We start from the raw sequence: 72089 nt of genomic DNA on the forward strand, positions 1-72089 counted from the left end.
GTCCTCGTACTCTTGGGGGACTTGTCTAGTGTACAGTGAAACAACTTGTCCATATCAAAGTACCATTCCATCAAACTATCACATATCAAGGTTAATCTATTAAATATCTATATGGTTAATACATGACAATCAAATTAAAGACTTCTTGCTATTTTTCAGGACATACTCCACCCTTCTCTACTATTGGATGGGTATTATGAGGGTCAAAATCATCCCCGGTTTCGGAGCAATTCTACATATTACATTATGCTATTGAACACTACTATAAAATCGCTCCTCAAGATTAATGGAATCACATCAAACATATGCACCAAATTCACCATTAATAACACACTCCTCATCATCATAATATCATATAAAGGAGCACCATACATGTTTACCTTCATACTTACATTCGTATTTAAAATTTATAAAGCATCAACATTTTCATTTAAATATACATTAAATCAATATCATTAAAATTGCAAAACAACAAAAAATAAAGAGAACCCACAAACATAAGTACACAACTCCCAACAGGGAGCACCCAACAGTACAAGATCACCGCTTAGCGTCATGCATATAGAGGCCAAAACCAAGTGACACTCTATGCCCAGCGCTCAATTACCTATCAGTGGCCCTCAACACTACATCAGAAAACAAAAGTTCATTTAATTGTTCTTGGATAATAAGGACTTATTTAAATGATCAATTTGATATTTCTAACTTAGTGAAGGATTCTAAAACATGTTTAGATGTCAAATTGAATATCAATTCGAACAAATGATCATTTCCTTGATTTTTTCCCTTTAACATCAATTTCAATAAAAAACAAATGTATTTCGTACAGCAAACAGAACAACAATTCAACATACTATAATGATCAATTCTCATCAATACAAGTAGCTACTCAAATCCTAAAAAGGGTTTTGTTGCTCAAATGCGTGATAATTCTTCACAGTCTTAGCATCTGCAGCTACTGGTAGTGTGGTTCCTGGTGGAGCTTGGAGCGAAAGAATTATGTCAAGTGTTTTCTTTCGATTCAAGAACTTCAAGAACGGTAAATACGACTTTTGTTAATTATTGTTTTCTTATTCGGTAATTAAGGATTGTATTTTAAAAAATCATAATTATTATTGTATGTTTTGAATTCATTTGATAATTGCAAATTTTATTTCCTTAATAATTTCAAAAATTGTTAATCATCTTATTCTTTCTTGACAATCATAAGAATATTAGAAATTATGACTTGCTTCATAGACATAATAATATTCGAATAATTAATTGTCATGTTGAGTTTCATAAGTTCAAGAATTTTCGATAAATATTATGGTGAGTTTTGGTGTTGCATTGAAACTTTCAAATATATAAATTTTCTTCTAAACAATTCAAGTTTTACGAGATTTAAAAGAAAAACAACTTTAATTTTTCATTGTGAATTTTTTATTTTAAATAAAAATACTTTTGAGCAAAATCAATCTTTACGGAGTCCAAATAAATAATTTCATAAATATATTTTTCTAGAAAAGGGTAGATCTATTTAATTTTTACGTAAAAATAAATACTATACAAAGTTATTTTATTTTGCACAGCCAATACCTAATTAAACAACAGAACCGTCTTAGATTGTCAGTGTTACAGATTCTGAAGGGTTTTCTTTTATAATTTTCTTAAATAAATTATTATTATGAATTTTTATATATTTTTAAAAATTTTTGTCACCGATTTTATTATTTTTATTCTTTTTATACTTTTAATGTTTTTAATCTTTTACATGACAATGTTAAATTTAATACAAAAAATTAAGTTTAAATTTTAATATAATAAATTTAATTTTTATTTACATAAATCATCCATTTATTACTTAATATAAAAAAATATATTTATATTTACTATAATATAATGATTAAAATCATTATATGACCTATATGAATTGAAATTTAAAATATGAAATATTTATGTCAAATTTAAATTATTAATAATTTAATATATTTTTTTGCGATTTAGTTTACTTGATTTGTTTATGTATAATTATATAATATTAGTATTTCTTTATTTTTTATTTAATTATTATTTGATATTGATATTTTAATTTAAAAAATTGATATAATTATAATTTCATTCTAAATATTTAGTATTTTATGCATTAATATTATATTTTATTGAGATTTTTATTTTAAAAAATAATTATTTGACATGAAAATAATAAAAAAATTAATACAAACATTAGAAAAAAAAAGTATGTCATAATAAAAAATCTATACTTATTAAATTTATATATATATATATATATATATATATATATATAGTATATATATGCTAAATTTTTACTGTAAGGATAATTAAAATATAATGAAATTATCTCCCAGCAATCTGGTTCCCGTTCCTAGTCCTAAAACTTGCCAAACACGTTAGAAAGTTTGTATCTAAGACTGAAAATACTGTGACAAATACTGTAACCGTCATTAGAGGTGTCATTTTAATTTCAGCGCATGGTGGTACGGGGCTGCGGTGATAGCGACGATCGAGTGGTACAGGCGGCGGTGATAATGACGACCGAGTGGTAGAAGGGGAGAACCGTGCACCAGGTTAGCGTTTCTTTCAACTACTTTGTTTCACCGTTAGGGTTTTGTTATATATATATATATATATATATATATATATATATATATATATATATATATATATATATATATATATATATATAGTTGAATTTCTTCTTTTTTTTAAAGCAATCCAGTCACTTGTGCATAACCCTTTGGTATTTTTAAAAGGGATGAAGTTTAGTTACATTCTTTTAGGTAATATTAATATTTTTATAAGGAATGTAGTTTGGCTAAAATGAGAGGAAAAGGACATTGGGTTGGTGTACAAGTCGGTGCTTTTGTTCAATGTATTCTATTTTCTACCATGGCAAGCAAAAATTGGGATCAGCATTTATATATGTTGCAAGAACTTATTTTTCTTAATAGACTGTTCTTTTATACTTGATTAAATTAGAAATTATATAACCGTTTTTAGATTGACTGAATATCAGATAAAGGGAGAGTTTATATTCTGTTGTTGATATAGGAGAGGATTAGGATGACCCCATTCCACACAAATTTCGATTTCATTTCAAATTCATATTTTTCTCTCGAATCCAATTGCATGTGGCTACTATAAGTTTGGACTCATTCTCTCTATTTGGTAGAAACTTTACTTTTACCTCTTTATGGATTTGAGGGTGTTAAAACTCTGTCATCTTTTATAAAACAAGTCAAATAACAGCAGTCTTCGTTTGTTTTGATCATTTGATACGTGCTATTATAAATTTATTTTTTAGGAGAATATAAATGTTGCCACATTCTGTGGCAATTTTAATCCATTAATAACATTGGATACCACTCTTGAATCTTAGACCAAAAAAGTAGGTCAAGATAGAAAATTTATATCTAAAAAACTGAAAGGACTGTGACTAATAATACTATAGCCGTCATGATCCAAATATGATAAACCACATGCGAAGTTCTCTGCTAAAATATAAAGTATCTTTGATCTTTTCGGAAACAGAAATGGGATTTAATGCTTTATATTCCTGTATTCATATCACATTCATTAGCATTAAAACTAATTTGAATTCGAACATTGACTTTTTGCATCTCCATCGGCTGCGATTCTTTCAATATTAAATCATAACCGTCAAATATTTAAGACCTATGATTATCAGTTCACCTTTTGCATTTGCATTTCATCTACTTCTCTTTCAACAGATCCCTTATACTAACTTTATATTTCCCAAGTGGAAACATAAAGAAATGTCAAGTGGTAGGATTGAAAAGAAAGCTGTTCAAGTAGATGTAAAGAATGTCGGTTACTTATCTTTAAGAAACAACCCCAAGTTGAAACATAAAGAGATGTCAAGTGGTAGGGTTGAAAAGAAAGTTGTTCAAGTGGATGTAAAGAATGTCGGTTACTTATCTTTGAGAAACCCCAATTTGAAACATAAAGAGATGTCAAGTGGAAGGGTTGAAAAGAAAGCTCTTCAAATGGATGTAAAGAATGTCGGTAACTTATCTTTGAGAAACCCCAAATTAAAACATAAAGAGGTGTCAAGTGGTAGGGTTGAAAACAAAGTTGTTCAAGTGGATGTAATGAATGTCGGTTATTTATCTTTGAGAAACCCCAAGTTGAAACATAAAGGGATGTCAAGTGGTAGGGTTGAAAAGAAAGTTGTTCAAGTGGATGTAAAGAATGTCGATTACTTATCTTTGAGAAACCCTAAGTTGATACATAAAGAGATGTCAAGTGGTAGGGTTGAAAAGAAAGCTCTTCAAGTGGATGTAAAGAATGTCGGTGACTTATCTTTGAGAAACCCCAAGTTGAAACCTAAAGAGGTGTCAAGTGGTAGGGTTGAAAAGAAAGTTGCTCAAGTGGATTTAAAGAATGTCGGTTACTTAACTTTGAGAAATCCCAAGTTGAAACATATGGAGATGTCAAGTGGTAGGGTTGAAAAGAAAGTTGTTCAAGTGGATGTAAAGAATGTCGGTAACTTATCTTTGAGAAACCCCAAGTTGAAACATAAAGAGGTGTCAAGTGGTAGGGTTGAAAAGAAAGTTGTTCAAATGGATGTAAAAAATGTCGGTTACTTATCTTTGAAAAATCCCAAGTTGAAACATAAAGAGATGTCAAGTGGTACGGTTGAAAAGAAAGGTTTTCAAGTGGATGTAAAGAATGTTGGTTACTTATCTTTGAGAAACCCCAAGTTGGAACATAAAGAGGTGTCAAGTGGTAGGGTTGAAAAGAAAACTGTTCAAGTGGATGTAAATGATGACCGTGACTTATCTTTTAGAAACCTGAAGGGGAAACATAAAGAGATCGGTGAAACTTCCCTTGCACACTGTGGTATTTGCATGGATGCCAAGCCTGGGAAAGAAATGTTCAAGAACCAAAACTGTTCTCACCTTTATTGTGATTATTGCATTGGACGGCATGTTGCTGCAAAAATTCAGGAAAATATATTGATGGTGAAATGTCCTGAGCCAAATTGCAAAGCGGTTATACAGCCTAACAACTGTCGTTCAATTATCCCTAAAGAAGTTTTTGATAGATGGGGAAATGCTCTTTGTGAGAATGCGGTGCTTGGATCACAAAAGTTCTACTGTCCCTTTAAGGATTGTTCAGCTATGATGATATGTGAAGCAGGGGAAGTTGTGACTTCATCGGAGTGTCCACATTGCCATAGACTGTTTTGTGCACAGTGCAAGGTTTCCTGGCATGCAGGAATAGACTGTGAGAAGTTTCAGAGGTCGAAAAGGGTGAAAGGAGAGAACGGAGACTCATTGGTGATTGAACTTGCAAAGACTAAACGTTGGAGAAGATGTTCAAAATGCAAAATTTACGTAGAAAGAATTGATGGATGTACACATATTTCGTGCAGGTTTGTGTTTTACATATTTCAAACCACTCTTTTATCTTATGAAAGTAGAACATGTTTCTAGGAATTTCGATTATCGATTATTTCGTGTTATACCTATGTTGATATTGAACTTGAGAATCTTTACTATGTTTGTAGAGCGTTGAATAGATGTTTTTTGATCGGATCCATTGAGAGTATATGTTAGAAAAATGGTGGTTAGGACCATTTTAATCTTGTAAAAGATTGTTAAATGATAGTTACTAGTGTCAAATAATTTTTTTCTTTCATGAGAGTTTTCTTTTGCATTTTGAATGTATGTTTATTATTATTTCCTTTTTTAAATGTAATTCAATTAGAACAATATATGACCTTTTTACATGATGGTTCGTTTGTTTTGCAGATGTGGCCATAAATTTTGCTATGCTTGTGGATTGTCTTGGACTTCTAAACATTATTCGTGTGTAGTTCGTTAGGTTGAAAGAATCCCCCAAGATTTGGAATCTATTGTAGAGTGAGTACATTTGAGATTTTGGATTTTCATAATTGCTCTTTGTAGTATGTTCAAATTTGGATTATTAAGCTTATCAGAACTATTAGTAGTTTATTCAGTGATTATTATCAGATTTGTCTTTTCAATCTAGAATTTCTTTAAGATTAATACTTTTATTTCCCAAAATGCAAAATTTACGTAGAAAGAATTGATGGATGTACACATATATCATGGAGGTTTAAATGTAATTCAATTACAACAATATATGACCTTTTTACATGATAATTCCTTTGTTTTGCAGATGTGGCCATGAATTTTGCTATGTGGATTGTCTTGGAGTGGTACACATTATTGATGAGTAAGTTTTGGTGAGACCAAGTTGAAAGAATACTCCAAACATTGGAATTTATGGTTCATTGAGTACATTTGAGATTTTGGATGGCCATGTTGTTTTGGGCATCTTTAACTTTTGGATCATTAACCTTATCAGAACCATTAGTAGTTTATCCCGTAATTATTAATAGATTTATCTTTTCAATCTAGAATTTCTTTAAGATTAACACTTTTATTTTCCAAAACATCTTTTCATTTTTTAATCAAAATAGGTATTTTTGTGGAATACATTCTTTTGTTAGGCTTTTTTGAAGTTAATTTATTTTATCAATATTTTTTTCAGCTTGGTTACATGAGCGAAAGTAATAAGTATATTAAAATGAGAAAGACCACTATAAAAATTAAAGAATTTTTTTTTTTAAGAACAAATTGAACCATATATTTTATTATGTTTGTGTTGTTAGTTTTGGAAAAATACAAATTCAAGACAAATTGGTTACTTTAAACAAACAAATAATGAAAGCATTAATAGAAATAATTGATATATGCCTATGTTGAATGAGTCAGTTTAGTGTAGGAGAGAATAATGTTTTGGGTTATTAGTATAAATGATAAGAAAACAAGTTTAAATAAGATTTATGTCAATTATTTCTTTTTGTTAATTTGGTGATGGCTTATCTTGTTTTATTATTAGTTTTTTTATTGTTAACGTTGAAAGAGATATGAAATTTTATAGTTGTGTTACAAATAATAACAAAATCTCACATTCTTACATCCGGTTTAATAGTATATCTCGATTAAAAGAGACATCACATATCAAGAAATGAGAGAATAAATTTTTCATGGAGAATAAATACAAAAGTTTATGGTAGTTATCACTTAACTTATACTTTTATACTTCACAGAGTACTATCATACGAAATTAAAACTCTAATCATCTAACTCTAAGTTTTAGTATCACTACCTTCACACCATTAAGATAATTTTCAAAACAAGAAGAAACACAAATAGTAAAGAAAGGGTACATATATTAAAAACAATCATATACTATGTTTATAGAATTACGCATATAAGACACGTAGAAGCAATCAATTCTAAGTAATATTCCTTTAGGCTTTGTTCACTTGAATGGATTTGGAGGAGAGTGATTGAGTGAATTTGAAGATAAATTTTTTTGTTGTTTGTTTGAATGAATTTTGAGGTAAGTGAGAATTTTGAGGTTAGTGAGAGTGGATTTGAAAGTAAATTTTTTTAATCTGTCATATCAATCAAATCCTAAACTAATTCTCACAAACTTTGTTTTCAAATTCATTCTCACTTACGTCCAAATTCACTCAAATAAACAACAAAATTTATCTTCAAATTCTCTCAAATCCACTCAATAACTCTTCCATAAATCCATTCAAGTGAACAAAGGGTTAGACTTCCATCTGGATACATATATTAATGTTCTCGTACTCTTGGGGGACTTGTCCTCTGTGGTGAAATAACTCGTCCACATCAAACTATCATTTCATCAAACTATCACATATTAAGGTTAATTTGTTAAACATCTATGGTTAATATATGATAATCAAACTAAGGATCTCTTGCTATTTTCCAGGACATACTTCACCCTTCTCTACAAAGAGACTAGATGGGTATTAAGAGGGTCAAAATCATCTCCCGTTTTGGAGCAATTCTACATCAATACATTATACTATTAAACACCACTATAAAATCTCTCATCGAATCCATGGAATCACATCGAACACATGCACCAGATTCACCATTAATAACACACTCCTCAAATCATAATATCATATAAAGGAGCACCATACATGTTTTCCATCATACTTTAGCCATACTTACATTCGCATTTAAAATACATAAAACATCAACATTTTCATTTAAATATACATTAAATCAATATCATTAAAATTCCAAAATAATAAAAAATAAAGAGAACACATAAACATAAGTACACAACTCACAACAGGGAACACCCAACAATACAAGACCACCACTTAACGCCATGAATATTGAGGTCAAAACCAAATGACACTCCATGACCAAAGTGACATATTAGTGACCCTCAACGCTACATAAGAAAACAAAAGTTCATCTAATTGTTCTTAGATAACCAATGACAAATTTGATATTCCTAATTCGGTGAAGGATTCTAAAACATATTTAGATGTCAAGTTGAATATCAATTTGATCAAATGATCATTTTCTTGATTTTTCCAATTCAACATCAATTTTAATAAAAAAACAAGTGTATTTCGTACACCAAACACAACAACAATTCAGCATACCATAATGACCCATTCTCAGCAATACAAAAGTAGTTACTCAAATCCTAAATTTATATGCATTTGGGCTCCTATAGCAGGTCATTTCCTTCCCTGCATCATTTGCTTATCTCATGATCGTAGTTCCATTTTTTCTCTCACAGATCTCAAAAATAGTTTATCCGTAGTTAAACTGGTACGGATGTAAAGAAGGTTTTGTTGCTCAAATGCGTGATAATTCTTCACAGTTTTAGCATCTGCAGCTACTGGTAGGGAGGTTCTGGTAGAGCTTGGAGCGAAAGAATTATGTCTGTTTTCTTTCGATTCACGAATTGGAAATATTTCGTCATCACCTATATGATCTTATCCATGAATTTCTATTTTTCAGTCTTTTCGGTGATGACGAAATATTTCCAATTTTGGATGATAAATATTCTGAAGAGCTGCAATTACAAACGTAAAGTTTTACGGATGAAAAAGAAGTTGTTACAGTGGACATAGATAAGGACGGTGACCACCATTTGAGAACCCTTCAGGGGAAACAGAAAGAGATCGGAGAATCTTCTCATGACTACTGGTATTTGCATGGATGCCAAACCTAGAGAAGAAATGTTCAGGAAACCAAAACAGAAAAAATAATATCAAGTAAATATAAAAAATTTATGTATGTCAAAATATCAATTTTTTTTATATAAAAATTTAGAGAAAAAATATGTATTAATATTATTATTGACTTAAATTTTTTTCAATTATAATGCTCATGAGAATTTTCTTTTGGATTTTGAATGTATATTGTTTTACTATGAGATAATTCAATTACAACAATATATACCTTTTTTTTTTGCAGATGTGGCGAAGAATTTTGCTATGCTTGTGGATAGTCATTCATGTATGATCTTTTAAATTTTGGATTTTCATAACTGTTCTTTTCAGGATATTCAAATTTGGACTATTAAGCTTATGAGAACCATTCAGTAATTATCATTCGATTTGTCTTTTCAATTCATAATTTCTTTAGGGTTAACACTTTTATTTTCCAAAACATCTTTATCTTTTTTAATCATAATATGTATTTTTGTGAAATATATTCTTTTATGTTAGACATTTTGGAAGTTCATAATAAAAATGAACGTTGTGTATCTCTCAAAAGCGCGACGTTAGAATGTCTATGTATGTTCTGTCTTTTTCTGGTCAAATCAAGAGCCACACAGAAACGTTTTGGATGTCCATTCAAAAACAAAAACATTACTTAAAAAAAGGTAATGATTATATCAACGTTCAGAAAATTATTGTTTTCTTATTCGGTAATTAAGGATTGTATTTAAAAAATTATAATTATTATTGTAAGTCTTGAATTCATTTGATAATTGCAAATTTTATTTTCTTAATAATTTCAAAAGTTGTTAATTATCTTATTCTTTCTTGACAATCAGAAGAATATTAGAAATTATGACTTGCTTCATAGACATAATAGTATTCGAATAATTAATTGTCATGTTGAGTTTCATAAGTCGAAGCATTTTCGATAAATATTATGGTGAGTTTTGGTGTTGCATTGAAACTTTCAAATATTTAAATTTTCTTCTAAACATTCAAGTTTCACGAGATTTAAAAGAAAAAAACCTTTAATTTTTCATTGTGAATTTTTTATTTTAAATAAAAATACTTCTGAGCAAAATCAATCTTTATCGAATCCAAATAAATAATTCATACATTTTTTTTTTCAAAAAAAGTAGATCTATTTATTTCTTAGGAAAAAATAATTAATTGATATTAAAATAATAAAAATAGTAATGCAAACATTAGCCAAAAAAGTATATCATAATAAAAAATTTATATATATATATATATATATAAAATATCCTAGATTTTTACTGGAAGGATAATTTCATATTATCTCCCACATATCCGGTTCCCGTTCCTAGTCCTAAAACTTGCCAAACACGTTAGAAAGTTTCTATCTAACACTGAAAATACTGACTAATACTGTAACCGTCATTTTAATTTTTAGCGCACGGTGATACGGGGCGGCGGTGATAGCGACGATCAAGTGGTGCAGGCAGCGGTGATAACGACGACCGAGTGATAGAAGGGGAGAATCGTGCACCAGGTTAGCGTTTCTTTCAACTTTGTTTCACCGTTAGGGTTTTGGTATATATACTTGAATTTCTTGATTTTTAAAGCAATCCAGTCACTTCTGCATAAACCTTTGGTTTTTTTTAAAAGGGATGAAGTTTAGTTACATTCTTTTGGTTACATTGTTTTAGGTGATATTAATATTTTTAAAAGGGATGTAGTTTGACTAAATTGAGAGGAAAAGAACATTGGATTGGTGTACAAGTCGGTGCTTTTGTTCAATGTATTCTATTTTCTACCATGGCAAGTTGGATAGATTCGGAACAGAACTTATATATGTTGCAAAGAACTGATTTTTCTTAATAGACTGTTCTTTTATACTTGATTAAATAAGAAATTATATAACCGTTTTTAGACTGACTGAATACAAACGGAGAGTGGGGCTTTTTATACTCTCTTGTTCATATAGGAGAGGATTAGGATGACCCCATTCCGCACAAATTTCGATTTCATTTCAAATCTATATTTTTCTCTCGAATCCAATTGCATGTGGCTAATTTTTGTGAATAAGATTTTGGAAAACTTATGAGTCTCGTGGTGGACTGAAAATTTGTTGTTTGAGGCACCTCTGGTTTAATACCTATGATTATCAGTTCACCTTTTGCATTTGCATTTCATCTACTTCTCTTTCAACAGATCCCTTATACTAACTTTTCCTTTTAGAAAAAATTTTCATGTGAGGGAATGGAGGGAGCTTCATCCTCATCTTCATTTGTGAATTTTCCTTCCACTGCTGAAGATCATCACTTGGTCGACGATTTCTACTTTTCAGCACTTTACGATGATGAAGAAATATTTCCAATTTCTGATGAGAAATATGCTGAAGAGCTGCAACTACAAGAAGCACTCTACTCCTCCACGATGTCAAGTGGTATGGTTGAAAAGAAAGCTGTTCAAGTGGATGTAAATGATGTCGGTGACTTATCTTCGAGAAACCTCAAGAGGAAACATAAAGAGATCGGTGAAGCTTCCCTTGCACACTGTGGTATTTGCATGGATGCCAAGCCCGGGAAAGAAATGTTCAGGAACCGAAACTGTTCTCACCTTTATTGTGATTATTGCATTGGAGGACATGTTGCTGCGAAAATTCAGGAAAATATATCAATGGTGAAATGTCCTGAGCCAAAATGTAAAGCGGTTATAGAGCCAGACAACTGTCGTTCAATTATCCCTAAAGAAGTGTTTGATAGATGGGAAAATTCTCTTTGTGAGAATGTGGTGCTTGGATCACAAAAGTTTTACTGTCCCTTTAAGGATTGTTCAGCTATGATGATATGTGAAGCAGGGGAAGTTGTGACTTCATCGGAGTGTCCACATTGCAATAGACTGTTTTGTGCACAGTGCAAGGTTTCGTGGCATGCAGGAATAAACTGTGTGGAGTTTCAGATGTCGAAAAGAGAGAAAGGAGAGAACGGAGACTCATTGGTGATTGAACTTGCAAAGACTAAACGTTGGAGAAGATGTCCAAAATGCAAAATTTACGTAGAAAGAATTGATGGATGTACACGTATTTCATGCAGGTTTGTGTTTTACATATTTCAAACCACTCTTTTATCTTATGAAAGTAGAACATTTTCTAGGAATTTGGATTATTGATTTTTTCGTGTTATCCCTATGTTGATACTGAACTTGAGAATCTTGACTATGTTTGTAGAGTGTTGAAGGATGTTTGTTGAGTGTTGAAGGATGTTTGTTGATCGATGATATGTTAGAAAAATGGTAGTTACGACCATTTTAATCTTGTAAAAGATTGTCCAATTATAGTTAGTAGTGTTAAATAATTATTTTCTTTCATGAGAGTTTTCTTTTGCATTTTGAATGTATGTTTATTATTATTTCCTCTTTTAAATGTAATTCAATTACAACAATATATGACCCTTTTACATGATGGTTCCTTTGTTTTGCAGATGTGGCCATGAATTTTGCTATGCTTGTGGATTGTCTTGGAGTGGTACACATTATTCATGTGTAGATCGTTAGGTTGAAAGAATCCCCCCAGATTGGAATCTATTGTTCAGTAAGTACATTTGAGATTTTGGATTTTCATAATTGTTCTTTACAGTATGTTCAAATTTGGATTATTAAGCTTATCCGAACCATTAGTAGTTTATTCAGTGATTATTTTCAGATTTGTCTTTTCAATCTAGAATTTCTTTAGGATTAATACTTTTTATTCTTCAAAATGCAAAATTTACGTAGAAAGAATTGATGGATGTACACATATATCATGCAGATTTAAATGAAATTCAATTACAACAATATATGACCTTTTTACATGATAATTCCTTTGTTTTGCAGATGTGGCCATGAATTTTGCTATGTTTGTGGATTGTCTTGGAGTGGTACACATTATTCATGAGTAAGTTTTGGTGGAGACCAAGTTGAAAGAATACCCCCAAACATTGGAATTTATGGTTCACCGAGTACATTTGAGATTTTGGATGGCCATGTTGTTTTGTTTTGGGCATGATTAACTTTTGGATTATTAGATTTATCTTTTCAATCTAGAATTTCTTTAGAATTAATACTTTTATTTTCCAAAACATCTTTATTATTTTTAATCAAAATAGGTATTTTTGTGAAATACATTCTTTTATGTTAGGCTTTTTGGATGTTGAAATTATTTTATCAATATTTTTTTTCAGCTTGGTTACATTAGCGAAATTAATAAGTATATTAAAATGAGAAGGACCACTATAAAAATTAAAGAAAAAAAATGTTTAAGAACAACTTTAAGCATATATTTTATTATGTTTGTGTTAGTTTTGGAAAAATACAAATTCAAGACAAATTGGTTACTTTAAAAAACAAATAATGTAAGCATTAATAGAAATAATTGATATATGCTTATGCTGAATGAGTCATTTTAGTGTACGTACGAGAGCATAATGTTTAGTTTTATTTGTATAAATGCTAAGAAAAAAGGTTTAAATAAGATTTATGATATTTGTTTATTTTTTTTAATTTGGTGATTTGTTTTATTATTATTTTTATTATTTTGTTAAAAATAATAACCAAATTTCACATTCTTACATCCGGTTTAATAGTATACTACAAGAGAGATCATATATTAAGAAATGAGAGGATAAACTTTTCATTGAGAATAAATACATAAGTATATAATATTGCAGTTATATTTTACCTTTGTAAGAGTAATTTGAAAATATTCATACAGTTATTTTTATACTTTAAAGATATATTACACCAAATTAAAACTCTAACTATCTAATTCTGAATTTCAACATCACTTCCTTGCACTTCATTAGTGTACCAAGATATACCATGTTTATAGAATTGGACATACAACAGATAGAAACAATTAAATTATTCCTAGGTCATACAACTATTTTTCCTAAATTTCTATCTGGATATATGAATTGATGTCTTTAGGGATATAAACAGTTAATCCTAAGTCATACAATTATTTTTCCTAAACTTCCATTTGGATATATGTATTCTTGACCTTGTATTCTTGGAGGACTTGTCCTGTGTGTGGTGAAACAATTCGTCCACATCAATCTACCACTCCATCAAACTATCACACATCAAGGTTAATCCGTTAAATATCTATGGTCAATACATGACCATCGACGTACTAAAGACTAGATGGGTATTAAGAGGGTTTAAATCATTTCCCATTTTGGAGCAATTCTACATCAATAAATTGTACTATTGAACACCACTACAAAATCTTTTAACGAAATCCATGAAATCACATCAAACACATACCAGATTCACTCTTAATAACTCACTCATCATCATCATAATGTCATACAAAGGAGCATCATACATGTTTATCATCATACTTTAACCATACTTATATTCATATTTAAAATCCATAAAGCATCAACATTTCTATTTAAATATACATTAAATCAATATCACTAAAATTCTAAAACAATAAAAAATAAAGAGAACGCGGGAGCACCCAACGGTACAAAACCATCACTCAACATTGTGCACATAGAGGCCAAAACCAAGTGACACTCTATGGCCAGCACTCAACGACCTATTAGTGGCCCTCAGCACTGTTGGGAATCCAATTGTGAGTCTAGTTCCCACATTGTATATAGAGATGAGAAAGTAGAACACTATATAAAGATGAAAGACCCATTAACTCATTACCTTAAGGTTTTTAATAGAAAGTGGTGTTATTCCCTTATACAGTTGGGTTCAAATGAGTATAATCCCAATTCTATAGTATTGAGATTTTTCAATCAGAAAAATAGAGGGATTCCGTAATATAAAAATATAAATGTTTTGAATATTTAATAGAAAAAATAATAAAAATTATTTGAAAATTTATGATGGATTTAAAACTTAAAATAAGTTTAAGAAATTAATATTATTTTTGCATTTCAAATAAAGCTGTTGTTTGTGATCTAATTTTTTAACGATGTTACTTAACACCTAAATGTCTTAATTGTCTATTTAGTATTTTGTTTTTTAAAATTATGTTCAGTTTCATTTTATTATATTGTAAAAAATACAATTGTATATTTTATAATTAAGTTATATAAAGTAAATATATTATTGATAAAAAAATATTTTAAGTTAGTTCGAACAAATAAGGAGAGTAATTATAATATTTATTAGGGTTAAATATGTTTTTAGTCCCTAAACTATTGACCGTTTTTGGTTTTCGTCCCTCTTCCAAAGTAAGGTACAATTTAGTCCTCAATCTTTAAAAAACGTTCGTTTTAATCGAAAAAACGAATGTTTTGAGACTAAAACGAGGACTAAAAACAAAATTTTGAGGACTAAAACGAACGTTTTTCTAAAGAATGAGGACCAAATTGTACCTTACTTTGGAAGAGGGACGAAAACCATTTAGGGACTAAAAACATATTTAACCCTATTTATTATGTTAAAGTAACCAAATTAGTATATATGTTAGTAAAATGAGTTACATCAAATAGTTTTATAATATGACGAGGCCTGTAAAATTAAATTTTTGGTAGAGGTACATCAAAACCTATCACTTATTTTTTAAAAATTGCAATAAACATTTAAAATAAAATAAAATATTTAAGAACATAAACCACACAATTATATTATAAATATATGTTTTACTTCTTTTTTTTAAGTAATTGATATATATATATATATATATATATATATATATATATATATATATATATATATAAAGGAAATTTCATTTAGTGACCAAATTGTTTGAAACTTTCACCATCAATTAATACATAATAGTTTAAATAAAGGATATATAAACCTTTCATGAAAAAAGATGTATAAACCTTTATTGTAAAAAATGTATAAACCTTTCTTGAAAACAAAAATGTATAATTTTTTCTTAAAAAAAGATTTAAAGAAACGAATCTTCGTTAATAGATTCAATGAACATGTCCAGTTAAAATAATATCAAATCTTAAATGTTTGTTGCATTTCTTTTGAATTTAACTTTAAATTTTAAAATCCAAATCATATTTTTTATTTTCAACAAGAAAAATTTTCCTACCTCTACCAATCAATGTAAAACTCATTTTTAAAAATAATTTCTATTATCAATAAAAAGTTATAATTGGACTGTGAATTAGTCTTTAAATAAACTAAGGTTAGTTTTGACTATCAAAAATGAATTATTGCTTAAATTAACCACTAATTAATTAGAAATTAATTTAGATACTAATTTTTTTATAGTAAAAAATAATTAATTAAGAGATTAATTGAAAATCTAATTATACATTGTTATTTATAATAAAAACTATTTTAAATATAATTTGAGATAGGAATGATATAAACAAATTCGTATTCATTGTTATTATATATAACCATCACAGTGTCCTTATTTACAAATAAGGAGAGTAATATAATATTTATTATGCTAAGTAACCAAATTAGTATATATTTTAGTAAGAGTACTTCAAATAGTTTAATAATACATTAAGGCATGTAAAATTAAGTTTTTAGCTAGTTGTGCTCCAAAACCTATCAGTTAAAATAACAAAATATTTAAGATCATAAATCACACAATTATATTTATAAAATATATGTTTTACTTACTTTTTATGTAACTGACATATATAAAAAGGAAATTTAATTTGGTGAGCAAATTATGTGAAACTCTTACCATTAATTAATACTTAATACATTAAATAAAAGATGTATAAAGTTTTCTTGAAAAAAATATTTCTTGAAAAAATATTTTAAAAACGAATCTTCGTTAACATGATTCAATGAACATGTCAAGTTAAAATCATATAAAATCTTAAGTATAAGTTCCATTTCTTTTGAATTTAACTTAAACTTTAAATCCAAATCATATTTTCCAATTTCATGAATAAAATTTATTTAAAACTTACGAAATAAAAAGATATATCAATGACTCTCTATTATAAATCTAACTACATATTATCTCATCAATTTATTTCAATTGTACATCTTTTCATTTTTCTTATTTTTATTAATATTTAATCCATTTGTCGTTTTAGAAAAAGACAAGTTTGTTAATTGGTCCAAAACCAATTTTCTGAGATAATAAAAGTAAAATTTATAAATTATTCAAATAAAAAATTACATTTATATGTAATAATTGCTTTTACATTATACTAAATATTATTTATTATATATATGATTAGATATTATTACATATATTATTTCACTTCTAAAAATATTAGTTTAATACAATAGAAAAATATAAGAGTGTAAGCCTAGAGCTTTCAAATCTGTAGGTCAATTTGGCACATCATGGATTCAAATCGAATTAGGTTTGATAAAAATGAAGTTTTTTTATATGGCTCAATTTTCGACCTGGCTCACTTAGAGTCACGTGAGTTGAACTCGTGGTGAGCTAAGCTGACTCACCAATTCACCTACTTTAATTTAATTGTGTATTATTTTGTATTTTAATATTATTAGTTAACATTTTTATTATTATATTAAATGGGGATAAGAAAAAGATGTTTCAAAAGACAAAAATAATATAAGTTCATTCATTCAAGTCTCTAATCTTATAAATGGCTAAATGACACAAAAATTATTAATATTATAAACTTATTTATTCGCTTGTTGGGTTTGTTTTTGGACTATATTTGAGTTGTATGTTAATATTTTATTTTGAATTATTTTTGGAGTTTAATATTATTTTGTAGTGAAATTATTTAAATTTGAATTACAAAAAAATTGTAATTTTTTTTGGATTTGAAACAAAAATTGTAATCAAGTGAGTCACTGAGTCAACCCGTTTAACCCACCAACCCGTGCTCGGTCGGGTTGGGTTCAAATTTTTTCAACTTGTTAATAAATGAATCGGGTTGAGTTGACTCACTAAGTGACCAACCCATGGTGGCCAGACTGGGTTGGGCCCGGTGACCCGTTTTGATAGCACTTAAGAACATTATAAAAGGGCACCAAAACATTTTGTAATTCATGTTTTATTTGTGATTTGTTTGTTATTTGTGTTATGTGCAATGGCTCCTTGTTCTACAGCAAACCATGGAAGAACATCAAATCAAATAAAGAGAAAGATTGAGATCAAAGAAGCTGAACAAAGAAACAGGTGATGCGTCACCTTTTCAAAACGCAAATTAGGACTTTTTAACAAGCTCACTTAACTTTCTCTTCTATGCAAAGCATAAACTGCTTATAAACTGCTTTGATCATCACTTCTGAAAATGACAACGTGTATTTCTATGGTTACCCTAATACCGGCGTTGTTCTCTATCGCTACGTCACCGGAGAGTTTTCCGAACTCTGTAGAGTTACACAGAACCAGCAAGAATATATCGAAAAGCAAAGGATTGAATATGAGAATGTATAGAGGAACTTGAAAGAAAAGCAGAAGCAATTGGAAAAATTGAAGCAAGCACAAAAGATTCATTCTTGTTTTGATTCTTCGTGGAATCTCTCTCATGAGAACATGTTTTTGGAAGATCTTGAAGAGTTCAAGACTTCCTTGGAAACTTTCAAGTTTAATCTCATCACACTACTGTAAGAGAAAGAAACAAGTTAAGCATAAAGGAACTCACAAAGCATTATATGAGGATTGTGGATTATAATTTTTAACATGTGTTTCTATTAGATATGTTCATTCTTTTCTTCTCTCTGTTCTTTTTCTTTTATAGTTAATTTATATGTTGTAAGTTTGATATTTTCTTTTTCCTTGACTGTTTTCCTCGAAAATTCTTTATAATCTTTTTTTCGTTCAATAAACATTTGTTGTAATATTCTTATATTTTTCTCTTTCTTGTTTGATATTTTGTAATATGATATCTGAAGCTTTGTTTTGAAACATTGGAACATAACCAAACGCAAATATTGTTTCCTTAATATGGGATCATCATCAATAGTCATTATTTATTCTTTAAATCAAGAAAGAATTTACAAATAATAAGGTAGATTTAAGTGAAGATTATATATTAATTGTATATTTTATTAATAAGCCTCTTACCTTTTTTTATTTTATTGTAGTTACGAGGGAGATTTTTCAATAAATGATAAAAAATAAAAGCAAGTTTGTTTTTGAAGTTTAATGGAATCGAAAAACGGGACCATTATTTGAAGGAATTTTTGTTCCCTTAATTAATCATTAACAAAGAAAGAGATTCATCTAATTGTGTTGATTGAATTAATTTTCATAATATTTTTCATTTTATATTGTAAGTTGGTTAAAGCAATATTTCATCTACATAACAAATCTAAACATATTATCACAACATTTAATTGTTTTAAATTTGAAATACTTGTACAATGCTAGATTAGACATGTATTAAAAAAATTAAACATAAATAAATTAGTGGTAAATTGTTTAAATTAGTATATGTTAGCCAATTGAATTACTTTAAATAGTTTTATAATAGGACGAGGCCAGTAATGGTATTGTTACATCAAAACGAGTTACTTTAAAAATAATTAATAAGCACTTAAAATAAAATAAAAAAACTAAACAAATAAATCATACAATTATATTTATAAAATATATTTTTTTGCTTCCTTTTCAAGTAACTAATATAGTATAAAAAGAAATTGTATTTGGCCTGTAAATTTTGTGACTCTTTTATGTCAATTAATACATTAAATAAAACATGTATTAACCTTTCTTAAAAAAATATTTAAAGAAATGACTCAGATTCATTGAATTGTTTCTAGCTAAAATCATATCAAATCTTAAAATATCCATTTCTTTCGCATTTAACTTAAATTTTAAAATCTAAAACTTTCAAATATAAAACTTTTCCTAGTTCTACCAATAGATTTAACTTTTAAAGAAAAGATATATTATTTTGAATTCTTTTCATTTTAAACTATTGACTTACTAAAAGAACAAGTTATCTGAATCTGGATAACGAATCTAAAAAAATATCACTTAAAAGAAAAAAAATATGCATATAAAATTAATATTTATCATTATAATTATTTTACTAAAAAGTTATTAAATAATAATTAAATTTAAACACAAAAAAGAATTAATTAATATATCCAAAATACGTATACTGTTTTGTAACATTCCATTTTAACAGTAGAAAATTATCAAAATGAAAAGTATAATTAGGTAAAACAAATATCCTTCAAAGAAGAAATCTATTTTTTTGTAGATCAATCTAACAACTCATATGCTTCTCCCTTATCTCTAACTTGGATAACTGAAAAGGTAAATCTCTAAACTCACAACATTAGATGATCATTACAAAAAAGAAACGGCATACAAAGACATATAATAGAAAAGCAAAAATAAGCTAGTTTACCATTGAAAAACGATTTATATATATATATATATATATATATATATATATATATATATATATATATATATATGGGGTTTGTTAACGGGCGTACGCCTGTTTATCAGTTGGTACATTTTAGCAATGTGTATCGGGTTTTAGTAGACAAAAATACCCTTATATATCATAGATTTTAAGTTTTAAGGTTAAGGGTATTTTAATAATTAAGAAACCCCCAAACCCTTATTCACCTCTCTCATTCCTCTCAACTCTTTCTCCTTCATCCCTCTCACTCCAACCTTTTATCTGTCATCCCTATTGTAGCCCCAATTGAAAAAATCAGAAACTGTAGCCCAATTGAAAAAATCAGAAACACTTGCCGTTAAACAGTTTGCCTTTGTAAAGAGTTGAGTCATTGACATATTCACCTCCAGGCAAAGGTTCATTCAAGATCTCTTCAATTTCACTTTTCTTCACTAACCTCTCTAATTTCATCATCTACATATGTTGAATCATCATCTTAAAAAAACCCTCCAGGCCAATTACCAATTCCTTCGGATGTCATTATGCTTGTAAAAATTAGATAAAATTATATACGACAAAAATTATAAAATGAAAACTCATTATAAAATCATTTTTTGTAAGAAATTGTTTAACAACGAGTGTTTTTTATTTTTTTCAGGCCAATTACCAATTCCTTTGATGTCATTATGCTTGTAAAAATTAGATAAAATTAGATAAGACAAATGCAAACTCATTATAAAATCATTTTTTTGTAAGATTGTTTAACGACAAATGTTTCTGAATTTTTGAATTGGGACTATAGTAGGGATGACAGATAAAAGGTTGGAGTGAGAGAGATGAAAGAGAAAGGGTTGGGAGGAATGAGAGACGTGAGTAAGGGTTTAGGGAGTTTCTCTTTTTTTTAGTTTTGAGAATGAAAATTATTAAAATACCCTTAACCTTAAAACTTACAATCCATGATATATAAGGGTATTTTTGTCTACTAAAACCCGGTACACATTGCTAAAATGTATCAACTGAAAAACAGGCGTACGCGCATTAGCAAACCCATATATATATATATATATATATATAAGTTCATTTAAAACATGTTATAAACATAAAAAAACTTATCAGTTATTTTAAAAAATACTTATACTAAACATTTAAAATAACAAAATATTTAACATCATAAATCATACAATTATATTTATAAAAATATATGTTTTACTTACTTTAAGTAACTGAAATATATAAAAAGGAAATTTAATTTGATGAACAAATTGTGCGAAACTCTTACCATTAATTAATACTTAATACATTAAATAAAAGATGTATAAACCCTTCTTGAAAAAAAAATATAAAATTTTCTTGAAAAAATATTTAAAAGAAACGAATCTTCAAGTTAAAATCATATAAATCTTAAATATACGTTCCATTTCTTTTGAATTTAACTTAAACTTTAAATCCAACTCATATTTTCCAATTTCATGAATAAAATTTTATTTAAAATTTACGAAATAAAAAGATATATCAATGACTTTCTAATGACTCTCTATTATAAATGTAACTAGATATTATATCGTATCAATATTCACAAAATTAAATTTATTTCAATTGTACATCTTTTTATTTTTCTCATTTTTATTAATATTTAATCCATTTGTCGTTTTAGAAAAAAAACAAGTTTGTTAATTGGTCCAAACCAATTTTGTAAGAGAATAAAAGTAAAATTTATAAATTCAAATAAAAAACTACATTTATACGTAATAATTGCTTTTACATTTTACTAAATATTATAATAAATTAGATATTATTACATAGATCATTTCACTTCTAAAATATTAGTTTAATACAATGAAAAAGGTAAGATTGCAAGGACTAGAGCTGTCAAAATCAGTTAGAATCGGGTTCGGACCAAGTTAGATTTAATAAAAATATTTTTTTTTTATATAAAACAATCTTCAACCTGACTCACTTAGAAACTAACTCACCCAGATTGAACCCATGGTAAGTTGGGTTAACTCACCAACTCACTATTTTTACAATTTGCATCAAAACCTATCCGTTATTTTAAAAAATGAATATAATAAACATTTAAAATAACAAAATATTTAAGATCATAAATCATACAATTATATTTATAAAATATATGTTTTACTTACTTTAAATAATTGACATATATAAAAAGAAAATTTAATTTGGTGAACAAACTCTTACCATTAATTAACATATATAAAAAGAACATTAAAATAAAAAGAACATTAAATAAAAGATGTATAAATCTTTCAAAAAAAGATATAAAATTTTCTTGAAAAAATATTTAAAAGAAACGAATCTTAGTTAATATGATTCAATAAACAATTTAAAATCATATAAGTCTTAAATATACGTTCCATTTCTTTTGAATTTAAATTAAACTTTAAATCCAAATCATATTTTCCAATTTCATGAATAAAATTTTATTTAAAATTTACGAAATAAAAAGATATATCAATGACTCTCTAATGATTCTGTATTATAAATGTAACTAGATATTATCTCATATCAATATTAAAAAAATTAAATTTATTTCAATTGTACATCTTTTTATTTTTCTTGTTTTTATCAATATTTAATCCATTTGCCGTTTCAGAGTAAAAGACAAGTTTGTTAATTGGTCCAAACCAATTTTCCGAGAGAATAAAAAAATTTATAAATTCAAATGAAAAACCACATTTATATGTAATAATTGCTTTTACATGTTACTAAATATTATTTATTATATATATATATATATATATATATATATATATATTAGATATTATTACATATATCATTTTACTTCTAAGATATTAGTTTAATATAATGCAAATGAAAAACATAAGATTGCAAGATTAGTTCTAGAATTGTCAAAATGAGTTAGCATCTACTGCTAACTCGAATCACCACGGGTCGGATCGAGTTGGGTTTGATAAAAATGAAATTTTTTTATACGAACCAATTTTCAACCTGATTCACTTAGAATCTGACCCATACGGGTTGAATCCGTTGTGAGCCGTATTGACTCACCAACTCACATACTTTAATTTAATTACTTATTATTTTGTATTTTAATATTATTAATTAACATTTTTATTATTATATTAAATGGAAACAAGGAAAAAATGTTTCAAAAGACAAAAATATTATAAGTTTATCCATTCAACTCTCTAATCTTATAAATTGATAAATGACACAAAAATTATCAATATTATAAACTTTTTTATTCGCTTTTTGGGTTTGCTTTTGGACTATATTTGAGTTTATTTAAATTTGAATTACAAAAAAATTGTAATTTTTTTTGGATTTGAATAAAAATTGGTAATTAGGTGAGCTAGTGATTCAATCCGTTTAACCCACCAACCCGTGTTGGGTCGGGCCAGATTCAAATTTTTTCTGCTCGTTAATAAATGAATCGATTTGAGTTGATTCACTAAGTGACCAACCCGTGGTGGGCCGGACCGGGTGGCCGGTTTTGACAACACTTTAGGACATTATAAAAAGGCACCAAAACATTTTGTAATTCATGTTTTGTTTGTGATTCGTTTGTTATCTTTTTTATGTGCAATGGCTTCTTGTTCTACAACAAACCATGGAAGAACATCAAATCAAAGAAAGAGAAAGATTGAGATCAAAGAAGTTGAACAGAGAAACAGGCGATGCGTCACCTTCTCAAAACGCAAATTAGGACTTTTTAACAAGCTCACTGAAATTTCTCTTCTATGCAAAGCACAAACTGCTTTGATCATCACCTCTGAAAATGGCAACGTTTATTCCTGTGGTTACCCTAATACTGACGTCGTTCTCTATCGCTATGTCACCGGAGGGTTTTCCGAACTCTGTAGAGTTACACAAGATCAGCAAGAATATATTGAAAAGCAAAGGATTGAATATGAGAATGTACACACGAACTTGAAAGAAAAGCAAAAGCAATTGGAAGAATTAAAGAAAGCAAAGAAGAGTTGTTCTTGTTTTGGTTCTTGGTGGAATCTCTCCCATCAGAACGTGTCTTTGGAAGATCTTGAAGAGTTCAAGAATTCTTTGGAAACTTTCAAGTTTAATCTCATCACACTATTGCAAGAGAAAGAAATAAATTTTCCATTGAGTATAGCATCAAGGAACTCCTAAAGCATTCTATGAGGATTGTGGGTTATAGTTTTTAACATGTGTTTCTATTAAATATGTTTATTCTTTTCTTCTCTGTTCTTTTTCTTTTATAGTTAATTTTTATGTTATAGGTTTGATATTTTCTTTTTCCTTGACTGTTTTCCTCGAGTATTTTGTAATCATCTTTTTTTTTTCGTTCAATAAACATATACTGTTCTATTCTTATATTTTTCTCTTTCTTGTTTGATATCTTGTAATATGATGTCCTGAATTTTTGTTTTGAAACATTGGAACATCACCAAATGCAAATATTGTTTCGTTAATATGGGATCATCATGTCATTATTTATTCTTTAAATCAAGAAAGAATCTACAAATAATAAGGTAGATTTAAGTAAAGATTATATATTAATTGTATATTTTATTAATAAGCCTCTTACCTTTTTTTATTTTATATAAAGAAAAATTTAACATAAAAATTTATTGTAATTACTTTTCATATTATCCACATAAAGTCATTATACAAATATTTATTATTTGTGAACTAGACAAGTTACTTTTTAATATTTACTATTTAAAGTTTATTACTTAAACTGTACATTTCGTATTCACAATTTAAATGCTTTTCTGAAAAAATAAGAATCATAAATATCATATTGATGAATTGAATTATTTCCATAATTTTAATCAAATTATGATAGAGAGGTATGACTTCTCTTCACACAAAAGTTTTCTTGGCACAGCATCTGTTAATTTACCATGAATTATATATATATATATATATATATATATATATATATATATATGTATATATATATATGTATATATATATATATATTATTTTTGAATATTGATCAACCTAAAAGTTATAGAATGCAAATTTATTAAATTAAATATATTATTATTAATATTCATAAATTGATTTCTTTTAATATTGTTAAAAATGTAACATTATTAAATATATCTTCATGATTCTCACATAAGCACAAATCATCTTTAACAAAATAAATTAGGATCTTCGACTAATAAATAATAAGAATGTATATAAAAAAGCAAACAAGTTTTGACATTTCTTGACTTTCTGGATAGCACTGTATATATAAATAATTTTCTTTAATTTAAACTACTCATACGAGATCTAAAGTCAAATAATATATCAATATTTGTAAACAATACTAAAAAACTCGTAATATTTCTTCTTTTAAGTATATATTTAGCATTTTGTTTTTCTGAATAAACTGATTTTATCTTGCTTTGACTTCTGATTAATTAACCTGTTTCATATGTGATCTTCATTTATTTATTTGGGCCAAAATCCTCGTAGATTTCTTATCATGCTTGCACCTGGTTTGAAAGTTTGTCTGTCAAATTAACGATATTATAAAACATATTAATATTTACCTATTAAATTATTTTATTATAATTTATTTTAATTATAATATTATTGTATATTTACATTTTAAAAATATGATACATTTTTTTAATATTTTACATTATTTTTATTTTTAACTTAAAAAAATGTCAACAGGTCGAGATTGACTGACATATATAATTTAGTGACTCAGGTGAACCAGGAGAAAAATAGACTAATGAATTTAAAATTTCAATCTAATTTATCTGTTTACACAAATTGCTACGATCCATTTTTGTCATTTCTAACTCTAAACTTCTAATATTCAGGATAAAATAAGTACTTAACATTATTATACCCAAGCAATTTATAGATACAATTTAATGTTTAACAAATTAATTTATATTCATAAACACTTTACACTACTCTATTTCCAATCAAACAAAACTAAAATCAAATAATCAGATAATCTTAATTGAAACTAATACATAGGTGAAAAACATATATAAATAAGTATGAAACGGATATTTAATATGATTTTACAAAATACATTATAAAATACTTTACAATATAATTGGAAAACAAAACATTTTTATAGGAGGAAAATAAATATTTAACCTTTAATATTTCAAGCACCTAATTAAAGTAAACTTTTCATCACCGTTACTTTGCCATGTCGTCCATGTTGTAATAAATCAAATGGCTTTTAATTTCATAAAAAAATTGAAGAAAGGAGAAATCAAACAAAATAAAAAGTAATTTATTTGAAAAACACTTATTAAACAAATATTAAGCAATTAATAAGGATGTTTTTACATAGCAAATAATCTTAATAGGTTAAAAAAAGAATTAATATTTTGAAGAGTTATTATGCCCTGTGTTTAGTGGGGTATTAATTGTTTTGTAGAGACTGTCATAAAAGTGATTGAATATGCAGGCATGGCTCTCAGACCTAACTAATATATTACTGTAATATACACTTTGAATGATGCAAAAGGTTGGTTTAGATATCGATATTTGTCATCATGACTCTCAAAACGTGTGGCTGATTGGCACAAGTTAGTAAAAGATTAGAACCCAATAATTGACTCTGCCATTAAACAACATAAAGAATACAAGATTGACAACCTTCTTCAATTACACACGCTGTCACCTATCAAATAAAAAGAAAAATATAATATATAACAAATATTACTATATATGTACAAATTTTCTGTAATTATCAACCCATATAAATCCCTCAATAATATTAGTTATTAGTAAAATTTATTTCAATAATTACTAAAGAATTATAATAATCATTATAATACATTAGAGACGAAAATTTTTATCATAATTTACCAAAACAATTTATTGAGAGATATTATCGTCAATAATTCAAATTTCAAAATTCATCGATTAATTTGGTTTTATCAACAGACTTATTTTATTATGTTAATAATAATGAAAATTTTAGTTTTTATATATATATTAATAAATAATTACAAATTTTAAAAGTAATATAATACTAATTTTAGAAAAATAATGAATGTTGTTTTAATGGCAAGACTAATTCCTAATCCAACATTTGATGGTTTTAGCCTTATTTATCCTTATTTAATTTAAAACTCAATCTTAGCAGTCCAAATTAAACTTTACCCTTGTACTTATAATAATTACAAGATTCCTAATGATTGCATACAATATTTGCAACCCCATATCCGATTTAATAGCCAAGATTGTATTTTTACCATCTTTCTCTTTTTGATTTCTCTATTTTGGTGATTACTTTTTACTCTTTTCCTACTTTCCTCTTAAATTTAAAAACTTTTTCTTTCTCTCTTGCACTTTTTCCTGCATGGTGATATATTTTGGCTTTTATTTGTACCAACCAATTATAATATTCCGTTCCCCAAAGAGTGATATAAAATAAAAATTGTCCTTTCACTGTAGAGGCAGTTTCCGTTGTGCATGCATGATAACACGTTTTGGCTTTTTCCCCTTGATTAACCATTTTTACTGCAAATAGGGTAATATAAAATCGAAATTCTCCTTTCACTGTTTAGACAAAGAGAGTTGAATTTGGATGTTCTTTTGTCCAAGTGTTTGAAATTGAAAGGGAGATGCAAAAGAAAAAGAAAAAGAAGGTTGTTCGATTTTAGGTCCCCACCACATGATCGCTTTAGTTTCGATCAACAAAGATTAGACACCAAAGAAAAACCAACACTTTGCCAAGAACATGTCACCGTCAACCCCGATTCAATGAAGAAGATCATTATGTTAAGTCCTTTCTTTCTAGAAAAAGTTTGTTGCGCACTTGTTTTAGAAACACAACACCAGATATCATGCTCATCAAAATTCAAGACTTATTATAATCAAATATATATACATAGATATTAATCAATTATTTCACAATTAAATCTAGACGTGACACACATCTAACAGAATAAAAACTAAATACAACACCAACAGCTTGGACCACTCTAAAATAAAAATAAAAATTGTAACACCAGACAAACACATAGGACGAAAGACACGTTTCAATCATCCATATCGAATAGTCATGACAGATAAGTCTCCGGATGTGATTAAGGTAAAACACTGATTAAAAAATTGAGCTATGGATTGGACCGTAATTAAGGTCTTGCTAATTCTAGACCCATGATCAAAACTATAAATATAGGTCAAAGGTAAGAGATAGTCAGATTCATTAATTACGCATTTATTGTAACACTTAAACAATTGATGGGACCATTACCGACTTATGTATCGGAACACCTTTCACAAGTATCCTCCCATACGGACAGAACGAACGGACTTTGGACAACAGAGAAAAGAATCTCACGAAGTGAAGACTTAGGTGACTCGACCCATATAAGAACAAAAACTAAAAAAAATTATATTTAAATTTAAATTTATCCAACATTAATTAATAACAATTTATAATTCTGATATAAATTTTGTTACGATAGATTTTAATTCGTAACTCTTAATTCGGATAGCTAAAGCTTTTCCACGGCATACTCTACATAATAGATTTACATTCTATTTTTTCGATAAAGAAGAGATGGACAAGTTTTTTTTGATAATGATTGAAAACATTTGATGGCAAGTGTTAAACCATCTGATAAACTTTTTTAATTGTCTGTTTTTATTATACTTTCGTTTAATTATTGGACGCTAATTTAAATATAAATGGAGAATTATATGTATTTTTTAATCAAATTTAATGTGTAAAGTCTTATAATTAATATGTGTAAAAAATTACTAACAATTCTTGATGAAATTTTTATACTTAATCAAAATTTTAAAAACTGATTTACCAACCTACCATAACCGGTCCAACAACACCTGCAGTCACGATCTTTCAAGATCGTACTGTCCGTTAATCCCTCGTCAACGTTTTGTCCGTTAAGAGGAATCTAAATTTTCTATTAATTTTTCTTGTGTTTTTTCTGAACTTTTAAAATATATTTATTTTGATATATTAAAAGATAATATAATTTGAAATACTAAAACTAATGTATCATGAAAATATTAATTTTTTCTCTCATCTGAGTTCATTTGAAAATGAAAAAAACATTTTTTTTCCCACGTTTTCATTTTGCATTCAGATATTGCGCATGGATGGGCCTGCAACAAAAGGTCACAAGATTTCAACATGTATTCCTTTCCAAACTGTCGTATCTGTCAGTTATCGTCACCTTGTAAACTGATTAATATACTATCCTCATATCACTAACTAATTAACCAAAGTGTCTCTCCAAAAAAGCAACAGTGTCTATAGATAACATAAGATTCTTAAAAAAAAAAACCTTTTATATATCAATCTTTATCTTCTATTCTATAAGTTTTAACAACGATGAACAACATGAGTTGGTCAATGAATTAGTCACTAAACTGATAGGTTGAATTATAAATAAAATTAACAATAAAAATAATTGTTTTACTTACAAAATATATCATTATTGTTTGAATCCTAATTAAACCAGCACAATAAAAAGATTATTTAAAATTTATAAATAAAAATTTAACATTCATTTGGTTATATTAACTATGTATTCATTGTTAACACTATTAGATAAACATTAACTTTAATATTAGAGTATTTTTTCAAATAATATCCTAATTCGATTGAAAAATTGTAGAGAAGTAAACTTAACCTCGACTTTATAAACCCAAATAATATCCATTAAATTAAAGTTACTGATCACTTTTTGATGAAAAAATAAATAATGAACCCACACTGTTTGTTTATATGAGAAAAGAAAGTGATTATGGAAGAAAACTATATAAAGGGCATGCATGCAAAGATGGACCTTGTGTTTTAGGTGAGAGGTGATTTTGAACATAAATTTTACCTTGGTGTAATGGTGTAGAGGGTACCTGATGGACCCCTGGGGAGGGTGGGTCTTAGTTTAGTCCTCTGCTAGGGTAGCTTAACGTACTCGATGGACCCAATTTCTGGGCCACACTTGTTTATGGGAGCATTAATTGCCAAAGCTGGTTGGACCAAAACATTAAGTAGAAGAAGCAATTGTGACACAACTATCAACACTTTTCTACGTGTAATCACTGATAAATAGTTTATCTAAACAAAAACGAGATTTAAAATTTGAATCTTACAGATAAAGAACATTGTTAAAGTGTGCAAAAACCACTGTTGTTTTCCGGTTACTGACAGGAGTTGTTTTATTAAAAAAAAATCCTAAGACGTATGGGTGAACGTAATCTGAACAGCTGTTTTCTACTTTCTGTGTGAAACAAGGGCAAACATTGAAACTGTAACAACAGTAGATGAAGATACCTACAAAAGTTTCAATTTCAATTTGAATTTGAAGTCCACATGGCAGAAAACTCCTACCACTGCACACATCCCACCATTGTTCTACTACACTCAGCAAGAGTACCATGCTACTGCTACCCTACACTACACTACAATACAAATAATTATAATACTAATTCATTAACCCTTTCCTTCTTCTTCCACCACACACAACACATGCACTCTCTCATCTACATACTTTTTTCCCTTTAAATTTTCCATCTTCCCTTCACTTCACCTCGCATACCACTTCCATGGCTGCCTTTTCCACCTTCTTAGTTTTTCTATTTCTCGTAGGAACTCTAACACAGGTTGCTTTTTCTTCCGACCAAGAAAAGAAAAAAACTTTCATTGTCCAAGTTCATCACCAAACAAAGCCTTCGATTTTCCCAACACACAGACACTGGTATGAGTCATCACTGTCTTCCATTTCCAGCACCGCTTCCGTTATCCACACCTATGACACCGTTTTTCACGGCTTCTCTGCCAAGCTCTCACCTTCCGAGGCACAGAAGCTGCAGGCGCTCAGCCACGTCATCACTCTCATACCCGAACAGGTTCGACAGCTTCACACCACGCGCTCCCCTCAGTTCCTCGGTCTCACCACCGCCGATCGCGCTGGGTTGCTGCACGAGACTGATTTCGGCTCGGATCTCGTTATAGGTGTATTCGATACCGGAATCTGGCCGGAGCGCCAGAGTTTCAGCGGTCGCGACCTGGGGCCCGTTCCTGCCAAGTGGAAGGGCGAGTGCGTCGCCGGGAAGAGCTTCCCGGCTACCTCATGCAACCGGAAAATCATCGGAGCCAGGTACTTCTCCGAAGGGTACGAGGCCACCAACGGGAAGTTGAACGAGACCGTGGAGTTCCGCTCGGCAAGAGACTCCGACGGCCACGGCACGCATACGGCGTCCATCGCTGCTGGAAGGTACGTGTCGCCGGCGTCAACGTTGGGTTACGCGAAAGGAGTCGCCGCCGGCATGGCGCCGAAAGCGCGGTTGGCGGTGTATAAAGTCTGCTGGATGGGCGGGTGCTACGGCTCCGACATCCTCGCCGCGTTCGACGCTGCCGTGGCCGACGGCGTCGACGTTGTGTCGCTTAGCGTCGGAGGAGTGGTGGTGCCGTACCACCTCGACGAGATTGCGATTGGCGCCTTCGGCGCCACCTCGGCTGGCGTTTTTGTCTCCTCCTCAGCTGGCAATGGCGGTCCCGGTGGCCTCACAGTGACGAATGTGGCGCCGTGGGTTACCACCGTAGGCGCTGGAACTATAGACAGAGATTTTCCGGCCAGTGTTAAGCTTGGAAATGGAAAAATAGTGCCCGGGATTAGTATTTATGGTGGACCTGGTTTAACTCCGGGTCGGATGTACCCGATTGTGTATGGGGGTAGTGGACAGTTTGGTGGTGGCGGCGGCGGTGGAGGTAATGGTTATTCTTCTTCACTTTGTTTGGAAGGTTCCTTGGATCCCGAGACTGTGAAAGGAAAAATTGTTGTGTGTGATAGAGGGATTAATGCAAGGGCAGCTAAAGGTGAAGAAGTGAGAAAAAATGGAGGGGTTGGCATGATTTTAGCCAACGGTGTGTTTGACGGGGAAGGGTTGGTGGCGGATTGCCACGTGTTGCCTGCCACGGCGGTTGGTGCCACAGCGGGCGAGAAAATCCGTGGGTACATTGGTAATTCGCGGTCACCGGCAACTGCCACAATTGTGTTCAAGGGAACAAGGCTCGGTGTTAAGCCAGCACCTGTGGTGGCATCATTTTCTGCCAGAGGGCCTAACCCTGTGTCCCCTGAGATTCTGAAGCCTGATGTTATAGCCCCAGGGTTGAACATTCTTGCAGCTTGGCCTGATCATGTAGGACCTTCTGGGGTTCCCTCTGATGGGCGTAGGACTGAGTTTAACATACTTTCTGGGACTTCCATGGCTTGTCCTCATGTTTCTGGTTTGGCTGCTCTGTTGAAGGCAGCACATCCTGATTGGAGTCCTGCTGCTATTAGATCAGCCCTGATGACCACTGCTTATACTGTGGACAACAGAGGTGATCCCATGTTGGATGAATCCACCGGAAATGTTTCCTCAGCCTTTGATTATGGTTCTGGCCATGTTCATCCTGTTAAAGCCATGAACCCTGGCTTGGTTTATGACATCTCCCCTTCTGATTATGTGAATTTCTTGTGCAATTCAAATTACACCACCAACAGCATCCATGTGATCACAAGAAAGAGTGCAGATTGTAAAGGAGCTAAAAGGGCAGGGCATGCTGGGAATCTGAATTACCCTTCATTCTCTGCAGTGTTTCAGCAATATGGAAAGAAGAGAATGTCTACACATTTTATCAGGACTGTAACAAATGTCGGCGACGCTAATTCAGTGTACAAGGTCACCATCAAGCCACCAGGTGGGATGGTGGTCACAGTGAAACCAGACACCCTGACTTTCAGGAAGATTGGTCAGAAATTGAACTTTCTTGTTAGGGTACAAACTAGGGCTGTTAAGCTTACACCTGGAAGTTCTAGTGTCAAGAGTGGTTCCATAGTTTGGTCCGATGGAAAACATACTGTGACAAGCCCCTTGGTTGTCGCAATGCAGCAACCTCTGGATTAGTCTTTGAGGCTTCTGGGTGTAGAAAGAACATGGGATTTTATCCATCTCGGATATCTTGTTAAAAAAATAGCTCTATATGCTTATTAGAGTATGTGTTTGTGAAGGTGTTCCATTGTTAGAAAGAGCGTGAAGGCACCAAAAAGGAGGATGTTCTGAAATTAAGAAAAGGCATGGTGGGAGTATAAATCTCTTGTTGTATAATTAAGAGTGTTTGTAGAAAATGCTGTGTTCAGAAGAGGATGAGTATATTGGAAAGATCTTTTCCTTTTTTAGTGACGTTGTTGAATCCTTTGAAATTTTTTAATGTCTTGTTCAGTCAGATATCTCATAAACCCATGTGGTTAGAGACTGCAGTGTTTTACAATGCCGGAGAGTTAGCTGGTTGAAGCTGATAGATGTCAACCCAAATGATTTTTTTGTTTAAAAGTGGAAAAGAGATCATTTTGATACAATTAATTTTACGCTAAACAGGACAAATAAATATTTTTGTTTTTTTTCTGCAGTATCTGTCACGGGACTGCAAATCCATGGCATGGCAGGATTTACCAGGATAGATCTGCATTATCTACCATGAGAATCTTGAGAATATATTTACATACATTCTGCCAAACTTCAAGATTTACATAATATTTAAACCAAAAATATCAAAACACTAAACTTTTGTACCAAATGACCTCGTACGGTCTTTGGATGGCCGGGCATGAAAACAACAAATACCGTTCATGACTTTAAGTAAATGGTCTAATCAAGTTTGGAGATAAATTTTACTTATTAAAAGTTAGAAGTTGGATTATGATTATGATTATGTTAATTATAAATTTATTTTGAAATTTATAAATACAAATCAAAGGTAAAAAGAAAAAATATTGTATTTATTACAAATTTAAAGTTTTATTGTAATTTTTAATTGATTAAATTATTAACTTGTGTTGGAGTGTTTTTAACCAATATCTATAACACAGTTTGGAGTTTGAACATAGAAAACATGGAAGAAATTTAACTAAATGTGTTCAAGACAATCTAAGTTGACCCAAAGAAAAATATAAATGAATGTTTTGTAAAAATTCTCAACCCTATACCAAAACATATTGTATATCAGTAATATTTCATCACAATTATATTGCATGTTTCGGTTGATATTCTTGAGGGACCGAGACACGTGACTTTGCCGCTTTTGCATGACTTTGCCGCTCTCTCTTATGTAATATAAACCGCATGCCCGTTCTTCTTTCTTCCGTCTGGGCCATTCAGTCACGCCGGTCTTGGCCGATCGGTTTCCTTCGTGCTCCAGGGGGGAGATACCTGCAAAAAGATACTCTGACGTTCAAGTTAGGCGTGTAATTTGAAGTGTGAGTTGAGTGTGAATGGAACGTACCTGGCTTGTGGCCCTGACTCTCTATTTATAAGTTGTTTCATTAGCCCAATAAAATATAAACAGAATAAGATATAAACATAATAAGATATAAACAGAATAAGATATAAACATAATAAGATATAAACATAATAAGATATAAACATAATAAGATATAAACATATTACCTAAAAATCTGGTTGGTTGTTTATAACCTGCTTATCAATATCTTTAATTAGATATTTTTAAGTATTTTATCATCTGCTGGACTATTGGCCCAATAACTTAAACGCTGGCCTAATTGTGACCCAATCTTTGACTTGGTTGACTGTAGCGGATGGGCCGAACGGTCCTAAGTGGATGGATCGAACGGTGCTGAATGTTAATCGTCCGATCTCCACTAAGTATGATACATTATGCCCCCAAGTCTGAGTTAAGCGTTCGGCTTTAGCCGTGATTAACTATAGGACTTATGAGTTTGAGGGAGGCTGTATTTAGTTGTTCCTCCCTCTTGGCGAAATAGTGGACCACAAAGAATATTCCCCACCGCTCGGTTTAGTATGAGAGTGAGGCCGTATAGAACCTCACCGCTCGGTTTAGGACGAGAGTGAGGTCGTGTCAAACCTCACTGCTCGGTTTAGGACGAGAGTGAGGCCGTATAGAACCTCACCGCTCGGTTTAGGACGAGAGTTAGTGTTCACGTAGAACATTCCCCATCTCTCGGTTTTGGACTCCACTTGGCCGAGTGGTAGGCAGGATCCTGTTTAGTATTTACCAATTCCGCCGATGTTATCTCCTATTTCCGATTGGAGGCGTATTGCCTTCTAAAGAGGGTTTCTACAGTGGCGAAGTAATCCATTGTGTTTGGGGGAAGAGTGTTATACCACTCCAATGTCTCGTCCTTGAGTGATAAGGAGAAGGCTCTGCATATGACTAGATCATTATCAGTGTAGAACACCATTGCATTGGTGAAGATCCTAAGATGATTGTCGGGATCCGTTGAGCCATCATACCTCTCTAATACCGAAGGATTATTCTTTGGCATCAGAGTTTGCATGATGGTCGCCGTAAAAGGAGTAAGCTGGTAGGCTGAACGGTTTGGAGGGCCGATGGTCCTCTCCTTCCTCGACCGTTCAAGTTGGTGTGCTAGGATGGTTGTCGATTACGACTTCTCTCGTTTCCATTCTCTTGATTTGAGACAGACCGCTTGGTATGGACTCGTTCCGCCCTTAGCGCCGCAATCTCCTCTGCGTGTTTTCGTTGCATCTCTTGTTGTGCTTGCGTCTGCACATGTATGGTTCTTGTCTGTGGTATCTGTGCTTGCATATGCGCTATCAAATCTCTGGTATTTTGTTGTCCGTCCATGCTCCTCGTGGTCACCATCTGGGCGTCTTCTGCTTGCTCTCAGCCTCACGGTGGACGCCAAAATGTTTCGGTTGATATTCTTGTGGGACTGAGACACGTGACTTTGCCGCTTCTGGATGACTCTGCCGCTCGTTCTTTGATGGGCCGCCTGAGTCGTTCGCCTTTCTTCCGTCTGGGTTGTTCGGTCACGCCGATCTTGACCGGTCGGTTTCCTTCGTGCTCCAGGGGGAGATACTTGCAAAAGATACTCTGACGCTCAAGTTAGACGTGTAATTTGAAGTGTGAGTTGAGTGTGAATGGGACGTACCTGGCTTGTGGCCCCGACTCTCTATTTATAAGTTGTCTCATGGACCTTAAGCTGACATTAGCCCAATAAAATATAAACAGAATAAGATATAAACAGATTACCTAAAGATCTGGTTGATTGTTTATAACCTGCTTATCAATATCTTTAAGGGTGTTGCTCCCTCCACTACCACCACTTCTCCCTCCACCTCCCCAACCTTCTGCAAAAAAATTATAATTACAAAAATAATCTTTTTTACTTTTAACCCTATTTATTTACTTTAAACTCAAACTCTATCTTTTTACCCATTTTTACTTTTCACTCAGCTCCACCTCCCAACTCTCCTTCTTTCTCTTTTCAAAATCTCAACCCCCCCCAAACTCCACCACATCCGTTTGTTTTAATTACAAAAATATTAATATAATAAAATTATATATTTCATATAATTAAACTAATAAATAATTTTTTATATAATTATAAAATTGTTAAAGAATACAAAAATCATATATAAAAAATATATATTATACAAAAACATTAAAACAAAAAACTAATTATATATAACTGCAAAATACAAAGAAAAATATAAATATAAACTAATAACAATAAAGATCTTCAAACATACATTATCAAAATACATCAAAAATATATTCAAAAATAATACGTCAAAACCTATAAATTACAATATTAAAATATCTCCAAAATTAATATAAAAAAATAAACTAATAAAAATAAACATGTAACTTTAAACGGATGTGAGCATCCGTCAACGGATGTCAACATCCGTTTAAGGCAAAGCGGATATCGACATTCGTTTTCCCTTAAACGGATGTTGACATCCGCTGAGGGATGCTTACATTCGTTTAAAGATTATGTTTATTTCTTTAGGGTTTATTACGCACCTTCACGACGAATCCTTCAAGCACCACCACACACCGATGTTGGCACGACTGATCAATTGCTTCCACCACCACTTGCAATCTCTCACTAAGCACACCAGCTAATGAAAGTCCACCACACTCTGAGACCACAATTCTATCACAATTAAAGAATGAGAGGAAGACGTGGAACGTGAAAAAGAGCACAATGAAACAATGAGAGGACGAACGATAAAGAGGAAGAAGAGTTGTCGTTGCATACATGTAGAGGATTGGAGTAGGTAGAGGTTAAAAAATATTAACCCTAAAATTTTACTAAGGATAAAATAGAAATGGGAAAATAAAGAGAGGGGTAAAACATGAATGGGGTGGTGAAGGGAGCAAGGGGTGGTGGTGAAGGGAGCAACACCCTATCTTTAATTAGATATTCTTGATTATTTTATCATGTGCTGAACTATTGGCCCAATAACTTAAACGCTAGCCTAATTGCGGCCCAATCTTTAACTTGATTGACTGTAGCGGATGAGAATGGTCCTAAGTAGATGGACCGAACGGTGCTGAATGTTAACCATTCGGTCTCCACTAGGTAGATACATGTATGATTAATATTTCATCTGTAGCTAAAATTTGGAACTCTCATAGAAGACATGAAAAGAAATCACCGTTGAACTTAGGTTTTTAATTTAAAGATTTAGGTTGCGTTGTGCTTCTAAGATTCCCAATAAATGTAAAGGTTTGGTCGGAGTGAAATTCAAATTGGCAGATACATGGAAACTAAAATTGGTGATGTAATGTCGGAAGACAACCTCTGCATTGAAATGATGAAGGTTGAATTGAAAATTGAAAAGCTAATTTAGACGTTCCAACAAAGTTTCTTAGCTGGAAAAAAAAAAGTTTGGAAGTGAAAAGAAAATGGTTTGGCAACCGTGGCCCAACATCATGAAAATTCTTTTTAAGGTGTTTGTCGTGTGTATGATTAGGTTGGTTCTCTCTTGTCTTTTGCTTTTTCCTTCTTAAAATCTCTAAACACAAAAGCAAAACCAAAAGTGCTCTTACGTAGATAAATAACTCCTCCTTTGCCTTTTTTTTTTCAATTCAAATAGAAAGTTTGAAAAACCTCTTTTTTATTAAAAGTATTCAAAGATAGTAACCAAAAGAATTGGACAGGAAATAGGGATTTGGTTCCTATTTACTCTCCGTATATTCCAAAATTAATCATTAGTCTTTAATCTTATTTTTTATTAGGAGTTCAAATTAACCAATCATAAATTGTTGATTAATAATATCTTATATGGAAAACAACATATTTTCCTCTTTCTGTATTCAAATTCAAATTCAGTATGTTCTTATTATTGTACACATATTTCTTTTTTTTTTTCATTATCAAATATATGACAGTTGTTAAAATAATAGAATTAATAACAATAATAATAAAAATAATTGTTTTAAGTATGAGATTGAGGTTAATGACGTAATAAATGCATATCATCGTCAAAATATTTATTTATATGTTTTGAGGTAGACTTTTAATTAATTCTGGTTTAATCACGACCTAATGGTGAATAATCATATTTTACTTCTAAATTGATCGATATTAAGATTAGTATGATCTGGTCTTCAATATTAGGCTAGTGAAACAATCATACGACACAATTATTATTACTATAAGATCTTTTGAGTTTCTTATATATTTTCTTCGTGAAAATTATTTATGTTCTTCTTCTAAAAATGTAATGAAACAAAAATTATTGGAATGTTTGCAAATATATTTTGACATTCAACAAGATACATATATTAATAATAAATATAATTATTAATAAACGAATCACTATATTTTATGAACAAACATAATTTTATATTATTTTCATCGATCCTTATTTGAATGAAATATGTTCTCTAAATTTAATCTAGATAAAATTAGAATGTGTCTTAACCTTTACTTTTAGTATTTGATTCCTTTTTCCTACTAAATTTGTACATTTCAACATGACGCTGATATTATCTAAGTTTCTTTCTATACAATAATAATATATCAATATTAATAAAGAAATTATACACTTCTTTATTAAAAAAAATTATACTGAGACTAAAACCCTTTTTTTCACATAAAAAATTATTACATGATCATTTATATGGAATAAATCTCACTGTCACAGTTTTAAATATTCAAACAAATAATTTTTTTATTTTTTTCAAAAGAAAAGTTAAATAAAGGATATTCTTCTTTTTGAAGATATTTTGTTTCGATAACTTTTAAAAAATATAATTTTTTTTCAATTGTTCTTTTAATTAACTATTTTTTAAATTAAAATAGCTATCTGCAAAAAAAAAACAATTATCTACAAACATATGTGTTTTCATTAATATTACTAATAAGAATTTAAAGTCAATTATAAAAATGTATTTATTATTATTTTAAATAAAATTTAATTATATTTTAAATTTATCGTAAACGTACAAAATAAATAAATAAAAATATAATAAATAAATAATTGAAATATAATAAATAAATAGACATGATATGAATGACTAATCAAATGGCATTCATCAAATTCCATCCAAGACCTCAAATGCTTATCATCATTCAAAGACCATCCACATCCATAGCAAAATTCATATTAGCATATGCAAAATTCATATATATATATATATATATATATATATATATATATATATATATATATATATATATATGTGTGTGTGGTTTGCTAACGCGCGTACGCCTGTTTTTCAGTTGGTACATTTTAGCAATGTATACCGGGTTTTAATAGACAAAAATATCCTTATATATTATGGATTCCAAGTTTTAAGGTTAAGGGTATTTTAATGATTTTCATTCTCAAAACTTAAAAAAAAAAAAAGAAACCCCCCAAACCCTTACTCACGTCTCTCATTCCTCTCAATCCTTTCTCTTTCATCTCTCTCACTCCAACCTTTTCTTTGTCATCCCTATTGTAGCCCCAATTGAAAAAAATCAGAAACACTTGCCTTTAAAAAATTTGCCTTTGTAAAGAGTTGAGTCATTGACATATTCACCCTCAAGGCAAAAGGTTCATTACCAATTCTTTCGGATGTGTTGTTTAACAACTGAGTGTTTCTGGTTTTTTTCCAGGCCAATTACAAATTCCTTTGATGTCATTATGCTTGTGAAAATTAGATAAAATTAGATAAGACAAAAATTATAAAATAAAAACTCATTATAAAATCGTTTTTTTGTAAGAAATTGTTTAACCGTGAGTATTTCTGATTTTTTCCAAGTCAATTACCAATTCCTTTATTCTTGTGAAAATTGGATAAAATTAGATAAGACAAAAATTATAAGATGAAAACTCATTATAAAATCATTTTTTTTTGTAAGATTGTTTAACGACAAGTGTTTCTGATTTTTTCAATTGGGGCTACAGTAGGAGATGACAGAGAAAAGATTGGAGTGAGAAAGAGGAAAGAGAAAGGGTTGAGAGGAATGAGAGAGGTGAGTAAGGGTTTGGGGGGTTTCTTTTTTTTTTTTTTAGTTTTGAGAATGAAAATTATTAAAATACCCTTAACCTTAAAACTTAGAATCCATGATATATAAGGATATTTTTGTCTACTAAAATCCGGTACACATTGCTAAAATGTACCAACTGAAAAACAGGCGTAAACCATATATATATATATATATATATATATATATATATATATATATATATATATATATATATATATATATATATATATATATATACTAACTTATGTAACATCTTAAAGTATATTAAATTTTAATTAATAAAAAATTATTATTTATAAAAAATATTATTTAAACACAAGAATATTTTAATAATTTTTAATTTTAATTTAAAATAAAAAAATAAAAAATCTAACATTATTCAAATATTTTTAACCTTAAAACTTAATATATATATATATATATATATATATATATATATATATAAATTAACTACATATATTCTAATCCATTATAACATAAAAGTGTATCACAACTAAATATAGCAAAATTTTCGATCATACCCATTCCATACAAAAAAAGGTTTGCCACATTTATAAAACTATTGTAAATTATTTTATGCATTCAAATATTCATTAATCCTGCGTATTTTTGTTTTAAATAATTTTTTTAAAAATAAAATTTTCAAATATAGAGTATAATAAATTAGATAAAAAAATATAAAAATAAAATTCAAATAAAATTGTATAATAAAATATTAACACAATTATAAATTGAAATAAAATAAAAAATAAATATATAAAATTCAATTAAATTATAATATAGTTGAATATTCGTATAATCAAATTTTATATATAAAGAATTAATTAAAAATAAATTAAATATGTGTTTAGTATGTAAAACTTAAAGTTAAATAAGAATTTCAATTTTATATTTAAATTTAAAAACTAAAATATATTTAATCCTTAAAATCATATATTTTAAAATAAAACTCAATATTCTTATTAAGTCAATAGTCGAACATAAATCTCTTCCTTCCATCCTTTAAAAAAGAGTTTTTATAAACTTAATAATTTAACATAAGTTTAAAAATATTATTTTATTGGTTAGTTTGAGTTTACTTTTAAAAATAAGTATTTAAACAAAACAATAAATGGAAATAGAGACACGAAAGTCATCATTCCAATCCACTATGCAACTATGCCACTATGCCGTGCTTCTCTCCAACACACCCACTCATTAATAGTTATCCCAACTTTCCACACTTTTTTTCATTTGGTTTCACCACATATTCCCAATACAAATAAAAAAAAATAATCGATTCTATGAGAATTGATCCTGTTATATCATTGAATCTCATTTCCATGTAATTCATTTCTGCCTCAGTTACCTCTCCACGACACAAACAATACTCACATAGATACAAACAAATAGGAATGGAAATCGAATCTAAATTGGAATTTATCAACAAATAATCAAATGATTCAAATAACAAATTTATAGTGCATGTAATTACAAATTAAATGGAAAGAAAATACAGTCTTTATATTTGATAAATACCTATAAAATAACACCATAACAATGTTTTTGCAATTCTTATTTAGATCGGCATGAATAGTGCTCATTATTGTTCCAAGACGATCCACAATCATAGCAAAATTTATGATTACATCTGCAAAACAAGTGAACCAACACATAAAATGCTCACATAATTCAAATAGTTTGTTCTATTCAAATTAAATAAGATATTAATCTAATCAACCCATTCGAAATTATATTAATGAATAAAAAAAATACTAGTTAGAAATATATACATAACAAACCTGCAAGTTATAAGTGAGCATCCTGCAATTCTTTCTACATAAAAACTGCAATTTGGACATTTTCTCCAACCTTTCTTCTTTGCAAGCTTCGTCACCATCGAGTCTCCATTCTCTCCTCTCTCTCTTTTCGACCTCTGAAACTCCTCACAGTCCATTCCTGCATGCCACGAAACCCTGCACTGTGCGCAGAACAGTCTGTGGCAATGTGGACACTCTGATGAAGTCACAACTTCTTCACCATCACGCATCAACATAGCTGAACAGTCCTTAAAAGGACAGAAAAACTTTTCTGCTTCAACCACTAGATTCTCACAAAGAATATCTCCCCATTTATCGAACACTTCTTTAGGGATAATCGAACCACAATGCTCAAGCTCTATACCCTCCTTGCAATTAGGGTTTGGGCATTGCACCACTGATCTATTCTCCTCAATCTTTGCAGCAACATGTCTTGTGATGCAGCCATTGCAAAAGATGTGAGAACAGTTTTGGATCCTGAACTTCTTTTCATCAGGTATGGCATCCATGCAAATACCACACACACACAAAGATTCTTCTATCTTTACCTGTTTCCCTCTGCGGTATCTCACAGGGCCATCATCATCGCCGTCTGCATCTTCCACTTTGTTCAGTCTTCTACTTGACCCTCCTCCATCGCTTTCCGATGAGGAACTCGACAATTTCCGCTTAACATTTTTTCTATCAGATGTTGGCAGTTCAAATTCCAGACCATCTGATGAAGAGGAAACATACTCGTCGGAAGACTGAGAAGCAGACTCGTGTGAAGACTGAGATGAATGGGAAGCAGACTCGTGTGAAGAGTTAGATGAATAGGAAGCAGACTCGTGTGAAGACTGAAAAGAGTCGGATGAAGTTTCGTCCATGACTTATCTAAAAGTTTATGGGAAATGATCAGTACTTTTTGTTTATATATGAGATCTCGAAAACCTTTAAATTCTCATTTTATACGTTAGATTAGATACTCCTTATACATTTCGTTGTACCTGAAGAAGGTGTCCGTTTTTTTTTTAAAGTAACGGCACATTTATATTGATTAATGATAAAATCGTTATAAAAGAATAAATTTTTATATTTTCAAAAATAAATAAATAGGAATATAAAATAAATATATTTATGTGTGTTAAATTATTATTTTTTAATGAAAGGCGTAAAAAAATATAAATAGTTTGTATTGATTCAAATAATATATAAACGTAAGAGAACGGTAAATATTTGGAAATATTCATAAAAGCTATTGAAAATGTGGATGTCTAAGTTTAAAACGGTGCTGTTAAGTCGCCCATTTTTTTAATAATTTTTCTTTTGACAACTTTTTTTATAACTAATATGGTTGGTAATCTGATTTATTTCAAATATTGTTTTGAAAACAAATTCAATCAAACCAATAAAGTGGTGACACATCTTCTTAAAATATTGTTAATATATCATGATTTGCATACAGGTATATCATGATTTGCACACAGGAGTTTCATGAACCCACTGTTTATTATTGTCATGGATCATGATATATAACAACTTTTTTTTAACAATTTTTTGCCAATAAATTATGTATCACTATTTTATTGGTTTGTATATTTAAAATGAACCAATCACAAACTGCCATATAAGTTGTTATAAAAAAGTTATAAAAAAAATTGTTAAAAAGATATTTTCTTATTGTTATTGTTACGGCATTCATTTTACATCTCTTGTCATATATAAATTATCTAATAATAAAAAATTAACATCACCATTATCAATTGTTTTATTATTAAAATAACAAAACAAATAAACAAACAAATGTGTTTCTGATATTTTTTAAATTATATATATATATATATATATATATATATATATATATATATATATATATATAACGACGATTTTAAGGAATTTTTTTCGTATAATTTAAATATTGTAACTGTAAAGAATTTTTGTTTAAATGCAGAAAGTAAATAAAAATCGAAACTAATTTTAAAAGGTGAATACATAAAAGATATTGTATTATATATATATATATATATATATATATATATATATATATATATATATATATATATATATATATATACAGGTGGTTTTGTGGGTTTGTATGAGGTAGTTGCTGTTCATCACTGCTGGATTGCCATCGCCCGAGGCTGGACCGCGAATCGCCGCCGTCCACCGTGGACAGCTGAATTGCCACTTCCCCGTCTCTGTATTGTTTTAACAGGTCAGTTCCTATTACTTTTAAGTTCCGGAAAGTATTTTCCATATTGAATATTACGATAGGCCATTCGGGGAACATCTTAGAAGTTTCTAGATGCAATTAGCAATAAAAACATCTTAGAAGTTTCTAGATGCAATTAGCAATAAGGGTGTTTCTCCCTTTACCACCACTCTTTTGCTATTTTATCCTTAAATAAAATTTTATTTTTATAATTATTATTTTTGAATTTTTATCCACTCCCAACCCATTTCACTAATGACCTATTAGTAGTATCATATATGAGCAAGAAACTTTTCTCTCTATGTTTTACTGTGAGAATATACGGTGTAGTTTCATTCGGTGGTATACTTAGTGAGAATTGTGTGGTGGAAAGGATTGATCAAGCGGTGTCGGTCTCAGTGGTGCGGTGGTACTTACAGTGGTGCTTCCTCCAGGTGCGTAATCAATTCTAGAATAAACCCTAAAATAAAAATGTAAACTTTAAACCGCCGTTTACCGTTTACCATTTACCATTTACAATTTACATTTTTATTTTTATTTTAGGTTTTGTTTTATTAGTTTATTTTTTTATATTAATTTTGGAGATATTTTAATAATTTAATTTAAATGTTTTGATTTATTATTTTTGAATATATTTTTGATGTACTTTAATAATGTATATTTATATTATTTTATATTTATATTTTTGTATTTTGCACGTTATATATAATTAGTTTTTAAATTTAATATTTTTGTAAAATATATATTTTTTATATATGATTTTTGTATTTTTAATTGTTTAACAATTTTATAATTATATAAAAAATAACTTATTACTTTATTTATATGAAATATATTATTTAATTATATTAATATTTTTATATTTGTTTGATTAATTATTAATTATGTTAATAAGGCTCATTATAATTTTATAGGTGATTATTATTTAAAATGGATGAATATCTTCATATAGATTCTTATATTGGTTGTAGTTTGAAATCCGATTTCTCTTCATTAATTAGCGAAAATGTAGAGGGAGATTTAAGAAATAAATTTACCACAAATGAAATATTTCGTTCACGGGAGGACTTAATTCAATAGGTAAGAGGGATGACTTATAATTTAGGATTTGCTGTGCTAATAGTAAGATTTGACATAGCTACTGACGATGTACGGGAAAAAAAACGTTCGTCATACTTTGATGTGAAAGAAGGAGAAAATATCGGAAATACAAAGCCGATGCGATGGCTAGTGTACACGGAGCTCGTAAATGTGAGTGTCCGTTTAGATTAAAGGGTAAACCATATTCAGATGGGGCCGAATGGGTGTTGAAGGTGATGTGTGGAAAACACATCCATGAGTTGGTTGAAACTTTAGTTGATCACTCTTGTGCCGGCAGGTTAAATACGACTGAGCAGTCATTACTAGTTGATATGACAAAGAGTAAAGTTACACCTACAAATATTTTATTAACATTCAAACAAAATAATGATCGAAATGTCACAACGACTAAACAAATCTACAACTCAAGAGAAGCGTATAAATGATCATTAAGAGGGTCCATAATTGAACTACAACAAGTTATGATGTTGTTGGATCGGGATAAGTACATTCATTGGAGTAGGTGTGTTGATGATTTAGAGGTTGTTACTAACCTGTTTTGAACACATCCTGATGCGGTCAAATTGTTAAACTTATTTAATGTTGTATTTTTGATGGATTCCACATATAAAACAAATAGATATAGATTTCTGTGACTTGAGATTGTGGGTATGATGTCTACATGGTTAACCTTCTCAGCCACATTTGCTTTCTTGTCTACTGAAAGGCAGGGTAATTTTACATGGGCTTTGGAAAAGCTGAAAGGCGTCATTTGGAAGTAGTCTGTTGCTCACGAGTGACCATTTTAAAGGCTACAAATATAGAAAACTTATTGGGTGTGTCTCTCGATATGCATTGGATCTCATTGGATCTCATCATATGTTAAAAATAAACCTTTTCGCTTTTCCAAAGTCCATATGAAAGTACTCTGCCTTTTAGTAGACAGGAAAGCAAATGCGGCTGAGAAGGTTAACCCTGTAGACGTCATATCCACAATCTCAAGCAACGGAAGTCTATATCTATTTATTTTATATGTGGAATCCATAAAAAAATACAACATTAAATGAGTTTAACAATTTGATCGCACCAGGATGTGTACAAAACAGGTCAGTAACAACCTCTGAATCATCAGCGCACCTACTCCAGTGGATGTACTTATCCCAATCCAACAACATCATAAGTTGTTGTAGTTCAGTTCTGGACCCTCTTAATGATTGTTTATACACTTGCCTTGCGTTGTAGATTTGTTTAATCGTTGTGACATTTCGATCATTATTTTGTTTGAGTGTTAATAAAATATTTGCAGGTGTAACTTTACTCTTTGTCATATCAACAAATAATGACTGCTCACTCGTATTTAACCTGCCAGCACAAGGGTGATCAACTAAAGTTTCAGCCAACTCATGGTTGTGTTTTCCACACATCACCTTCAACACCCATCCGGTCTCATCTCAACATGGTTTACCCTTTAATCTAAACGAACACTCACATTTACGAGTGTCGTATGCACTAGCCATCGCATCGGCCTTGTATTTCCGATATTTTCCTCCTCTTTCACATCCAAGTATGACGAACGTTTTTCTTTCCCATACACCATTAGCTATGTCAGATCTTACTATTACCACAACAAATCATAAATCATAAGTCATTCCTCTTACCCATTGAATTAAGTGCTCCCGTGAATGAAATATTTCATCTGTGGTAAATTTATTTGTTAAATCTCCCTCTACAACTTCGCTAATTAATGAAGAGAAATCGCATTTCAAACTACAACCAATTTAGAATTCATATAAAGATATTCATCCATTTTAAATAATAATCACCTATAAAATTATAATGAGCCTTATTAACATAATTAATAATTAATCAAACAAATATAAAAATATTAATATAATTAAATAATATATTTCATATAAATAAAGTAATAAGTAATTTTTTATATAATTATAAAATTGTTAAACAATTAAAGAATACAAAAATCATATATAAAAAATATATATCTTATAAAAACATTAAATTAAAAACTAATTATATATAACGTGCAAAATACAAAAAATATAAACTAATATAAATATACATTATTAAAATACATCAAAAATATATTCAAAAATAATAAATCAAAACATTTAAATTAAATTATTAAAATATCTCCAAAATTAATATAAAAGAATAAACTAATAAAACAAAATCTAAAATAAAAATAAAAATGTAAACTGTAAACGGATTTTGACATCCGTTGGAGATGCTCACCTCCGTTTAAAGTTTACATTTTTATTTTAGGGTTTATTATAGAATTGATTACGCACATGGAGGAAGCACCACTGCACCACTGCACCACTGCACCACTGAGACCGACACCGCTTGATCAATTCTTTCTACCACCACCAACCTTTGCAATATTTCACTAAGTATACCATCGAATGAAACTACATCGCATATTTTTACAGTAAAACAAAAAGAGGAAGAAGTCCAACGTTAAACTGAAAGAAAAGTTTCTTGCTCATGTAGAAGACTGATAATAGGTTATTAGTAGAATGGATTGAAAGTAACTAAAAATTAAAAAATAATAACTTTAAAAATAAAATATTACTAAAGAGCAAAATAAAAAAGACGAGATGGAGGGAGAAGGGTGGTGGTGGACCGAGGAACACCCTTCGTATAATTTCTCCTCCTTCGTATTACAGAGGTTCTCCTTCTTCCAAACTATACTACCATTGCCCACGAGAATATTCATATAATTTTCTTTGAGACATTAGTCCCATCAACTGAGTTTGTGTTTTCAAACTTGGCACAGTTTTCCGATTACGACACCTACTACACCTACTACTACTATTATTATTATTATTATTATTATTATTATTATTATTATTATTATTATTATTATTATTATTATTATTATTATTATTATTATTATTGCCTTAAAGATGAATTATTATTAATTGACGAAGAATTTCCCAAAATTTTCCGAAAATTTTAAAAGATGAATTGTAATTTTATTTTAATTTTATAAAATTAATTTATAAAATAAGATTTTTACTTATATATATTTTAAATTAATTTTATCTTTATTTTTAATATATTTAAAATTTTAAAAAAAAATTATATACAACAGTAATCCTAAAAATACTTTTATTAAACATTTCAGATTTTTCATCATAAAACCATAAATTATCAAAATATTTTTCTATAGGAGATCATAAGCAATAATAATTATTCAATAATAGTTACAAACTAATATATATATATATAATTTCATGAAAAGAAATATCTTGTTCAATCATAATCCAACAAAACAACAAAAACCAAAAATAACAAAATTGAAAATAAAATACGTACACAAATAGATATTTGTGTAAGTAGTGCACAAATCTAAATAAAAATAAAGGACAACATCGTAAATTAGTGTCATAAATATTAAATGACAGAAAAACTGAAAAATTTAGACCGGTGTCACAAGTAAAAAGGTAATATAACTTCATTTATATATATATATATATATATATATATATATAATATGTATTATATCAGTTTATTAGAAGAATAAATTATTTTTGAATAAGGATAAAATAACACATTTTTACATTTATTTTAATTATAATAAATTAATTATAAAGAAAATAATTTTTATACTCTTTTCAAAAAATGAAAATAAAAAATAACAGTGCGAAAGGAATGTAAAATTTCATGTCTCAAAGTATATCGTTATTTTCACACATGATGAAGTTTTTGAAATTCACAGAAATAAATAAATAAGTGAAAAATAAAATAAAATATAGACGTTTTTTTACGGTTTTTCTCTTACAATTAGCACAAACTATTAACAATCATGTAATAATAAAAATATATAAAGACAAGACAAGTAAAAAGGTAGAAGAATTTAGTTATAGGAAGAGAAAAAAAAAATATTCTTGATTGGGTTGGTATGCTTCCATAGCTATAGCTTCTACCACATAGCATGCCATTTACATACACTTGATCGGATCTATCACCAAAAGAACCCTAAAACCCACTCTTCCTTAGCTCGCTATTTCTCCATTTCTCTTCCGTTCATCGGCGATGGCATCGCATTTACTCAGTCACTCCGCCAAGGTGAATCATATATTCTACCTCTCTGCCTATCATTATCGTTTATCGCGTTTTAATGCAAGCACACGGTACCATCCTTTTTGTTTTCTGTTTATTTAATGCTTTTTTGTTTCAGGTGAGAAATGCTTCGAAGTTGCTGCACAACGAGCGCGCGCTCTTGGCGCGTTGGTTTTCCGGCGATGCTCAATCCTGTCTCAATAGCAACCGCGGTAACTTGGTTTCTTGGTTATCTCTCAATTGCAACTGAATCCATAGCGGATTTATTTGTGAATTTTGAATTTTGTGTTGGATTGATCTAATTAATCATTCCTGTGGAACTTCGTATTTTTAAATGGGAATACTGTAGAATGCTTTATCTGCTATAGGTGTATTGGGAACCTGTTGGTGTTTTTAATTAAGGTGTTTGTGAGTGAGAAGCAAGTATAAGTGTAACCATAGAGTTTGTATTGAAGAGGTTTGAAGTGATATTAGCATATTCTGTTGTTTGGGAGCCATTTGAATGCCTGGTGAATGCTGCACCTTAAGTTTTCTTTTCTATATTAATAGTTGTAGCTGGTTATTTGTTTAGATGTGTGGAAAACTCGGCTCCCTGAGTCTTCAACAAGAAGCAGTGTCTTTGAACCGGCCGCCGGCTTTACTGTGAGTAGAGCAAATTTACATCCAAATTAAACAATATATGACAAGCTTTATTTGTTTCTGCCTTCAATATCTCCCTTTCTTTTCTTTGCCTACTCTATTGCTTTTCACTTCCTCGCATATGTATATTTCACCTGACTTGTATTTTCTTTTTGATATAAAAGTTCATTTGGTACGCAGAAGAGAAACATCTCCGTTGCTAGCATTAAAAGGGGTTCCATTATCGGGTCTGGGTTCACTGGAGTGATTTCGCAGTATGTCACTTTATGTTATAGTAATTTTAGTTTTTTCCTTGAGTATAGCTATTTTCAAAAGGGATTGACAGTAACTCTTTTATTTTCAATCAACCGTGTCCTCAAAAAGAAGTTCACAGGTGTTGTCAAGGAGATGCTATGCGTCAGCCTCAGGTACATCCAATGGATCTTTGGCTGTTAAATTGAATTTTGAAATTTGATTGAAATGGAAGATGTGTGTTGGACATTTCAGGCTGCATTTAACCCACCACATCTTTTCTCCTGTGATGTTATTTTTTATTTATTTGTAAATTATAAATAGAAGGAGAAATGTACTCAGATGCGAATTGCAAATGTAGAGCTACTACCTCTGCTAATCTTGGCCAGTGTTTCTAACTACTCACTAGTGTCATTGACCTTGGATTGAGCTGCAACTTTTTTAAATGGGTTTTTTTTATAATATGCTAAGGGCATCTCCATTGGTTACGGAGTGCAATTTTTACCAGTTAAGAACTGTGCTTTTGTTAAAAGCAACCGGTGGGCCTAGTCAGGCATCAAGCACATTGTGTAAGTGCGCTGAAAAAATAGCTTTTAACAATATATAAGGTAATATTTAGACAAAAAAATAGAAATAAGATGCATTATTGACTAGGTTGGAGAGATGAACTTCTTAAATTATAAAATGTAAAAACAAGTGATGTGTAATGATAAAAAAGGGGGACATTGGGTTGGAGATGGCCTAATAATCCTGTAAAAGAAGTAGTTAGCTAGGGGTAAAAGGATGATCTATATCACTAATCTCCCCTACACAAAAGAACTCTTTCAGCATGAAGCATGGACAATGCACTGTGCACAGACATGATTTACCTTGTGCCACGTTCAACTTATTTAAGAATAGAGTGGAAAGTTGAAACTCTCGACCACTTTATGTAGTAATAGGTGTTCTAATCTTAAGCTTTTTTTGGTGGAGATACAAGCGTGAATGGTTTTACATCGTTCTAACATTACAAGATTAAATGTAATGTTTCTTTAACTTGTCAACAGTTATGAGTCTTTTCACATATGCCGCAGCTTATCCTTCTCTATCATTTGTGTTTCCTTACAGGAGATGTCATGCAATTGATTAAACCCTAAACTTAAAAATATTGTTTTTAGGATACAAGAATTGTATCTTTCCAACAGTTTCCACAGTCTTACCCCTCTCCTTAAGCTTCCCTTTTTCTTTGTTTTTGTTTGATGGAATGTTATGTTTTGAGACTATATAAATAATAGTTTACTTATTGATTTAATCACCAACACTGGTGAATATATATTTCAGATCTACCCCCCCACCAGGAAATTGGAATGCCTTCTCTCTCACCTACAATGACAGAGGTTTCTACTTGTCTGAATCAAATTATATTGTCATATCCTGGGTCGTGGTTTCTCCTAAAGAATTCCCAATTATATACAGGGTAACATTGCAAGATGGTTGAAGAAAGAAGGTGATAAAGTTTCTCCTGGTGAAGTGCTCTGTGAAGTTGAAACTGTATGGTTCTTGTACCAGAGACTTGGCTCATAGCATACCTCTGTTAAGGTTCTTATGTGAACATTGATATAAATGTATTTCATATGAAGGATAAAGCTACTGTTGAAATGGAAAGTATGGAAGAAGGTTATCTGGCCAAGATAGTTCATGGAGATGGGGAAAAAGAAATTAAAGTTGGTGAGGTATTGATGTCTTCTAGCTCTCCCCTCCTCTCTTTTTTGAAAAGGACTTTTTATTTATTGTCCCAGTTTGAAATTGCAAGAAAAAAATATTTTTTTTACACTCCGTACTCTATTGACATATGGAAAGCATCACTATTGGTAACATAAAGAATTTCTTTCATAGGTAATCGCCGTAACTGTTGAAGATGAGGGAGATATTGCCAAGTTTAAAGATTACAAACCTTCAAAAAAGAATTTATTTTTTGAAAATGACTTTTTATTTTTTGTCCCAGTTTGAAATTGCAAGAAAAAATATATTTTTTACACTCCGGACTTTATCGACATATGGAAGGCATCACTATTGGTAACATAAAGAATTTCTTTGATAGGTAATCGCCATAACTGTTGAAGATGAGGGAGATATTGCCAAGTTTAAAGATTACAAAGCTTCAGCGTCTGAATCAAGTGCATCTCCTGCCGAAGAAACATCTGCACCATCCCCACCTAAGAAGGAGGTGGCAGAGGAGTCTGCTCGAGAACCTGGGGCAAAGGTTTCCAAACCTAGTGCGCCAACTCCATCTAGAGATCGTGTATTTGCTAGTCCTCTTGCTAGAAAGTTGGCTGAAGAGAAAAATGTGAGTTATCAATAACAAATTATATGGTTGAAGATCTTTCAGGAAAAGACCTAGATAATTAATTTCCCTCACTGATGTAGGTGCCTCTCTCTAGCATTAAAGGAACAGGACATGAAGGACTCATTGTGAAGGCTGATATTGAAGATTTCTTGGGTATAATTCTATCTTTTTATATATTAATTTGTTTGTATTTGTGCTTATTACAATGGAACACTTCATTGTTATGGTAGAGAATTCCTCACTTTTTCTTGCTTGCTCTAGGATGTCTTAGCACGTGTGGCTGATTAAATTGATTATATTATAACCCCTCTTTAGCTTCTGATGCAGCTTCTAGTCAAGTTTCCGCACCCTCAAAGGCCAAGGGTACAACGGATGCAGCTCTTGATTATATCGACATTCCTGTCTCTCAGATACGGAAGGTAAATTGCTGAAGAAGTCCTGTACTTTTATTAGATTATATTTCTGTTTCAAGTGTAAATCAAAGACCAGTTTTTGGACCATGTCAAATGATGTTCCAATTTTGTTATGGACATAGTTTCATACGGCTTCTTGGCACTTTTGGTCAGAACTTCTGGCATATTTTATTTTCTCCTTCTGTGTGTTCACTTCTATGTAAGTTCTGATCTTAATATATGTTGTGTTGTGTAAGCATGAGTGGTGTTTTTAAATAAAACTATGTATTTTTACAGGTCACAGCTTCACGGCTATTATTATCAAAGCAAACTATTCCTCATTACTATTTAACAGTGGATGCATGTGTTGATAAACTCATGAGGTAAGTCTCTATAATCAATATTTGAAAGCTTTACCTACCATACATATTTCTTATAATTGGACACTTTGTCTGCAGTCTGCGGAGCAAACTCAATTCATTGCAAGAAGCCTCTGGTGGCTCCCGCATATCAGTTAATGACCTTGTAATCAAGGTATTGGATTTTTATCTGACATTATATCTCTTCTTGTCTTCTTGGTTGCTTATTTGGTGCTTAATAAGTAGGGAAGGTCAACATCTTATCTAAGAAATAATACTTGTGGAATGCTTTATGCCAGCTAAAATCATATTAAATGACTTTTCTCTTGTTTGATGTTTGCTTAGAAATAAATGTCTAAGTCTTGACTTAAACGGACTGATTTTCCTACAAGGGACCCCTGTTGTCTCTCTTTGGCTACATTTAGATCATAGACTCTTAAATCATTTTGTCTAACAAACTATGAAATTTAATGCCAAAATGGTGGAGAAGCTTTACATTAGTACGTTCACGACCTATAATGAATGGGAAAGTTCCATCTTTGCTTGTGGAGTAGTTATAGTTGAGATTTCTGAATCACTAGTTATATGGGCAAAATATTCCTTATAATGACTTGGGCATTCAACAAATGTCTAATCCAGCAAATGTCATGGTCTAATGTTCGATCTTAGGCATGACGGGTGTCTAATAGTCCTAGTAAAGACTTAATTCATTCTCAATCTGTTCTAATAGTTCCAAATACTCCTAATACTTTGAGCTAGCTTTTGGAGAATTCATTCTCAATTATTGTATTTTTTGTTGGTTGTTAAACAATTGGTAACACACCAATTGATGAAATGTTTTCAATGAGTATTTAATTATTGTTACTTCAAGGACTTGCCTACTGTTGTGTAAATTCAACAGTCAAAATAAAATAAAATTTATATTCTTGAGAGAAATACTCAATCAATATAAATTCAAGCTATAAGACAAAGTAAAACAGAATCAAATTCAAAGACTAACTTTATTAAACAGATTGTGAGAAAAATACTATTATGCAGAATATGAAATATGTTGGGTGCTTGGCTTACCTTGAATGCAATTTAAATGATTTTTCTGTCTTCCATGGTATAGAATGTATCACCTTTACCTGCTAAAATACTGTAGCCATGATCCCTCATGTGAAAAAATCCTAAATCCTGTGATTTTTCTATCAATCCCTTATAATGATAAAGATTTTAGTAAAACAAAGGTCAAATGCAAGGCTAATCAACGTCATTCTATCACTAGAAGAGTCAACTTCTTTCAGCTCATAATGTAAAAGTATTTGCCAATAATACTCACTGTACAAAATCATGTAAATGGGATAACACTGAAATAACACCAAATAGTGAGAATAATAACATCCCCGAATTTTCTGTTTACCAAGTCCCCAAAAATGGGTAAACAGCTACTCCATCTTGTGAGGTTATTCGATTCAATCAGTTGTTTAAAGAACTAAGGTTTGGGAAAGTTACACAAGTGTCTCTCATTTGTGATAACAAAGTTGCTCTTCATATGGCCTTAAATCTAATATTTCACGGAAGAATCAAACATATTGAGATAGATTTGCACTTCATTCAAGAATAAATTTTATCACTCAAGTTCAACCTCATTGCCAGCACTGTAAAAATAGTACAGGAAACTAAGTTTTATACCTGTGCTTTTTATTTTAGGCTTCTGCATTGGCTCTCCGCAAAGTTCCTCAATGTAACAGTTCATGGACAAATGATTATATTCGCCAGTAAGTCTTTAGTTTTTTATGTAACACTGCCTTCAAATTTGTGAATTACTTTAATTGTTACGTTTCTTATTTTGTTTTTGTGCAGGTATAATAATGTGAATATTAATGTAGCAGTGCAGACTGATAATGGGCTCTTTGTTCCAGTTATCAGGGTGAGCAAGGGCCTTTTTCTAGTATTTGAAATACAATTATAGCCTATATTCCAATCACGGGTCGTCATTTTGACCTATTCATAATATATGCAGGATGCAGACAAGAAAGGCCTCTCTACAATAGGGGAGGAGGTCAAACAATTGGCAAAGAAAGCCAAAGAAAACAGCTTGAAACCCCAAGATTATGAGGTTATTGGAGTTTGACGTCTATATTAATTCAACTGTGAATAAAGACTTCTTGGGCTGGTTTATAAATTCTTGGGTTGAATTGCATTACAGGGAGGTACATTTACAGTGTCTAACCTGGGAGGGCCATTTGGTGTCAAACAATTCTGCGCAATCATCAATCCTCCTCAGTCGGGCATTCTTGCAGTTGGATCTGGTAAGAACAGTTTTGTCATTTCCCCCTTTTATTTCTTATATCAACTGCAATCACTTCTCTCTTAATGATTATCTTCGTGTGTTGCTTGCTGACTACACGAGCAGCTGAGAGGAGAGTCATTCCGGGATCAGGTGCCGAAGACTTCAAATTTGGTTCTTTCATGTCTGTGACCCTCAGCTGTGATCATCGTGTTATAGATGGTAATTATTCTTAATCTTCAATGTTTTTTTTACTAAAAATTAAGATAATTTTGTGGTAAAGCATGCCAACAATACACTTGTTCTGTTCAGGTGCAATTGGTGCCGAATGGTTAAAAGCATTCAAAGGCTATATTGAAAATCCAGAATCCATGTTGTTGTAAGAACAAGTAGAAGGCTGACATAATGAACTAAATCTGTTTCAAGTCATAAATCATATTTCAGACGGGAGGATGAGGTTCTGTTCACCCTGGTATTTCTATATTCCCATTTGGGTTTGGTTGATTGTGTCCCTGATCAATTTTTTATTGAAGTGTTCAGTCACTGCAAATAACTTTTGAGGAATGTAATTTTTTAATAAGAGAGCGTAGATGAGGCATTTAATTTAAACCCAAAAATTGTGCTAACAATAGATGCTGCCCAGATACACAGCTGATTATGAAACATTTTCTTTATTAATTGTTGTCATCCTCATTTTCTTGTCCATTTAGTTGGCCTTAATTTGACAGTTATTATCTTTTCAATCGCTTTCAAAACTCGATTAGTTTCAGGTTTCTTATTTATTGATAGAAAAATTAAGAACACATCCAAAACATAAAATGGTCACATAATTCACAGTTTCTTGTATTTAAATTAAATAAGCTAGTAATCTAATGAAATTATCATGGCTAGAATAAATAAAGTAATAATAATAATAATAAATTCAATATTTATAATACAAAAACATTCTTCGGTGCAAGTTTCGTCACCAATGAGTCTGCATTCTCTCCTTTCAACGTCTCCAACCTTAAACTCCTCATTCCTGCATGCCATGAAACCTTGCACTGCAAAAAGTAGGCTATTGTGCGAATTCATTACCTTTTCAACTTCGTTAAAGTGAAGTTGAAATATAGTTAAACATATTTTAGAAAATGGTTAATGATAATAATAATAATATATATTTTAATTTAACATCAAACATGCTTTAATAGTACTGGTTAGTGTACTTTAATAAAAAATAATAATTATAATATCAATGACCACTAGATACTTTGAGACGAGTTTGATTGATCGGATCCATTGTAAGCCCAAAATAGTGAAAGCCCATTTAGAAGAGTTATGTTAGAAAAAAGACATCTTCATATTGGGGAAGTCATCAATTATGATGAGTGATAAGATGTAAATATGAGTAATAAAATTAGGCTAAAGCTTCCTGCACTCTATCAAATTTCACATCTCACCACTTCCGGAAAATGTTTTTATTAAAAGGATGGGGCGGAAAAATAAATTCCAGTAATAGAAGTAGCTTATAAGAAGAAAATGACAGGGTGTAGAAAGTAATTGCCATAAAATTAAGAGAGCAAACTTGCTATTTATATTATCGGAGTTTGTACTTATCGATTATTTTAGCATTTAATTATTTAGTATTCAGTTTATAAAAGGTAAATTGGTTTACTTCTTTTTAATTTTATTCTTACAACTTTTTTATTAATAAGAAAATAAAACGACTGTTGTTTTATAAGTTGAAGAATTTTCTCTAAAATTAAAATACCTTAGTTTCTTAAATGCTAGACATTTTCTATCACAGAGGAAAGGGGATTTTTTAAAAAAAAAAACTGACTGTAAAATATATGACAGTTAATTTGATGTTTTTGATAAAACATATTGATTTTAATATTATATGTAATAAAATATATTGCAGAACGCATTATAATACATTTTAAAACACATAATATTACAATGGACCATGATAAATACAATATCATGTTTGGTAAAATATTATCTATTAACTGATTTTATTTTAAGTAATATATAATTATTAAAAAAAATACTTTTGAAGAGAATATAAGATCTTAACTCAAGTTAAATGAATCCAAACTCATCTTCACCCATCAGGTTAACGAAACTATTAGCAACTATTCACCCATTAAGCACATGTTTGTTTCTTTATCTATAGAGTTTTCTTTTCAGTTTCATATATAAAAACTAATTTATTTATTTTTTTGCTTCGTATATCTCAATGCGAGTATAAAACGTGTTTTCAAATAATGTGTCATTTGATGAATTTTTGCTATTGGCAAGATGGATTAACTTGTTTGACAAAGCTAAAGATATAGAGGTGATTGTGGGCCTATGTGTTGGTGCTTCCAAGGATGCAATTAAGACATGTAAAGCATTCATCTTATCTTTATAGTCTTTAATTTCATAAAGTTATATCTTATGTAAGTGGTGATTGATTCTAAGTCATATTTATTATATGCTATGTGGAAGAGTTTACTTAAATAATGAATGTTATTATTTGATAAAAGAAAATAGAAAATTGAGACCTTTAATTGTATTGTTAAATTTGATTTAATGTAAACATTTTTTGTTATTTAGGTTTAACTATTTTAATAGATATTATTTTCCTTTAACTTATATAATTATTTTTTAATTTATTCGAGTGTCAAAACTGTTTAACATGTTTCATTGATTTATTTGAATTGAGTACGAAACGAGTTATTTTTTATTTCAAATTCATTGAGTGATATCGATAGGGTCTATCATCTTTCATCATCTAAAATATTGTCCGTTTTGAAACTCAAAATTCCATCACAGTTTTATCTTTAAAAAACATTTAAAAAATAAAAAGAATATTCAAATTATTTTTTGTCTCGACTTCTAAACAATATGAGACTATTAAACATAATACGAAAAGAAATAATATTTAAAAATATTAAATTATCAACTTACAATAAATAATCATAACAAAAAATTAAACAAACAATAATAAAAACATTATAAATTATCGTTATTGATGGATAACAAATACATTTAACTCGAATTGAAATAAATTAAATGAATCAAGTTAAACTTGACTTACAACTTACATTTTAAAAGATGAATTTTTTTAAACTAATATAATTAAACCCGATAAAAAATTAGATTCTTTCATGATCTTAAACTCATTTAACATCTTTACTTATATTGAATATAAATTAAGAATACGTTCTATTTGATGAGATTTTTTTATATATTAAATGTTTCAATATTAACAAAAATGGATTACCTTTGATGAATACAAGTGGAAGATTGGTGGAGTAATAATGTATTTCGGTAAGGGTAATTTGGAATTTTGCATAAAATTGCAAGACTGAAAATGACAAAACATGTATTTTATTTAAAAAAGCTTAGAGTGTCCCCTTCTTAGCCACGCAACAAATAATGAATGACTTAGCTTTCAATCAGTGCTACATCAGTGTTCCACATCAATTCATTTTCCAAAATAATAAATTAGATTAAATGAACTTGGTCTTATACCTAATGGGCCAACTAGGCTAAATAAATATCAACTAGATCAACAAGTGAATAAACTATACAAGTGAAATAATTAATGTTAAGTATTTCTTCATAAACAATGATTACTGTTCAATAAGCGATTGTCTAAATTTTTTGGGCATCTTTCTTTTTTGCTTTTCCGAGGTGAACTTAACTTTTCTTACTAATTAATTCTTTTGTTTCTCTTTCACTTGGGAAGAATATTACTTCTTCCTATTCTTTTCTTCAAGTATAATTTTGTTGATAGTTTCAATATTTTATTCCAATCTAATTTCTTGAGTCTAAGAATGTGTTAAATATATATAAGAATCTATCAAATAGAGTATTAGAGTTAATATATGTTTTAAAATAATGAGATTGAATATTTTAATTTTAAAATAATTTAATAATATAAATAGAATTTTTTAAACTTATCTCATTATTTAAAACACAAATTATCTCTCTAAAACTCGTTTTTTGAGTTTTTTTTACTTTCTCTCTGATAAATTTAATTCCTCAATCCTTTACTTGACGATCTAGGAGATTATAGTTGGGTAACCTTCCGATCAATTTCTGATTTAGAGCAATAAAGTTTCTATCCCTTTTTTCTTTTTGTTTTTTGTCCATAATCATGCTTAGGAACCCTTTCACATGTGTCATTGATATTCTATTCCTGGTTCTTTGTTAATTTGAGGTCCTAAGGACTCACTCCGATCACAATTTGATGATTTGTTGGCATTTCTAGAGTTCCTTAGGTTTGAAGCAACTATTGGGTGTTCTTAGAGTTGTAGTAGTTCTGTTTGAGGTAAAGGAAGCTAGTTCTTATTTTTGTTAATTTATAAAGTACAAATTGATAGTGTTTAGGGTGTGTGGTTTGTAGATCATGAATGTTATGCTTAAAGTGTTAGTTACTGTGAAATGTTGTTGAATGAGTTAATTGAATCACATGATGATTATTGATGTTGAATGATCCTGTGTTAAACTTCAATTATGTGATGAATGGTGTTGTTGAGATGTCTTGACTGTGTTGGATGTGGTTAAAAGTGGAGGAGCTCGCTCGCCGAGTATTTAGGGTATTTGGTAGAGAGTTGTAGAGTCTAAGCGAGCCAACTCGCTTAGCTTGAGAGGCTTGTTGTTTTGTTTTTTGCTGGGCAAGCATAGGCTATTTGTTGGGCGAGTGAGTTTGAGTCTTGTTGGGTGTTTTAAATCCTTTCTTTTACGTGCATGGTTTTAAAAGTTATAATGGTTTGTTGTATGATTTGTGGTAAGGTTCGGAACATATGTTTGTGTACTGATAGGTCCTCCTAGCATAGATCGAGCGAACGGCTAACAATGCCGCCCACCAAGATGGCAATAAGGATGAGCGTCCAGCCATCCAAGGAACCGAACGTCCTCCCACAGATGGGACGCACGCCCAAACCCCAAAAAGGCCATCAGGACCAAGGCCGCTCGAGCGCCACAAGGCCGAACGTTCACCCTCGTCAAGCACCGAAGTCGAACGACCACCAAGGACGACTCGCATAACACAAGAACGTCCGCCCTGGTCGAGCGCCAAGGCCGAACGTCCATCCACTTAGTGGGACAGAACTAACCGTCCATCCGGGCCGAGCACCAGGACCGAACGCCCAAGGATCTGGACCGAGCGTCCAGTCATTCAAGGGCCGGACGTCCGCCCAGGAATCAGGGACGAGCTTCCCATCATTCATAAACCGAACGCCCGCCCAACCGACCCGCACTTTGCTGATTACATGGTTAAATGCTAATGACACATTAAAGTCCTTAATAAAGATTAAGGTATCATTGGGCCGTTTCCAGGCCCCTAAAAGGTAAAAGCCCATTACAATCAGTATAAATAAAGGTCTCAGGTATGAGTTTTGGACAGATTGCTTAGAACGCAACACATGCATGCATTATATAACGCTCTGTCATATTACTGACTTGAGCGTCGGAGTGCCTTTGGCAGGTACCCGGTCCCTCCCCAACTGGGAGTGTGGAGCAGCGCCAGGAGAAGGAGGACGTCCGCCCGACTCGGGGTGTGGAGCAGCGCCAGGAGAAGGAGGACGTCCGTTAGCAGCCTCTCGCTCCGCATTGACGGAGAAAGTGTTCACCAGCCGGTATTGTTCGCGTTCGACAGTCCGGTCTTCAACAGCGTTCGACCGTCATTGTACCGTCCGCCCGGTCTGCACCAGCTGGAGAGAAAGCGTCCTAGAGAAAAGGCGTCCGCCAAATCCGTAGCAGCTGCGCCGTTCGTCCGACAGCCCCTACCTTTCGAGATCGCCCGCCCGCCTTCATCGTTCGTGATCCTTCGTATGTTTTAACGGGGTCCGCTCGGATCCAGTCGAAACAGTTTGAATGGAATGAGGTGTGTAAGAGTCCTAAAGAGAAATTTTTATGGTTGTATCAAAGTATTATTGGTATGAATGTAGAAAGCTCAGTTTTATGGGTTATCCTGACACTGTAATGATCATCAATTCTCAAATAGAGAGGATTGATACATGTGGTGAGAGTAGCAAGAGGTCTCAGTCTATATGCTTCCAGTATGGCCTAAGACATGATACAAACTAACCTTGTGAGTGTGGTAGGGTGAAACCTATTGGCAATGACTTTGTAGAGCAATAGAGACCACCACAAGTGCATGATCCGCCATAGCTCGACATTCATACTAAATCCAAATAGTTCAGTCTAGGTCTTGGTATGATTAAGATGTTTGGATTGCTTTGTGTGAAGTATGTCTCGTGTATGAAATGTTAATGTATATTATGATTTGTTTTGTATCACTAGCTTACCCTTTTGTTTGTTTCATATTGGTATCTTGTTGTGTGTCATTGTCTTGGCTATTATCATCTAGTGAGTATAAGCAAAGGGTGATGATGTCTCTATAGAGCAAGCGTGGGAAGGAGATGCAGATAATGTTTAATTCTAAAACTTTATATATAGTCTTGTTTTAAAAAAATTGTATATAAAGTCTAATTTATAGTTATATTAGATAAATGTAATTGAGTTTTCTATATTTTTCTTGTTTTGTTAATTGTTCTATATTATTAACTATGTGATAGTTCCTGTATAGTATTTATATTGTATGAATGTGATGTTACAATATATATATATATATATATATATATATATATATGTGTGTGAGTGGTTTCTAAAATTAAATGTGAAAATATATTTTTTAATTTTAATATATTTTTAAAAAATTTATTAATAAATAAATTAGTGTCGTTAAATTTTTTTATAGGTTAAAAAACGTTTTATGTTAATATTTAAATTAAAATATGCTAAAAACAATAAACAACTTATGTTAGTGTGAAATATAATTAGATAAGTTAAAAAAATTAAATCAATAATTATATAAGAAAATTATATTTATTCTTTTTCGAATTTTAGATACTAAATTTTATTAAAATTAAAAATGAATGAATTTTAATTTTACATCAAAATTTAAAAATTAAAAGTATATTTAATCTTTTAAAAATTTATATTTTAGTTTCTTTGTGGATTAGTGATAAATAATTGACAGATGTTGAAGGGTCAGTATAATATATTAAACTTCATTAACATTTGAGAGATTTTTATTATTAAGTGAATTTATTTAATTTAGAGGTATAAGGAACTAAATTGATGAAAAGAAAACTGGTAAGACACTGAAGTTATATTTTCAACAAAATAAACTATAATGATATAAGTTCAAAATCACGTACAATAAAAATCACGTACATAAAAATTAGGGTTATATAAGTTTTTGTTCTCTAATTTTTAGTAAAATTAGAATTAGTATATTTTTAAAAAAAATTGAATTAATTTAGTTTCTCATATTTAAAATTAGATAAATTTACTCTTTATAACCAAAATTTTTTAAATTTATTTGAAGTTTTAAATATATTTTTGATAATATAAACAATTCAAATTCTATCCTAATATATGTTTGAAATGTCAAACATATGTTTAATAAAATTTAGTTAAAATATCTAAATTTACACGAGAAACTAAATTGTATTAGAGTTTCAAAAAGAACTAACTCCAACTTACACTAAAAGTTAAGGAAAAAAAATATATTTAATTTTAAAAATTAATAAACTAAAATTGGAGATAATTATAAATTAGGTATATTTAAGAACCAAAATTATTTTTTTTCTAAAGAAATTTATTATCCCAACCTAACTTATTAGCAAAAGAAACTAAGGTTGCTTTAGCTAGTTTTACCCTTTTCCTAAATTTAAAAATCACATGAATAGCCTCTTGTCTATGACACTCCCTAAAAAATATTAACAACAAAACCTAATTTATGACAAAGATGAAACTACTTGGTTAGCTTCCTTCACATGAAACTTCACTGTTTGGATCTTACTCAATAACTTTTAACCAATTAATAATTTCAACAAAACATGAATAAATGAATCTTATCTTTTTCCCATTTTGGCTCTCCTACCCCAATCTCATCACTCAACACTCTTTCTAATAAAATATACAATCAAGTGCCCATGACCCATTTATTATTGGATTCTTAACTTCCAAACAAGCCCATGGACCACCCAGTCTTTGCCCTTATTCCGGAGACACCAACTAAGTGGGCCCCAATGGGCCTCAAGGGGTCACACGCGAGTTCATCAATTAATCACAGCCGTTGAAAATCTCAGTCATATCGTAGGTCAACAACACCAGACAAAGTCAACACTGTTAACATTCTTTACACTATCTGTGTAATAACCACTTGGCCACTTGATTATCATCATCATGTTGCATATTTTTAATTTGTATATAATGTGATAAAATTAAATTAAAAAGAAAAACATGTCCGCCACGTGTCCAAACAGATAAGGTCAAACTGTAGCTTAAATGTTTCTTGGGATTTGGATTCCGACATCACAATTAGTCAGTGTTCACCTTTTTTCTGATAATTAGGTAAAGTCCAGTATATTTTTTTATTTAATTGTATGTACGGAGATTAGTTATCAGTAATATTATTCACTATTTATAAATTTAACAAAATATAACTATAATATAAATTTAATAATTTTTTATTTTAATAATTATGATAAATAAGTTTTTTAAGTGTACATGTTTATTTATACTTATATATAAAAGATATTCTTTTGTGTCCATATTTATTTTTAAATTAAATAGTCATTTTATTAATTTCATCCTGAATATTTTATAAAATAAAAAAGAAATCTTTTATTCAACCGTTTATTAAATTTAATATTTTTAAATTAAAAATTACTTACAATAAAATTATTAAATTATATATTTAGTTTTATAATTAAAAAACACATTAAAAAAATATAAACACATGCAAATGTAACCTGTTTTAGTCACAATAGAAGGAGTAGATACAGGAGAGATTGTGTGCGTTTTCCCAAAGTTTAATTGAATGTTAATAACTGGAAAATAAACTATTTTTAATATTGGATATTTCTTTATTTGACTGTTTGTATTTTTGTTTAAATTATATGTAATATAACAAACTTTTTTTCTGTTTTAATTATTCTAAACATCAATTTGATGCAATATTATAGTCTGAAACACTAAATTAATTGGCAATTTGACTTGAAAATTGTTTATGATGGAAAGATTGAGTTATGATGAGTGAAGATTGCATCAAACCGTTTGACTTTGTGAAGTAACCAATTCTTTGACAAATAGTTCCCAAAATTCAGGAATTGTATGTACACGTGACTCCTCATTTGTATGCTCATGTCTCACTGTATTTTCTACTTAATTCTTCTTTTGCTTGCAAGAAATAAACATCAGAAAATAAAACAGAAATTATGTTCAATAATTATTTTTAGATTACATGTCATTCCATTTAACTTGCAAGTAAATCAAATTCAATTTCATTTATTTTTTAAAAGGATTAAACTTTTTCAACCTCATTTGACTGTAATTATGATAAACAGGGATGACTCAAGGATGAAAACCAGTTTCAGAATATCTAACCAAAATGGTATTTAAAATTTTTAATTATTTTAAAAAATCATAAAATAAATAGCTCAGCTACTATTTAAAATCATTTGCTAGTTGTACATTATTTTATATTCTTATTTTAAAATTGTATCCACGCTTAAAATATCCATGTAATATATAAAAAAACAAAAGTTGCTAATGAATAAGAGCATTTTCGATGGGATCTTCTTTTCGCATTTTTTTTCCTTTAAAAATGGTTTTCCTCGTACAAACCAAACGGAATGATGAAGTATTTGAAAATGAAGAATCACGCGTGTCGATGTAAATAAGGTTAAATTTTGGAGCCACTCTTGCATTGATCGATAGCTAAATTAAAGAAAAGTCCAAAGGCAACACCACCTCTAATGTATCATCACCAAAGTCCAAATCTTTAACCCAACAATATTAAAATGCTAACTAATATTAATTCATTTTGTACATATTCTTTTCATTTATTTTGTTACTATTGTATAGTACACATTACGATGATATATTTATATAAATATAGGAAAATAACAAAAGTTGTAGTTCTAGAAATAAATACTCAATTTATGTTTAAAGTATATGTAAATCATTCACTGATAAAATAATATAAATCATTCTTACTTTTAATACTCGAATCAACAAGATTAAAAACAACTCTAAGTTTGATATTTGTTAATAGTCTTAATATTATGTTATATAATTTTAAAATAATATCACCACATATTAAACTACTTAAATGATAACAAACTTTTAATTTAGAAAGTTCGATTAAATATTGTATAATTTTTTTATTGGAAATATTGTTTTATTATGTATTTAAAATATCTTTTATTATTTGTGTATACAAATTTTATTATTTGATTTTTTTTATCAATAGATGGTTTGATTGTTAGTTTTATACTTATCTTATATATTAAATTTATATTTTTTTCTCTTTAACTTCTTCTAATCAATTTGATTATTTTTTCTTAAATAATAATAAGATTACTTGTGAGACCTGAAAAATTAGAATTAGATAGTTGATAGGTGTATTACGTAATGAAACCAGATTTTAATGTTAAAACATATTTACCAGTATAAATATTAGTTAGAATATCCTGGTTCATTAACCAAATCCTTCTATCTCTCTCTAAAACTCAGTTTTTCAAGTTCCTCTGTCTTCTCTCTACTATTCCTCTTCTCTGAACCATTTGATTTCCAATCAGGTGGTGCCCAAGTATCCGCAGCGTAGAGGACTCCACAACTGACCGATCACTTTCTTCATTCGGACCGGTAAGTTGTTTTTCCCTTTCCTCCGGTGTTTTGGACCTAAACCATGCAATCTCTGCTGGTTGCATGCGTCTTATGCTTCCTCTCTTGCATTTCATGTCCGATTCTAGCTCTAAGAGTTGTTCTTGATCACCAAGTGGTGGTGTGTAGGGTGCTGTTTAGGTTTCTCAAAACTCAAGGTACTATTGAGGCAAGTCTTTGAGCTGGGCTGTAAAGTTTTGAGGTAAGGGGAGCTAGAATACTTCTTTAAATTTGTGGTATAATATGTATGTATGATGAAATTTGAATTGGTGTGTTGTTTTAGAGTGGTATTTGAGGTCTTAATTTTATGGTGTGGTTTGTGCTGAAACTGAAATCTATGAAACTGTGTTGTGATGTTTGGAATTGATTTGGATGAATTTAAATTGCTATAATTGATCAAATTGGAAGTGTTTGAAGTGTGAAATTTGTTATAACTTTGGTTAGATATAAAATTTGGAGTTTTGATAATGTTTTAGGTTATTATAAAGGAAGTGAGGTAGTGATTTTGAGAAGTAGTGGTCAGAGACTATCGTGGTCTGTTGGGGCAGTCTTAGCAAGTGTATTGTGACTTGTTTGAGTCACCAAAGTGGTCCAAATATGTGCAAAGTGTTAGAATTGGGTTTGGGGTCCTCAAGTTGTGAAAATTGATGTTGAGGAGAAAAAGTTGAGTTGTAATCAAGTTAGAATTGTAGTAGGAAGGTTTAGGAACATCTAGACAAGTTTAATTAGGTGTAAAACATGAATTAGAGGTGTTAGAAATTGGAGATAAGGCCTAGAAATGGTAAAGGGGTGTTTGAGTGCATAATTCTACAGAATTTGCGTTCTGCAGATTATGCAGACTCGCTATGCGAATGGTCTCGCATAGCGAGTCCCTACCGAAGGTGCTCTTTGTTTGAGTCATTCACTGTGCGAGATGGTGCGCTATGCGAATGACTGGAGGGTGTTGCTCTCTGTTTGGTGATTCACATAGCGAATCTGGGCGTTGTGCAAATGGTGGTTGCCTGGGAAAATGCTAGTTTAATTCGAATAGCGAATTTGGGGTGCTAGCAGAATTTTCAGTTTAGCTAAGCGCATTGACTTGGTGCGCTGAGCGAATGGACTTTAGCTGAGCGCATAAGCTTGGTGCGCTGAGCGAATGTGAGTGAGTAAAATCCATTATTTATTTTATTCACATAGCGAGTTTGGTGCGCTGAGCGGCTTTCCCAGAACCTGTTTTTATTCTTTTTATTCCTGTTTTCTGATAACCTTGAACTATGTTTTGATTATTAGAATGGTGTAGAAGTATCTATGATAGTGTATGATCAGTGAGGTTATATGTTTGGATTCAATGTGATAGTATTATGGTATTTGGTTGTTCATGTCTTGAGTTAAGTTTCAAAGTGACAATATGGTTGATGGACGTAATTTGTAACACCCGAATATTTTAAAGGGTATTACTGATAGTAGAGACTAAATTAATTTGATATCTCATATAAACAATCAAACTTTATTTCAATTACTCCAAGTACAATACCAAACTTACAAACTTTAAACAATATAGTCTTCACCATTGAAATTTCAACTTATAAATTTTACACAACATAATCTTCCCAATACAAATTTATTCTTTTTACAAAAATCCCTGAAAGTTTTTCCCCGCATCTCTCTCATCTCTAAGCTTTTTCAACCGCATCTGCAACATTATCTAATCACATATAACATGAGTTATATGATCATAGTACAAACAAATAAGGGTAAGCCAACCATATCATAAAATCATTAAACTTGTAACAAAAATATTAAAATCATGTATTTCTGCAATTGATAAAATATCATTATTCCGATGTCATTAATTCATCATTATCAAAATCATCTTTCTCATTTCCATAAATCTTACAAGTGTACCATGCTTACTCATGAAGCCTTATGGTCAGACCGCTCTCTGCCTGCTTCCTTAAGCCTCACTTACATACTATGTCTTACTTTCTGAAGCCTTATGGTCAGACCCCTCTCTGCCTGCTTCCATAAACCTCAGGTGTTACTTTGCTCATACCAAACCCTCATGGTATAACTCGAACATACTACTCCCGGTAGTAAACATCATTTCATAAGTAATGATTTCTCATATCCACTCCAACATTTCATAGAAACCAACAATTCATACCCTCTTATCCACCTAACTCAATCATGTTCATTCTTTAATCATGAATTCATAATAACCCGTTTTGGTATCGATAAATTAAACATATTGCCAGATATCATGCTTCATATTATAAACTCATTTTGCCCATAACGAGTATAACTCAACATATTTTCACCAAACAAAGATCATGGATCAACCAAAATACATCAACATATCTTAGTAACTACATATTAAAGTCTGGCTCAATGTAATGATAAATAAAATATATATGAAATTTTTACCATGATAATATTATGCATCTACAATCAACTTGTTTTATTTTATTTTCATCCTAGTAGAGATTTTTCTTTACCCCAATTGGTCACCGGAGAGGACCCAGATGTCTGAACGCATCAAACTCACCTTCGACGCCAGCACATATGACTAGTCACAACTGACTGGACCAGGCCAGGGCTGCTCTATGATCAGGGATGTGCCAACTCAGGTTTTTAAGGTTCCTCTATCCTACCAACAAAGGGAGGCCTTCAATAATTAACAATTTGTTTATTTAATTTATCTACCTTGTTTCTTATGCTCTAAATCTTAAAATGCCTAATTTTACTTCCTCTCACAACAACCTCAAACACTGTATATATATTTAATACCCATATACAAGCTATTACAGAACCCTTATTCCAAACCTTCCAACAAGATTAATTTCAGCCAACAAACTCATTCAATAAAATCATCACAATAAACATCCATAATAGAATTCATACAAGATAATTATAAACAATTAACAATAATAAAACATTACTATAAATGGTCATAGAAGAATACAATATTTGACAATCATAAAAATAATCTTAATATAAAAATTCATGGGGAAACAAGAAGTTGAATCTGGCAGAGCCGGTTAGACAACTTCTAATCCATCCATCAATACTTTATAATTAAATAACAAGAACAATACATGTCTGGGGAAATAAGAAGTTGAATCTGGCAAAGCCGGTTAGACAACTTCTAATCCTTCCAAAAATGCAATAAAATAAATAAGTAAAGAAATAAATAGTTTGGGGAAACAAGAAGTTGAATCTGGCAGAGCCGGTTAGACAACTTCTAATCCTTCCAAAAATGTAATAAAATAAATACGGAAGGAAATAAAAAGTTTGGGGAATCAAGAAATTGAATCTGGCAGAGCCGGTTAGACAATTTCTAATCCTTCCAAAATACAAAAAAAAATAAGGAAAACAATAAAATGTTTGGGGAAACAAGAAATTGAATCTGGCAGAGCCGGTTAGACAATTTCTAATCCTTCCAAAATACAAAAATAAACCACTAATAACATACAATTGACATAACATAATCAATATCACATTTTACAACTATCATACTTGGATATTAACACACAAAAAAAACATATTCTCATTTAAAATTCAAAATCATACAGAAACAAAATACTCCATATTTAAGATTTAAAATCAGACAAAAGAAAAATATAGCATATTCAAGACTCAAGATAATACAAAAAGAAATACTCAAAGTTAGCTTCCCTTACCTCTATTACAGACTTAATCTCCTCGTCCTCTGAAAACTTCCAGAATATCCCCTTTGCAAAAATTTGAAATTCTTCCAACTCTCTTCTCTCAAAAATTTTCTAAGTTCTTTGGTGTAAATTTTCAGCCTCCCCCCCTTGGCTATTTATAGCAAAAAAATTTACTATTCATTTTTTACTATTCATTTTAACTATTCATTTTTTTATTCATTTTACTATTACAAAAATAATTTTTTATTTGCAATTTGATAGATTCTGATCTCAAAGCTACGTGGAACACTTATCCTTTCCAAAAATATTTTTTTTTTTTTTTTTTTTTTACTATTCACTTTTTACTATTCACCTTTTACTATTCACAATTTACTATTCACTTTTTTTTTTCTTTTTTTTTTTTTTTTTTTTTATCTAGTATTTAACTTACAAATATTTTTCAAGGATCTTACAATCTCCCCAACAACAATTATTTTCGCCCTCGAAAATTATTTATTTAAACAAAGACTATCTAACAAAAGATTACTTACAAAAGAGATATGGATATTCCTTTATCATAAATTCTTCCAATTCCCAAGTCATTTCCTGTGTGTCTTCATTCCAAAGTACTTTTACTGTGCGAATATCTTTCCCTCTTAGCTTTTTCATTTGAACATCTAGTATACGCACTGGTCCAACTTCCATTGTTAAATTTTCCTTGACCTGAATTTCATCAACTTCTAACACATGCTTTGGATCTGGAATATACTTCCTCAGTTGGGATACATGAAAAACGTTATGCAAATTTGCCAATCCAGGTGGTAATGCTACCTCATAAGCCACTGGCCCAATTTTTTTTGAGAATTTGATACGGTCCGAGAAATTTTGGTGTCAGTTTCCTCATCTTGATAGCTCTCCCGACTCCTGTAGTTGGTGTTACTCGTAAGAATACATGATCTCCTTCTTCAAATTCTAACGGTCTTCTTCTTTTGTCGGCATATGACTTTTGTCTACTTTGAGTTGCTTTCATCCGATCTTGGATTAATTTTATTTTTTCTGTGGTTCGCTGTAATAGCTCGGGTCCCACTGTTAGTGCTTCCCCATCTTGAAACCAACACAACGGGGTTCTACATCTTCTTCCATATAAAGCTTCATATGGTGGCATACCAATACTGGAATGATAACTGTTGTTGTAAGTAAATTCTACTAATGGTAGTATCTCATTCCAACTTCCAAGATGATCTAATACACAAGTTCTTAGCAAATCCTCCAAAGACTGAATAGTCCTTTCTGTTTGACCATCAGTCTGAGGGTGATAAGCCGAACTCATCCTCAACTGCGTTCCCAGAGCCTTCTGTAGCGTCTGCCAAAACCTTGAAGTAAACCTTGGATCTCTGTCTGACACAATGCTTGTAGGTATTCCATGCAACCTCACTACTTCCCTGATGTATAACTCCGTCAGCTTTTCTAGAGACATACGTTGATTAATGGGCAAAAAGTGAGCGCTCTTGGTTAGTCTATCAATGATAACCCAGATAGAATCGTGACCTTTTGATGATTTTGGTAAATGTGTTACAAAGTCCATCGAGATACTGTCCCACTTCCATTGAGGAATGTCTAACTGTCGTAACATCCCTCCCGGTTTTTGATGCTCCACTTTTGCCTTCTGACACACCAAGCAGGCTGCTACAAACTCGGCCACATCCCTCTTCATTCCATTCCACCAAAATGACTCTTTCAGGTCTTTATACATCTTAGTCATACCTGGATGTATGCTAAGACGACTTTTATGGCCTTCGTCTAAAATTAAATGTTTTAATTCACTCTTTGCAGGTATACACAC

The 72089-nt window shown here is 30.4% G+C and overlaps 6 protein-coding genes and 1 pseudogene across 10 annotated transcripts; 6 read left to right on the plus strand and 1 right to left on the minus strand.

The window, feature by feature from the left end:
• Positions 1 to 4841: 4841 nt before the first annotated feature.
• Positions 4842 to 6825, plus strand: LOC148191458 (E3 ubiquitin-protein ligase RSL1-like). The gene is made up of 3 exons (XM_088101410.1): positions 4842 to 5398; positions 5778 to 5888; positions 6169 to 6825. The coding sequence occupies exons 1-2, from the start codon at positions 4872 to 4874 to the stop codon at positions 5848 to 5850; spliced, it is 600 nt and encodes a 199-aa protein (XP_087957536.1). The 5' UTR covers positions 4842 to 4871; the 3' UTR covers positions 5851 to 5888; positions 6169 to 6825.
• Positions 6826 to 10428: 3603 nt separating this feature from the next.
• On the plus strand, positions 10429 to 13068 carry LOC124821690 (E3 ubiquitin-protein ligase RSL1-like). The gene is made up of 4 exons (XM_088101457.1): positions 10429 to 10583; positions 11273 to 12129; positions 12517 to 12626; positions 12908 to 13068. Exons 2-3 carry the CDS (start codon positions 11294 to 11296, stop codon positions 12587 to 12589), a joined length of 909 nt encoding a protein of 302 aa, XP_087957583.1. The 5' UTR covers positions 10429 to 10583; positions 11273 to 11293; the 3' UTR covers positions 12590 to 12626; positions 12908 to 13068.
• A 4968-nt stretch (positions 13069 to 18036) lies between these two features.
• LOC148191459 (uncharacterized) lies at positions 18037 to 18560 on the plus strand (annotated as a pseudogene).
• A 5317-nt stretch (positions 18561 to 23877) lies between these two features.
• On the plus strand, positions 23878 to 24438 carry LOC148191460 (agamous-like MADS-box protein AGL62). Its single transcript, XM_088101392.1, has one exon. It carries the CDS (start codon positions 23878 to 23880, stop codon positions 24436 to 24438), a length of 561 nt encoding a protein of 186 aa, XP_087957518.1.
• Positions 24439 to 30653: 6215 nt separating this feature from the next.
• Positions 30654 to 33447, plus strand: LOC148191461 (subtilisin-like protease SBT1.5). The gene has a single exon (XM_088102216.1). It carries the CDS (start codon positions 30826 to 30828, stop codon positions 33169 to 33171), a length of 2346 nt encoding a protein of 781 aa, XP_087958342.1. The 5' UTR covers positions 30654 to 30825; the 3' UTR covers positions 33172 to 33447.
• An 8642-nt stretch (positions 33448 to 42089) lies between these two features.
• Positions 42090 to 43200, minus strand: LOC124835634 (E3 ubiquitin-protein ligase RSL1-like). The gene is made up of 2 exons (XM_088101393.1): positions 42317 to 43200; positions 42090 to 42165 (listed from the first exon to the last, which is right to left on the minus strand). The coding sequence occupies exons 1-2, from the start codon at positions 43198 to 43200 to the stop codon at positions 42090 to 42092; spliced, it is 960 nt and encodes a 319-aa protein (XP_087957519.1).
• Positions 43201 to 49507: 6307 nt separating this feature from the next.
• On the plus strand, positions 49508 to 56585 carry LOC124835633 (dihydrolipoyllysine-residue acetyltransferase component 2 of pyruvate dehydrogenase complex, mitochondrial-like). Of its 5 annotated transcripts, none has more exons than XM_088102474.1 (19): positions 49508 to 49694; positions 49807 to 49900; positions 50260 to 50330; positions 50508 to 50581; positions 50694 to 50734; positions 51879 to 51934; positions 52014 to 52088; positions 52178 to 52270; positions 52639 to 52884; positions 52965 to 53037; positions 53200 to 53303; positions 53574 to 53659; positions 53735 to 53810; positions 55328 to 55395; positions 55481 to 55547; positions 55641 to 55736; positions 55827 to 55929; positions 56034 to 56129; positions 56220 to 56585. In XM_088102474.1, the coding sequence occupies exons 1-19, from the start codon at positions 49662 to 49664 to the stop codon at positions 56288 to 56290; spliced, it is 1623 nt and encodes a 540-aa protein (XP_087958600.1). In that variant the 5' UTR covers positions 49508 to 49661; the 3' UTR covers positions 56291 to 56585. The 5 variants fall into 5 exon arrangements, with proteins under 5 accessions (XP_087958600.1, XP_087958599.1, XP_087958601.1 ...); XM_088102473.1 differs by having other exon boundaries at positions 49509 to 49694; positions 50691 to 50734; XM_088102475.1 differs by having other exon boundaries at positions 49509 to 49694; positions 50691 to 50734; positions 53212 to 53303.
• Positions 56586 to 72089: the final 15504 nt, after the last annotated feature.

The sequence above is a fragment of the Vigna umbellata genome, chromosome 11, assembly GCF_029865625.1.
Source record: "Vigna umbellata cultivar VRB3 chromosome 11, Vumbellata_1.0, whole genome shotgun sequence".
In the NCBI taxonomy this organism is placed as follows: domain Eukaryota; kingdom Viridiplantae; phylum Streptophyta; class Magnoliopsida; order Fabales; family Fabaceae; genus Vigna; species Vigna umbellata.

Excerpts from the sequence above, each read along its gene's own strand:
- LOC124835633 (XM_088102473.1), top strand. The coding sequence starts at position 49,662 with ATGGCATCGCATTTACTCAGTCACTCCGCCAAG. Across the intron at positions 53,038-53,199 it reads TGATATTGAAGATTTCTTGG|CTTCTGATGCAGCTTCTAGT; the intron begins GTATAATTCTAT and ends ACCCCTCTTTAG. Across the intron at positions 55,548-55,640 it reads TCTTTGTTCCAGTTATCAGG|GATGCAGACAAGAAAGGCCT; the intron begins GTGAGCAAGGGC and ends TAATATATGCAG.
- LOC124835634 (XM_088101393.1), bottom strand. The coding sequence starts at position 43,200 with ATGGACGAAACTTCATCCGACTCTTTTCAGTCTTCACACGAGTCTGCT. Across the intron at positions 42,166-42,316 it reads TGCTCACTTATAACTTGCAG|ATGTAATCATAAATTTTGCT; the intron begins GTTTGTTATGTA and ends CTTGTTTTGCAG.
- LOC148191461 (XM_088102216.1), top strand. The coding sequence starts at position 30,826 with ATGGCTGCCTTTTCCACCTTCTTAGTTTTTCTATTTCTCGTAGGAACT.
- LOC148191460 (XM_088101392.1), top strand. The coding sequence starts at position 23,878 with ATGGCTTCTTGTTCTACAACAAACCATGGAAGAACATCAAATCAAAGA.
- LOC124821690 (XM_088101457.1), top strand. The coding sequence starts at position 11,294 with ATGGAGGGAGCTTCATCCTCATCTTCATTTGTGAATTTTCCTTCCACT. Across the intron at positions 12,130-12,516 it reads TGTACACGTATTTCATGCAG|ATGTGGCCATGAATTTTGCT; the intron begins GTTTGTGTTTTA and ends TTTGTTTTGCAG.
- LOC148191458 (XM_088101410.1), top strand. The coding sequence starts at position 4,872 with ATGGATGCCAAGCCTGGGAAAGAAATGTTCAAGAACCAAAACTGTTCT. Across the intron at positions 5,399-5,777 it reads TGTACACATATTTCGTGCAG|ATGTGGCCATAAATTTTGCT; the intron begins GTTTGTGTTTTA and ends TTTGTTTTGCAG.